General features: G+C 44.1%; 2 protein-coding genes across 2 annotated transcripts; both read left to right on the plus strand.

The window, feature by feature from the left end:
- Positions 1-8,020: 8,020 nt before the first annotated feature.
- On the plus strand, positions 8,021-31,758 carry RIN1 (Ras and Rab interactor 1). The gene is made up of 11 exons (XM_075280549.1): positions 8,021-8,087; positions 8,379-8,455; positions 11,418-11,595; positions 15,929-16,043; positions 20,892-20,964; positions 22,224-22,315; positions 22,406-23,446; positions 25,658-25,963; positions 27,344-27,475; positions 27,981-28,117; positions 31,009-31,758. Exons 2-11 carry the CDS (start codon positions 8,424-8,426, stop codon positions 31,324-31,326), a joined length of 2,424 nt encoding a protein of 807 aa, XP_075136650.1. The 5' UTR covers positions 8,021-8,087; positions 8,379-8,423; the 3' UTR covers positions 31,327-31,758.
- Positions 31,759-42,176: 10,418 nt separating this feature from the next.
- LOC142213258 (uncharacterized) lies at positions 42,177-57,425 on the plus strand. Its single transcript, XM_075281548.1, has 12 exons — positions 42,177-42,242; positions 47,706-47,880; positions 48,012-48,167; positions 48,258-48,394; positions 50,774-50,913; positions 53,180-53,368; positions 53,464-53,553; positions 53,653-53,742; positions 53,876-53,998; positions 55,206-55,337; positions 56,069-56,185; positions 56,271-57,425. The coding sequence occupies exons 1-12, from the start codon at positions 42,233-42,235 to the stop codon at positions 56,394-56,396; spliced, it is 1,485 nt and encodes a 494-aa protein (XP_075137649.1). The 5' UTR covers positions 42,177-42,232; the 3' UTR covers positions 56,397-57,425.
- The last annotated feature ends 14,664 nt before the right edge of the window (positions 57,426-72,089 follow it).

A 72,089-nucleotide genomic window follows, 5' to 3' on the forward strand; every position in this document is an offset into this window, starting at 1 on the left:
GGGGGGACATGAATCTGGGGGCAGAGATGGGGGGGACATGAAACTGGGGGCAGAGATGGAGGGGGGACATGAAACTGGGGGCAGATGAAGGGGTTATATGAAACTGGGGGAGAGATGGCGAGGGGACATATAATGTACGGGTGACTGTAGGAGGATTATACTGTGTGGGAGCACATGAAAAATGAATGAGAATGGGCAGAGTCAACATAAAAGTGGGTGGAGCCAAATTTGTCGCAGCACGCTGCACGCGCCGCATATTTTCTCCCTCTTTCTAATCTTCAAAAGTTGCAAGGTATGCCTAAAGCCATCAGAAAATACATATTTCTGATGGCTTTAGCCACTGAGAAGCTGCACTACTGTCTGCAGCAGCGCTATTCAGCTGGAACGCACGCCGTTATGGACACGTGTTCCAAACTGAAGTGGGTCACCGCAACATGAGGAACTGTATTTTTGGGGGCCACGGCATTAGAAAGGTTGAGAACCACTGTTCTAGTGGATAAATCTCTGACCATGGTCATGTGATTTACAGTCCATGGTCATGTGATGAGCACACAGGTGCACAGCTGATTACCAGGCAGATGTCTGATTACTGTGCTGTGACTGTAACGAGCGGCACCTGTGTGCTCATCACATGACCATGGACCGTAAATCACAATGCAAAAAATGCAAAAAAAACCAAAACATTTAGGGGGCAACATGGTGACTCAGTGGTTAGCACTACAGCCTTGCAGCACTGGAATCCTGGGTTCGAATCTCGCTAGGAACAACATCTGCAAGGAGTTTGTATGTTCTCCCTGTGTTTGTGTGAATTTCCTCCCATTCTACAAAGACATATGGATAGGAAAAAAAATGTACATTGTGATCCCTATATGGGGCTCACAATCTACATTAAAAAAAAAAAAAAAAGTAAAAAATTATTTTCCCTCCTTTCCTTAGATCACATATAAAAGTACTTAAATACTGTGAAACACCTACACATTAGGAATCCCTGTGTCCGAAAACACCCGCTCTACAAATCTATAAAAATATTTTTACTGTACAGCAAATACTGTAGCGGGAAAAAAAAGTCGAAAGTGCCAAACTGCCATTTTTTCACAGTTTTATCTCTGATAAAAATTTGAATAAAAAGTGATCAAAGCAAAAGCAATTCCCCAAAATGGTAGAACTAAAAAGTACACCCGACCCCGCAAAAAAAAAAGACGCCCTATGCATCCCTATACACGGAGGTATAAAAATGTTACGGGTGTCAGAATATGGCGACTTTTAGAAAATAAATTTTTTAACACAGTTTTGGATTTTTGTTAAGGGGTTAAAATGTAAATAAAACCATATAAATTAGGTATCCCTGGAATCGTACCGAAACATAGACTACGGGTGACATGTCATTTTGGCTGCACAGTGAACGCTGTAAAACCGAAGCACGTAAGAAAGTCGCAGAAATGTATTTTTTCTTCAAATCCCCCCCATTCTGAATTTTTTTCCAGCTTCCCAGTACATTGTGCAGAACAATTATTGGCGGCATCATGAAGAACAAATTGTCCCGCAAAAACATTAAGACCTCATATGGCTCTGGGAGTGGAAAAATAAAAACGTTATGAGGTTCGGAAGGAGGGGAAAACGAAAATCGAAATATGTCATTGACTGGAAGGGGTTAAACCTCTCACTAGTCTCTGCCGTTATCAGTTTTTCACTCCATCTCCGTAGTGTTTTTTCCTCTCCTCAGTTGCTCATCTTTTATTCTGAAGAATTGGGTTATGTATAACGTGGTTTTCTCCAAGTCAGAAATTCGAGGCTGATTTGTGGCACGGATGTCCCATTGATGTGGTGTGCGTTATCTCCAATATCAACTTCTCCATCCAAAATCATCCATAATAATTTATTGGCTAATTGTCTTTCATTTACTCGCCCAGGATGTGGGTTGTCATTGAATTGGGCAGAATATACAGTCTCAGTACCCCAGATGCCTCATAAATTCACTGCAGTTAGTCAATGAGTGTTTCTGATACTGTGATCATTTACTGACTCTGAGTTTTCCATTCTTTGGTCTGCTTGGGGACCTAAAAAACGTAAACCCAATCCGCTTAAAAAGCGGTTAGCTGTGGAATGAGGGACGGTCACCCAATGCAATTATGACCATAACCTTAGATACAATTTCTGATTTCCCAATAAATGGATCCCCTTTCTACAGCTAGCATATGTAGAATAATACTGTGCCACTATTAGGGTATGTTAACATGGCAGAATTTGCATTTTGCGTGTGAACATTCCATGCGGCTAGCCAAGACGGGATGCCGGTGCAGTGCTGAGTCAGCCGCGGAATCCGTGACAAGATAGGGCAGCTCGCTTCTTTTTTCTGCGGCCATCCCTGCCTTCTCTAGGGGAGCTCCGGCTGTAGTTAATTGCATTAATTTTTGGGGAGAAATACTTCATTTTCTGCAAAAACTTCAGGGGTGCCAAAACTTACAGCCATGACCTTGGAGAAAGAGAGGCAGCAAAACAACACCAAAAATTCTTTGACCGTCCACCATATTTGACTGTTGGTACTGTGTTGTCTTCTTCGTAGGCCTCATTGTGTTTTCAGTAAACAGTAGAATGATGTGCTTTACCTAAAAGCTCTTTCTTAGTCTCATCTGTCCACAAGATGTTTTCCCAGGATTTTGGCTTACTCATGTACATTCTTGCAAACTGCGGTCTAGCTTTTTTATGTTTCGTGTGTCAGCAGTGCGGTCCGTCTGGGTCTCCTGCCATAGTGTTTCATTTCATTCAGATGACAATGGATATTTCTCATTGACCATGATATATCCTGAGCCTGCAGGACAGCGGGAATTTCTTTGGAACTTTATTAAGGCGGCTGCTTATCCACCATCCGTACTATCCTGCGTTACAACCTTTCATCAATTTTTTTCTCTTCCGTCCACGTCCAGGGAAATTAGCTACAGTGTCCGGGGTTGTAAACTTCTTGATTATGTTGCGCTCTGTGAACAAAGGAACATCAAGATCTTTGGAAATAGACTTGTAAACTTGAGATTGCTGATATTTTTCCACAATCTTGTTTTTCAATTCCTCAGACAGTTCTCTACTAGAGATGAGCGAACACTAAAATGTTCGAGGTTCGAAATTCGATTCGAACAGCCGCTCACTGTTCCGAGTGTTCGAATGGGTTTCGAACCCCATTATAGTCTATGGGGAACATAAACTCGTTAAGGGGGAAACCCAAATTCGTGTCTGGAGGGTCACCAAGTCCACTATGACACCCCAGGAAATGATACCAACACCCTGGAATGACACTGGGACAGCAGGGGAAGCATGTCTGGGGGCATAAAAGTCACTTTATTTCATGGAAATCCCTGTCAGTTTGCGATTTTCGCAAGCTAACTTTTCCCCATAGAAATGCATTGGCCAGTGCTGATTGGCCAGAGTACGGAACTCGACCAATCAGCGCTGGCTCTGCTGGAGGAGGCGGAGTCTAAGATAGCTCCACACCAGTCTCCATTCAGGTCCGACCTTAGACTCCGCCTCCTCCGGCAGAGCCAGCGCTGATTGGCCGAAGGCTGGCCAATGCATTCCTATGCGAATGCAGACTTAGCAGTGCTGAGTCAGTTTTGCTCAACTACACATCTGATGCACACTCGGCACTGCTACATCAGATGTAGCAATCTGATGTAGCAGAGCCGAGGGTGCACTAGAACCCCTGTGCAAACTCAGTTCACGCTAATAGAATGCATTGGCCAGCGCTGATTGGCCAATGCATTCTATTAGCCCGATGAAGTAGAGCTGAATGTGTGTGCTAAGCACACACATTCAGCACTGCTTCATCAAGCCAATACAATGCATTAGCCAGTGCTGATTGGCCAGAGTACGGAATTCGGCCAATCAGCGCTGGCCAATGCATTCTATTAGCCCGATGAAGTAGAGCTGAATGTGTGTGCTAAGCACACACATTCAGCACTGCTTCATCAAGCCAATACAATGCATTAGCCAGTGCTGATTGGCCAGAGTACGGAATTCGGCCAATCAGCGCTGGCTCTGCTGGAGGAGGCGGAGTCTAAGATCGCTCCACACCAGTCTCCATTCAGGTCCGACCTTAGACTCCGCCTCCTCCGGCAGAGCCAGCGCTGATTGGCCGAAGGCTGGCCAATGCATTCCTATGCGAATGCAGACTTAGCAGTGCTGAGTCAGTTTTGCTCAACTACACATCTGATGCACACTCGGCACTGCTACATCAGATGTAGCAATCTGATGTAGCAGAGCCGAGGGTGCACTAGAACCCCTGTGCAAACTCAGTTCACGCTAATAGAATGCATTGGCCAGCGCTGATTGGCCAATGCATTCTATTAGCCCGATGAAGTAGAGCTGAATGTGTGTGCTAAGCACACACATTCAGCACTGCTTCATCACGCCAATACAATGCATTAGCCAGTGCTGATTGGCCAGAGTACGGAATTCGGCCAATCAGCGCTGGCTCTGCTGGAGGAGGCGGAGTCTAAGGTCGGACCTGAATGGAGACTGGTGTGGAGCGATCTTAGACTCCGCCTCCTCCAGCAGAGCCAGCGCTGATTGGCCGAATTCCGTACTCTGGCCAATCAGCACTGGCTAATGCATTGTATTGGCGTGATGAAGCAGTGCTGAATGTGTGTGCTTAGCACACACATTCAGCTCTACTTCATCGGGCTAATAGAATGCATTGGCCAGCGCTGATTGGCCGAATTCCGTACTCTGGCCAATCAGTGCTGGCCAATGCATTCTATTAGCTTGATGAAGCAGAGTGTGCACAAGGGTTCAAGCGCACCCTCGGCTCTGATGTAGCAGAGCCGAGGCTGCACAAGGGTTCAAGCGCACCCTCGGCTCTGATGTAGGAGAGCCGAGGGTGCACTTGAACCCTTGTGCAGCCTCGGCTCTGCTACATCAGAGCCGAGGGTGCGCTTGAACCCTTGTGCACACTCTGCTTCATCAAGCTAATAGAATGCATTGGCCAGCGCTGATTGGCCAATGTATTCTATTAGCCTGATGAAGTAGAGCTGAATGTGTGTGCTAAGCACACACATTCAGCTCTACTTCATCGGGCTAATAGAATGCATTGGCCAGCGCTGATTGGCCAGAGTACGGAACTCGACCAATCAGCGCTGGCTCTGCTGGAGGAGGCGGAGTCTAAGATCGCTCCACACCAGTCTCCATTCAGGTCCGACCTTAGACTCCGCCTCCTCCAGCAGAGCCAGCGCTGATTGGCCGAATTCCGTACTCTGGCCAATCAGCACTGGCTAATGCATTGTATTGGCGTGATGAAGCAGTGCTGAATGTGTGTGCTTAGCACACACATTCAGCTCTACTTCATCGGGCTAATAGAATGCATTGGCCAATCAGCGCTGGCCAATGCATTCTATTAGCGTGAACTGAGTTTGCACAGGGGTTCTAGTGCACCCTCGGCTCTGCTACATCAGATTGCTACATCTGATGTAGCAGTGCCGAGTGTGCATCAGATGTGTAGTTGAGCAAAACTGACTCAGCACTGCTAAGTCTCTGCATTCGCATAGGAATGCATTGGCCAGCCTTCGGCCAATCAGCGCTGGCTCTGCCGGAGGAGGCGGAGTCTAAGGTCGGACCTGAATGGAGACTGGTGTGGAGCGATCTTAGACTCCGCCTCCTCCAGCAGAGCCAGCGCTGATTGGTCGAGTTCCGTACTCTGGCCAATCAGCGCTGGCCAATGCATTCTATTAGCCCGATGAAGTAGAGCTGAATGTGTGTGCTTAGCACACACATTCAGCTCTACTTCATCAGGCTAATAGAATACATTGGCCAATCAGCGCTGGCCAATGCATTCTATTAGCTTGATGAAGCAGAGTGTGCACAAGGGTTCAAGCGCACCCTCGGCTCTGATGTAGCAGAGCTGAGGGTGCACAAGGGTTCAAGTGCACCCTCGGCTCTCCTACATCAGAGCCGAGGGTGCGCTTGAACCCTTGTGCAGCCTCGGCTCTGCTACATCAGAGCCGAGGGTGCGCTTGAACCCTTGTGCACACTCTGCTTCATCAAGCTAATAGAATGCATTGGCCAGCACTGATTGGCCAGAGTACGGAATTCGGCCAATCAGCGCTGGCCAATGCATCCCTATGGGAAAAAGTTTATCTCACAAAAATCACAATTACACACCCGATAGAGCCCCAAAAAGTTATTTTTAATAACATTCCCCCCTAAATAAAGGTTCTCCCTAGCTATCCCTGCCTGTACAGCTATCCCTGTCTCATAGTCACAAAGTTCACATTCTCATATGACCCGGATTTGAAATCCACTATTCGTCTAAAATGGAGGTCACCTGATTTCGGCAGCCAATGACTTTTTCCAATTTTTTTCAATGCCCCCAGTGTCGTAGTTCCTGTCCCACCTCCCCTGCGCTGTTATTGGTGCAAAAAAGGCGCCAGGGAAGGTGGGAGGGGAATCGAATTTTGGCGCACTTTACCACGTGGTGTTCGATTCGATTCGAACATGGCGAACACCCTGATATCCGATCGAACATGTGTTCGATAGAACACTGTTCGCTCATCTCTATTCTCTACTCTTTCTGTCCTCCATGCATAGTGTGGCACACATGGACACAATGTAAAGATTTTCATATTGACCACACCTGTTACTTGCCATAAGTGAGTTTCAATGAGCAACACATGCTTGAAACAAAGTTATTTACCCACAGTTTTGAAAAGGAGCTAATAATTTTGTCTGGCCCATCTTTGGAGTTTTGTGTGAAATTATATTTAATTTGACTTTTTTTCTCTTTTTTTTGTGTTGTTCCAATACACACAAAGGAAATAAACATGTATATCACAAAACGTGTAATTACAATTATTTTCTGGGAGAAATACCATATATACTCGAGTATAAGCCGACCCGAATATAAGCCGAGGCCCCTAATTTTACCACAAAAAAACTGGGAAAACTTTTTGACTCGAGTATAAGCCTAGGGGGGAAACGCAGCAGCTACTAGTATATTTCAAAAATTTAAATGGTCGCAGTTTTTGGGTGCAGTAGTTGCTGGGAAAGGGGAGGGGGTGTTTTGGTTGTCTGTCTGCCTCTTCCCTGAGCTTGAGGACTGGGGGTTTTCCCCTCACTTGGAATTCAGTCTGGCTGAATATAGGGGATCTGCAGTGCTCCTATTAACCCCTTCCTGATGGAACAGGAGCACTGCAGATATCCTATATTCAGTAGACCGGGCACTTTCAGACACAGGGATACCTAATGTGTATGTGTTTCACAGTCATTTTCTACTTTTGTATGTATTCTAGGGAAAGGAGGGATTTACAACTTTTATTTTTTTAAAATCTTCTTTTTCCCCCCACTATTTTATGGGAGACTCTATACATTAATATTGTGGCTGGTCATAGACCCCCCTCCTAAAAAAAAAAAAAAAAATTTTGCTGACTCGAGTATAAGCCGAGGGGGGCTTTTTCCAGCACAAAAACTGGGCTGAAAAATTCAGCTTATACTCAAGTATATACGGTACTTCATTTCCACAGCTGATTCAGCCACAGAAGTGTGAGATATCCCACTGAATGATCTCATTCATCTGAGGGCTGGAAAGTGGAGAGGAATATGAGGTGAAATTCTGCCTAAAATTCCTCTTCACTTTCTGCCGTGTAAATTTACCCTGTTCACTGCCATGTGCCTTGCCTCTGTTGGGTGACCCTGTTTTTGACTGACCCATGAATTGGATGATAATGGACGACTTTCCAGACGACTGCGTTGTATTATCCGTGGTTAATACGATCATTCCATTTTCCCCCATACTGATGTTTTGACCACCTTTAATGTTGCTATATATAATGTGAAGGCATCTGTCATAACCACCAATATTTTCCTCCTGGAATCCCTGAAGCTTGACTTATTTCACAAGTCTCTGCAGGGCAGGCATGTGGAGAGAAGAGGTAGCATGAGATCCAGTGAAAGGCGAGAAGGGGAGGAGAAATGGAAAGACTGAGTGAAGGAGCTGCGTATACACCTTGTAACACCCTGAGGGTTAGTCACTCTGGGAACGCCCATTGGGATGGGAAAAGGAGGGTGAGAGGGATTCCTGACTCTTGTGTCCCAAAGGAAGACCGAAGGTAAGTGAGACTTATTATGTTTAATGTATATAAATTGTAACGTGCTGTAATCTATAGTAACTTTACTCACAGTCATGTATCGTAGAATATAGAGACAGACAGATGACTGTCCAGCAGACTATATACTGTACGTAGTGACACGTGATGACTGATCTACAGACAGCTAAGGAATAAGCCAGCAGTACAAGGAGTTTACTCACCACACTCAAGTATTACCAAAGTTCAGCTGCGAAGTCTTAATCTTTCTGCTTTCATTGTAACGTGACTCTCTAATCCTGTCCCTAAATTCAGATCAAGCATCTTATACAGAGGAGAAGGCAGGCTGGAATTACTGGCATGGACACCATATCTGAACCCAGTAATACAAGGTACAGTCTATACATTGTCTTATTTCGGTGTATTATTGGACCTATACTTCTATTGTACAGTCCTCTGCCATGCAGACTATAACAGTGCGTTGCGTTATTATAATCCGTAATATATTCTCCTTAAAGGAATTACTGGAATAGTACTGAGCGTGTGTATAGGCCTATTATTCTGTAATCTGTTAATGCATGGTGTTTAGTTAATTCATATAATACAACATGATAAGACGTCAAGGGGGTGGTCCTATCAGTGATTGACACCGGCCTCTGCATGAACTGTCATAGAGCAGTGGCTGTCAATTACTGATAGGACCGCCTTCTTGACCATCAACATAGAAAAGCAGAGATTTCAATGGATAAAATCTCCTGCAGGGTTGAAAGTCACAAAGGCTGTAAGTCATGGGGGAAAACCATAGCAATATCTGTCATGCTGCGCATGTAAAATCTGCAATACAAGTCACTCTTTGTGCTGGGGGTTGCAGCTGCACCTTGTGGATGAGATTTGCCATCCGCTATGCCGCCATTGTAAATCACCATAGGTTTAGTCAGTGGCGAGTTTGTGCTAGATATCTATGATTTCATTCCGTGTGTCCCCAACCTACAGGAGGATTTCCATGTACGGCCCGAAGTGATATAAATTTACAGTCACAGCAAAGTGGATGGGATTCTAGCGAATCCCATCCCCACATTGCGGAAAAATATGCACAGTGGTGGTGTTGGACCATAGTGGTTTTGGAAATCGCAGCATGTCAATTATACCTACGGAAACGCTGGTGGATTCCCTATTGGTATAATAGAAGCAGAAGTTCCGCAGAGGTTTTCTTTGACTTTCTGTGAAAAACACTGCGTTGCCACCACAGTTTTTCCCACCAGGCATTTTTTGCGCTAAGGCCTTAGCCTAAAGGTGATTTCTGGGATTACATATTGATGACCTATATAGAATCTAAACTAACTAGAAACAACCGCTGCCACTATCACCAAAATATCGTACATAAGCTCACAAATACAAGGAGGAGGCTGACAGGTCTGACACATGAAATGGAGTTGAGGGTCAATAATCTATACAGCGTCAATAATCTATATTATAATAGCCTATATTTAGAAAATCGTTGCCGTCGCTGGTTTGACTGCGTTTTGGCAGTTCTCATGCTGTCCTGCTGCTGAACTTGTTACTTGCACTGTGCCTGTGATTTCTCTGGCATCTTAGCAGCTCGCTGGGACGCCATATAATGAGCATGTTGTTGGCGTTGATGATCCTCCTGATCCAGCGTTTCAGCTGCTCAAAGAGTCACATGACGCCTAGCATACTCATTCCTCCTGAGCACCACTTAAGGAAAAGTCTCTGACTTCTGGCTACCTTCATAGCTCTCATTGTTTTAGAATTATGCGACAAATGAGATTTTATTTTTTTCCGGCATGTTTAAAATTTGGCAAACTGCCACCCGAATTAAAGAGGTTTTCCCATCTCAGTGTCTCAGTGGAGCAGATCAGATAATATGCAAATGCTTGTACAAAATGGACTCAGTGCTATCCTAGTGTTTACACAGAGAGATAACAGACCTTGCTATATTAAACTGCTCTTGCAGAAACTTAGCTCAGGTTCTGATAAAGCCAGGTTTGTTATCTCTCTGTGTGAACACTCAGCTAACCCTCAGTCCATTGTGTACATACATTTGCATATTATCTGATCTGCTCCAGGCAGTGCTGACACACTGGATGGGAAAACACCTTTAATCTAAATTGGAAGTTTGGTAATTGTAAATAAGCTGGGAAAAAGACAATCTAATTTGTTGCAAAATTCTAAAACAATGAGAGCTATGAAGGTAGCCAGAAGTCAACAGAGTTCTCCTCAAACGGAGCTCAGTGGGATTATCGACGCCAACAAAACACTCATTATATGGCGGCCAAGTGAGCTGCTGAGATGCTGGAACAATCACGGGCACAGTGCAAGGAACAAGTTCAGCAGCAGGCCAGCTTGAGAGCTGCCAAAACGCCCAAGCAGGCGAATCATCAATGGCAGCAATTTGCTGAATATAAGCGGATCATCGACACCAATAACACGCAGACGAAGTCTTGGGCAGGGGCTAGTATAGTATATGAACATAAATTACTAACAGTCGTGAAGCCATATCATTTACTGGGATAAAAAGTAGCCTATGTGTTAATTCAGGTTACAAACCATTTATGTGCCAAATTTCATCCAAATCTGTTCAGCCATTTTTGCGTGATTGAGTAACAAACACACAAACATCCAAACACACAAACTTTCAGTAGGATAGGATTCCTTGCATCACGGTTCCAAAGTTGCCCACCATTTCCTTAGGCAAAAGAAGGTGAATGGACGCTGAGGTGTATACAGCAGAGACAGGGAGGAAGGGGACTGCGGCAAAGATCAAATTGGGTTCCTACATTATGGTTCTAACTTTGCCACCATGGGCCAGTTTCCCACGTTCTCGTTCCTAATAATGCAGCCCCTCTGGAGAGTCCTCAACAGGGTCCTGCCACCCAATAATAATGGAGATGAGATCACATAGGATCACGCCTTCTCTCTTCATACATGAACCATGTTACTAGACATGTCACTGTCCTTTAATGCCCTTCACTATAATTTGTCAGTCTACATAAGCAACTCAAGAACCAGCGGAATAGAATTTCTACTACGGTAACTTGATGGATGAAACATCATGGACTTCTATTTACTGGTATTTTTATTTATGGGAATAGGCTTTGGGAACGGTTTCTGTACTTTGTTTTGATAGGATTCATTCCCATTCTTGGCACACTCATTCAGTTCCCAGCTGGACATTAGGGTCAGCTAAAATTGGCCTAATATGGACAAAAGATAAATATTCCATGTCGATGTTGTCGCTGGATCTGATCCTAGACCCCAGTCCTGCAAGGTAGGCCATGGAGCCGCCATATATTGTAGTATTCATTGACTTACAACCAAACTCTCTCTTTGCAGCTCAAATGGACCGGTCTATGATTATCCACACCAAAAAACTTCCCGTTCCCCTTCTACTAGAGGCTCCCCGACTTCTCTTAGCATCTCCGAGAGACTTCTTCTCACACAGAGCGTCTGGCTACATCTCACGGTAAACTCCGCCACTGCCCTGCACATCCTGCAGAGGGAGCCACCCGGGGTAAGTACCTCTCACTTGGATTTGCTCAGACACATATGTCTATAATGAAGACATTTTCCTTATGGTAGGAGTATTTGACAAGTGGGAATGAGTTAAAGACATATTCCCATTGTAGACATTTCTGGTACTTCCATAGGGTATATCATAAATGATAAAGTGATGAAGATGATGGATGAAGGTTCCATCTCTGGCCTTATATGTGGGGAGATTTATCATCACTTTTCTGCATATTAGAGGTTAGAGGATGCACCAAAATTAGGATGTGTACCTCATCCTAAAATAAGCATATCTTCAACCGATGTTGGGGATGTCAAGACAGACCGCCATACTATATGCCAGTCTTGATCAATTTCCCCCAATATGTGATAACAAAAAAATATAACAAGCCACATTGCAAAACATCAAGAAAATTATTCTTCATGAAGACGTGAGAGTTCAGTGATACGATATAAGGTCTATTTAAAACACAGATGCTGCACCTGGAGTTATACCAACGTAATGGTGATAGTAGTATGGTGTAAGGCAAGCCATGGGAGACCAACAGGTGAAAAAGAGGGAGCAATGGCAGGGAAAGAGTCAGGGTATGGGGTATAGGCTGCACCAGTCTTAGAGTCAGGGTATTGGGGTATATGCTGCAGTGGTCTTAGAGTCAGGGTATGGGAGTACACATTGCAATGGTCTTAGAGTCAGGGTATGGGGGTATAAGCTGCATCGGTCTCAGAGTCAGGGTATGGGGGTATAAGCTGCACCAGTCTTAGAGTCAGGGTATGGGGGCATAAGCTGCACCGGTCTTAGAGTCAGGATATGGGGGTATAAGTTGGACCGGTCTTAGTCAGGGTATGGCGGTATAAGCTGCAGCGGTCTTAGAGTCAGGGTATGGCGGTATAAGCTGCAGCGGTCTTAGAGTCAGGGTATGGCGGTATAAGCTGCAGCGGTCTTAGAGTCAGGGTATGGCGGTATAAGCTGCAGCGGTCTTAGAGTCAGGGTATGGGATATAGGCTGCACCAGTCTTAGAGTCAGGGTGTGGGGGTATAAGCTGCAGCGGTCTTAGAGTCAGGGTATGGGAGTACACATTGCAATGGTCTTAGAGTCAGGGTATGGGGGTATAAGCTGCATCGGTCTCAGAGTCAGGGTATGGGGGTATAAGCTGCACCAGTCTTAGAGTCAGGGTATGGGGGCATAAGCTGCACCGGTCTTAGAGTCAGGATATGGGGGTATAAGTTGGACCGGTCTTAGTCAGGGTATGGGGGTATAAGCTGCAGCGGTCTTAGAGTCAGGGTATGGCGGTATAAGCTGCAGCGGTCTTAGAGTCAGGGTATGGCGGTATAAGCTGCAGCGGTCTTAGAGTCAGGGTATGGGATATAGGCTGCACCAGTCTTAGAGTCAGGGTATGGGGGTATAAGCTGCAGCGGTCTTAGAGTCAGGGTATGGCGGTATAAGCTGCAGCGGTCTTAGAGTCAGGGTATGGGGTATAGGCTGCACCAGTCTTAGAGTCAGGGTATGGGGGTATAAGCTGCAGCGGTCTTAGAGTCAGGGTATGGGGGTATAAGCTGCAGCGGTCTTAGAGTCAGGGTATGGGGTATAGGCTGCACCAGTCTTAGAGTCAGGGTATGGGGGTATAAGCTGCAGTGGTCTTAGAGTCAGGGTATGGGGGTATAAGCTGCGCCGGTTGTAATGAGTCAGGTATATGGTGGGAATGTTCAGTAGTGTAGCGCTCCCTTTCAGGCCTGTTGTAGCCAGAAGGCTTCTCAGGAGGACCAAATAGCGTCAAACCAGTTAAGTGAGTTTCTCGAACATGTTGTCCTATATTTCGTTTTGTGAACTTTTTTCATTCTAGTGTATAGATCATATTGAGGAGAAAGAATCTGCTTTTGGTGTAAGGCATTGCAGTAGTAAGGAGATACAGAGGCGTCCTGGCTCCCAATTTACAGCAGTGCTTCAAAGCGACATTGAGCAGGAAATTTAGGTAAACCAGAGGAATAGGTTGTATCGAAATATATCCCATAACACCCCCACCTATCAGAAAAATATATTACCTAAAACCCCCACCGCCAACCCCTAACACCCCCACCGATCAGCTGTTCTCAGCAGTTGATACTCAAAGAATGGAGCAGTTTGTAGACAGCGCCATGTAGTGGTCAAACCAGTTACTGCAGATCAGCTCCCATTTACTTGAATGGGAACACAGCTGTGGTAACTCAGTTCACTCACTACTAAGAAAACCGAGCTGTCTGCTCCCTGCTCCATTCTCTGTCCATCAGCTCCTGAGAACAGCTGAGAGTCTGACCCCGCATATCTGATATTAGGGACCTCTCCTTAGGATAGATCAGGAATATTTTTAGCCTGGAAAACCCATTAAATTCTTTTTGAGTTTGTTAGAGGAGACAATATTCCTGCTTATCTGGTAATGTGGTAGCATATTTTTTCCTGAAGAGATGGATTTTCAGGTTGCTTTTGAACGTCTTGATATTGGAGTAAAGTCTGATATTTGGGGAAATGAATTCTAGAGCATTTGGAAAAATCTTAAATGTGGCTGTGTGAGAAGCAGAAAAGAGTAAAGAAGAAGGTATCTTGTAAGGATCAGAGATTGTGTGTGGAGCTGCATGGAGGGAGACGTCTTGTTAGACAATGGAAACTTACAAAGGGATTGGTGAGGGCTGAGGCCGAGGAGCATAAATGGGTTACCTGGGCAGCAGAATTAAGGGTGGTTTGGTAGAGAGGATGCCATAGTAAATGACGTTGTAGTTGTCTAGGTGCTGGTATTTTTGTTGATAATAGTAACTTAGAATAATTTTTCCTGGAATCTTTCCCTAGTCATTGCAAAGTAGCTTCTGCAGGTAACGGGCCCTGTTTACTTACTGATCCTAGTTTCTGCTCATGACCACCGGCGCTTCTCCTTCTGCAGAGGCGACTGTGAGCATGAGCCAGGATCATTATGTGAGGCCACGGGCTCGCGAACCCCGCAAACACCTTTTCACCTTCTCAGACCCCCAAGTATAATGATCAGAGGCCTAGGAGAGGTGAGAGAATATAAAAACAATGTTACTTGCTTCTCCTGGCTACAGAAGGTTTTAGGCCTACTTGATGATGTCCCAAATGTCACATGGGCCGGGGCTTGCATCCTTATGTGTCGCGGTCCATCAATGAAGATGGCCGACATCAGCGGGGAGTGTGCCGGAACCAGAGAGAGGTATATAACAGTGTTTTTTTAATGTTTAAATCCTCCCCTGGGTCTCTGATTATTATACTATGGGGTCTGAAAAGACCTCAGAGTATAATAAATGTTCATGGGTGTCCACAATGGGGCATCATACTGTGTGCAGGGGCCACTATGGGGTGTAATACTGTGTGCAGGGGCCACTATGGGGCATAATAAAGTACAGTATTATGTCCCATAACGGCCCCTGCACACAGTGTTATGCCCCATAGTGGCCCCTGCACACAGTATTATGCCCTATAGTGGCCCCTGCACACAGTATGATGCCCCATAGTGGCCCCTGCACACAGTATTACGCCCCATAGTGGCCCTTGCAAATAGTATTATGCCCCATTTTGGACTACACATGAACATGTACAGGGCCCACTATGGGGCATAATACTATGTGATGAGGCCACTATGGGACATAATAGTGCGTGCACAAATATGGGGGGGGGGGGAGGAGAGTCGGTCGGTTGGGGCCTTTGGGGGGGGAAGGCCACGTCAAAAGTTTGCCTTGGGGAGACACCATTTCTAGTTATACCACTGCTTCTGTCTGGTAGGTCAGGAGTAAAAAGGAGGGCCATCAAAAGCATCTTATATAAGGAGGCAAAGTGAGGCCAGATGAACAACTTCTTCTTCTGCTTGATAAGTAAACAAACACGATGTAAGAAAGCTTTGGTCATTGGAGTGAATGCAGATGGATGGTGCTCTGTCTGCATCAGCCATTCTATCGCCGTTGAAGTCTGTTACTCTCATTGTATGATGGATGAGAGCAACGGACTATAATGTTGGTAGTGTGAACCTCACCTTACAGTACAGACTGTGTCCACTGTTTCCACAGCTCCCTTTCTATAGATCAGCAATGCTTGCCTGTCTCGCATGCAGAAGACGGAAACCTGATAACGGAGAGCCAAATGTTGGTGTGAACCCAGCATAAGTCGCACCATAGTGGTCAGAACATGTGGAACAGTTATTCACATCATGGCAGCCATAAGTTTTATGCTTCTGTGTATATTTTAAATAACTCCTATGTCGCCATATTCTTACATTCAGGACTGAGTATTCTTTCTGAATATGTTTCCTTGTTCATAAAATATTTACTGACTGCTCAGATAAAAACTTTCTAATTTACAGACATTCCTGGTGAGAAGATCAAACACTCGGCAGCAGCTGGTCCTATGTGTGCGGCTATCAGACGACTGTGGCCCCAGCTTCATCCATCAGTCCTACATACATGAAGGGTCCTCAGGTAAGCGAACAAGCAGAATCACAACGCAGTAATATCTGATAATATACGTCTCATAGCAGTGGCGTGAATAGGAATGGCGGGGCCCACCCCCCACACCCAAGACCTAGACCGACCGACTGACCCCCCCCCCACCACATTCCTGCGCGCTCTATTATGCATAGTGTTCCATAGTGACCCCTGCACATACTGTTATGCCCCATAGTGGCCCCTATACACAGTATAATGCTCCACTGTGGACACCCATGAACAATTATTATACTCTGGGGTCACTTACCTATCTCTGGCTCCACTGCACTCCGCGGTGGTGTCGGCCACCTTCAATGACGTCCAGACGTAAGATGACCTGGGACGCAGGCTAGTCATGTGACGTCAGGGACGTCACAGAAGTAGGCCCAAAGCCTATCTGGAGCCTGGAGAGGTAAGTAACACAGTTTTTTTTATGTTTCCTCACCTCTCCCGGGCCTCTGCAAAGACTTCCCCCGAGTATAATAACAGTGTTTGTGGGGCCCACGGTGTCACTTACCAATCCCAAGTAAATAGGGTCTGTTACTGGCTGGAGTAACTCCAGCCAGTAACAGACTATTAAGAGAAAAAAAAACTCGCAGCGGTAGCGGCTGTTGCCAGGCCCCCTAATGTCCCGGGCCCTCTGGCAGCTACCCCGGTAGTTACGCCACTGTCTCATAGCAAAGATGTTTTGAGGCATCCATAAAGCGTGGCTGAGCATTTTTTATATTGGGCATTACATAATTTTTATCTCTTTATATGTATTAAATCCAAACATTTCATACATTATAAACTGAAGACAATTCACCACCTTGCCAAAGGGCTGCAATAAGCGCGTCACAGCTATATTCACATAGATCATCAGGCATATCAGCGAAATCCTCAAGACACAGTCAATGGCTGTTCAGTTGGTTCCTCTGTATGTGTTGGTCATGTGACCTTCCTCAACACATCCCATGATCTATGGGCTACTGAAAATAACATTTACCATCTAGGTTTTTCACTGACTTTGAAACCTGACGTTTCATTTATTTTTTGGAGTGCTGCTTTTTTAGATTTTTATGTCACTATGAGGTCTATAGTCAGTATTGCAGGCGTGTACCCTGGTCTTTGTGATTTTACGGCTCAAACTTTTTGAATTTCACTAGCCAGATACATATATACATATACACAAATACAAACTTTAGATATAAACACTTTAGCCAGCGTTAAGGCTACTATTAATGATATAGCTTGACAAACCAGTAGGTGGTGCTCTTGGTCATCCACAGTCTTAGCCAATTCTCTTACATATATACAGCACCACCTAGTGGTTTGTCACTTTATATAACCAATAGTAGCTCATGAACACTGGGAAGCAGCTTCGTGTGAAGAAATCAACTGTGGGGGCAATAATTAGAAAATGGCAGACATACAAAACCACTGATAATCTCCCTCGATCTGGGGCTACACGCAGGATATCACCCCAGTGAATGATCTGCAGAGAGCTGGGATCAACATAACAAAGGTTAACACACTACCATACCTCCCAACTTTTGAAGAACTGAAAGAGGGACAAAATGTGCGGTGCGTGTAGTGCGCTGCGGAAAATTTAGCCCCGCCCACTTTTGTGTTGACTCCACCCACTTGTTAATTTTTCATGTGCCCGCACACAGTATAATCCTCCTACAGTCACCCGTAAATTATATGTCCCCCCTCTATCTCTCCCCCAGCTTCATATACACCCTTCATCTGCCCCCAGTTTCATGTCCCCCTTCCATCTCTGCCCCCAGATTCATGTCCCCTCCATCTCTGCCCCCAGTGTCATGCCATCCTCTCCATCTCTGCCCCCAGTGTCATGCCATCCTCTCCATCTCTGTCCCCAGTGTCATGCCGTCCTCTCCATCTCTGCCCCCAGTGTCCTCTCCATCTCTGCCCCCAGTGTCATGCCGTCCTCTCCTTCATCTGCCCCCAGATTCACGTTCCACCTCCACATTAAACTTACCTTCTCCTCCGCTCTCTCGCCGCTCTCTGCGCGCCTCTCTCGCTGACACATATGCGGCTGAAGCGAGGAGCTGACCTGTGTCAGCTCCTCACTTGTCAGCTCCTCGCTTCAGCCGCATATGAGTCAGCGAGACCGGCGGCAGCAGCGAAGCGAGGAGCTGACACAGGTCAGCTCCTCGCTTCAGCCGCATATGTGTCAGCGAGAGAGGCGCGCAGAGAGCGGCGAGAGAGCGGAGGAGAAGGTAAGTTTAATGTGGAGGTGGAACGTGAATCTGGGGGCAGATGAAGGAGAGGACGGCATATGAGCCGTATATGAGTCAGCGAGACCGGCGGCAGCGGCGAAGCGAGGAGCTGACCTGTGTCAGCTCCTTGCTTCAGCTGCATATGTGTTCAACTCAGATCTGCGTCCTCTGTATGCCCATCATACATTTGGGCATCTATGTGCCATTACATCCAGACACTCTACAGTTAACAGTGTCCTCCATCTTTTCACTGTTCTCTCCAGCCGCCAGTCACTATAATGAAACTCTTAAAAGGCATTTCCCCTTCCTGGGGGTCTCCCATATGAAGAATTACAAGTAAAATAATCCGAAATGTACAATGCCTGACTTGTATGGAGATGGACAACATATTCTCCATTAATAACATGTGAACACTGTAAATAACCAAGACACGGAAAGCTATCATGTTTTTGTGTTTTGAGTAACGGTTTTCTTGGTACTTGGGATAGGCTGCCAATGTCTGTGCGGACTATTCTGTCACAAATTTTGGAGAGATGTTTGTAGCATGTAAGGACCTAAATTCCTCGATTTTGGGAAAGGCCAGTGTCAGTATTGACCAGTGTTTATGCAGATGCAGGTAAATCTTGGGTACAAAGGGGTGATAAGCAGTGACTTAGGTCTATTTCTTGGATTTATCAGTGGCCAAGTTCCATGCGTGTCCTAGTCACATCCTTAGTTAGTAAGTGAATCTACTAGTACATTTTGGTAAGTCTCCTCTGGACCAGTGTTTGGATTGATGTAATTACTGACCATGTCAAATCTATGGTGTAATGTAAAGCCCAGCTTGTGGAAGATGTTTAGATATGAATGGGATTCTAGAACTATTTGTTCAGCGCCCCCCCCAAATATGGGAAAATGTTATTGATGGAACATAGCCAAATCAACAAGTGTTATTGAAAGTGGGGACGTGTATAGACATACTCCATCTCAAAAGCAATCATGTAAGTGTTTGCATAAGAAGGGGCCATGTTGGACCCCTTTGCGGTTCCCTGTTGTTGTATATAAGAATGCGTTCCTGACCAGGACGTAATTCTCCTTTGAGACTATTCTCAGTAAAGTTAGACATACGTTTTGTGGTTGTTCAGTTAGAGTTCAGTGTTCTGATAATAATGGCTGTGATGCCTTTTTCATGTTCAATAGAGATGTAGAGACTCTTCAAAGCCATAGTGGGAAGAATACTATGGATGTGAACAGATGCTGGGCTCTAAAGCTGAGTTTGGATAAGAAGTCCGATGTACTTAGAAGAAAAGAATGGGAATTTTTGCTAAGAGGTGTGATTATTTTGTCTAAATATATAGCCAGAGGTGATAATACAGATTCCATTGAGGCTACAATTGGTTGGCCTGAGGGATTCTGGAGGGGTTTATATATTTTGGGGACTATATAAAATACTGGAATTATTGTAAAGCCCTTAAGGTAGGTTGTCATTTTGCTATCTATTATCACAGCATTCTGGTACTGATCCAAAACTGTTCTGATCTTTCCTGCTATCCGTGAGCAAAACGACAACCTTTTTTAAGAAGGACTTTCCAAGGACTCTGCGGGAAATAATTTCATCACAATTTCTTGAGTGCTGCAAATTATTATTACTGGCTGTAACGGACCTTCCTTCACCCTCCATATCCAATCACCTGCACGCTTGTGTCACTTGCACCTCAAAGTCATATCTAGAATCCACTGTTTACATACCATAGAAACATCAAAAACCCTTATTGTAAGTATTACCTGTCAGGGCTCGTTCACATCTGCGCCCAGGTCTCCGTTCTGCAGGTTTCTGTTTTCTGCATAAAACAGAGCAGGATACGGAAACCTGCAGGACTCTTTCTCATCCATTCATTTGAATGGGTGAGAAAGCTGTCCGTCGGTGAGCGTCGGTGAGCGTTTTATGCTCTCCGCCGCGAAACCGGATTTTTTAATCCGGACACAGAGTCGGACATGCAGTACTCTGTGTCCGGATTTTAAAAACCGGTTTCGCGGTGTAGAGCATAAAACGCTCGCCGCCGCTCACGGCCGGACCCAGTCTGTGGTTTCTGTCTTCTTGCATGCAGAAGACGGAAACCACAGAACGGAGACCAGAATGCAGGTGTGAACGTAGCGTCAGAAGTTCATAGGTCAATGCAGTTAGGTGCCATTATACCCTGCCCTATCAGATAGTACATACTGTGCTTGTACCATACTAGTACTTATCTCAGAAAGGAACTATACCCTATATACTCTGTATATCAGCTTCTTGTGCTGACATTGTATGTTAAGGTTCACTTCAGTGCTGAACTCAGAAAATTTCTGATCCTTGAATAAGCAGCCAAGACTCTGTTCACTCAATGTTCTTTGAATATGAAGTGTGATAAACATATAAAAATGTAACGTACACTTCTATGGGCACATTGTATTATACCTTTGTATGCTTTTTATGTGTACACAAAAATATGTCGGACGGTTGTGTAATGCACAGAACCTATCAAGGCCATGTCCTGTTCTTGCTTGAATTCAGTACTATGGAAAATTTCGTAGGTCTGATCTGTCAAATATTTGGTGTCTTGCTTTTCGTGATACATGATTATGGCTTTTTGTCTCCATACAGGTCTCTATTTGGAAAAATCACAGTTTACCTTCCCAGACCTTATAAAGCTTGTGTCATATTACAGTACTGAAAGGTGATTTCCTTTATTCCCCGTCAGTATTTGTTCACACTCAAATGTTTTGCTTTTATTCTACTTGTGCAAATTGCTGGCCTTAAAGACTGGCTTGTATGGCTTTTCTGTCTGGGGATTTCTGACAGACACTGTGATGGGGACTCCTAATGGAGACTCCTCACAGATGTGAGCATAGCCTGAGTCATCTCTGATCCCTGCAGCTACAGCAAAAGCTTGGCTGTGTATGACAAGTGCATGTCCGCCATAATCTCATGGTTACACTAGGTCAGTGATGGCAGACCTTTTAGAGACCAAACTGCCCAAACTGCAACCCAAAACCCACTGATTTATCTCAAAATGTCAACACGGCAATTTAACCTTAATAATGTGCAGATCCACAATTGCACACAATTACATACCTGCAAAATATGGTCATACGAATGGGGCTTTATAGAGCTTTCTGCTCCACTGTGACCCCCAAACAGTCCAATCTGCTCCACAGTGACCTCCACACAGTATAATCTGCTGCACAGTGACCTCCACACAGTATAATCTGCTGCACAGTGACCTCCACACAGTATAATCTGCTGCACAGTGACCTCCACACAGTATAATCTGCTGCACAGTGACCTCCACACAGTATAATCTGCTGCACAGTGACCTCCACACAGTATAATCTGCTGCACAGTGACCTCCACACAGTATAATCTGCTGCACAGTGACCTCCACACAGTATAATCTGCTGCACAGTGACCTCCACACAGTATAATCTGCTGCACAGTGACCTCCACACAGTATAATCTGCTGCACAGTGACCTCCATACAGTATAATCTGCTGCACAGTGACCTCCACACAGTATAATCTGCTGCACAGTGGCCCCACACAGTATATTCTGCTGCACAGTGGCCCCCACACAGTATATTCTGCTGCACAGTGGCCCACACACAGTACAATTTGCTCCACGGTGGCCCCCACACAGTATAAACTCTTCCATGGATGGGTGTCCAAAGAGAGGGCTTTGAGTACCACCTCTGGCACCCGTGCCATAGGTTCGCCATCACGGCACTAGATAGTTCTAGTATCTATGAGCTCATACATACATGACATGGGGTAAGTAGCACTTTCCTGAGACAAACATGTTGGTTGTTAAGGTGTTCGAGTCATGTATGACATGTATATCCTTCTAACAAACAGCTACTAAAAGAATTCCATTGATAATATCTTTAATATATCTTCATTATTGTCTTCTGTATGTTTGAACACATGCCTGTTATTTCAGAGATGTTCTACCGTATATACTTAGACTTCCTGCAGCGATAGAAAAAGTAACTTCACGAAAAGAACTGGAGGCCATTTCCCATTTAGGACACGGTAAATAATTACACTATTATAGGAACATATTGTGTTACCAGTAGATTCTATTATATTCATATTTTAAAAAATTCTGTTTTTTTTTAATAGAATTCTGGAATTCTTCCCTCAATGCTCGCAATGCTTCCTCGACTTCAACTACTACCTCTGTGACAATCTCTCTGACTCCTCTATCTGTAGACCTACCAGACCCAGTTAGCCCGACTCTTATTCCATCGCTGAAAACTCGTAGCCCCAAAGAAGTTTCTGTAGAAGGAAAAGATGGGGCGCTCTTCTTTTTAAACCCACTCTTCAAATCCAAAGACACTGGAGCACTAAAACGTTCTCACTTTCAGAAAAGCATCAAGGTCAGGGTATCCACAGAAAATTCAGGTTCCCTTTCTCCACCTCCAAATCCTCCTCCACCTGTACCGAATGAAGAACCTGTGAAAGAGGAAGAGGAAGAGGCATCAGTGGAGGCATCAGAGGTCACTGAAGGTGTTGTGGAAGCATCAGAGGTCACTGAAGGTGTGCCAGCCCAGGAGATTTCAGAAGACCAAGAATATAGAAAACCTCGCTCCTCTCTTAGACATCGGTTGAGAAAAAGCCTGAGCAAAAGTGGTCGGGATCTTGGACTTAAGTTGTCACCAATGCGTTCCAAAGATGTGGCTGACTACAATGTTCCGTCCTCCATTAAGAGGACACAAGAGACCAAGGATGGAAAAGAGAATCATATCAATGGTGGGTATTCTCTAGAAGATCAGGATAGTGGATCCATTAGCAGTGCAGAAGATGGGACATCTGAGGATGGAGGAAAGTTTTCTCCTCAACTTACAAGAAGGAAAAAGAAGAAAAGTGGTCGTTCCTCGTTTCGGGCAGTCAGTGGAGCCTTCCTGTCCCTTTTATCTCCAGAACGTAGGATTGTTATTTTCATTGAAGAAATGGGTAAAGACATTGCAACTGAATTTGGGAAAGAGTTGCAAACTTTTTTTCAAAAAATGGATATCAATACAAATAAAACTAAAAAAGAGGAGGAAGGTAACAATTACCAGAAGCTGTTAAAGGAAGTCAGAGCTTTTATGGACAGAATGAAGCAAATGCTACGGGAAAGTGCGGAAACGCAACTGGAGGCGCTTACATGTGATGAACAAGGTGAGCAGTGTCCCAAAGAGCTATAGGGGTTGATCTGTGTATGAGGCGCCTGTCACGTCATGGTCAGGGGGTTCACTCTCCTGGATGTCTCATTAGCCATACATCCAGCACAAGGAAAAATATTTTACCACTCTTCCACTGCGATGAAATCCTCCGTAAGAAAGTGGATCTTGTAACTGCAACATGATATGTACAACACTTTTGGATGGTATTTTGTATATCTTGTAGTGGGGAGCAAAGACAGTACAGAGATACCATTAATGTGCCATCTGTGCCATTTTCTCAAGGACCCGTATATGCATATGTTTGCGTGCATATACCGTATTTTTTGCACTATGAGATGCACTTTTTTTTACCGAAATTTGCAAGCAAAATAGGGGGTGTGTCTTATAGTGGCTGTTGGGGAGGGTCTGTAAAGGTAATGGTGGCCGCTCTGCTGCAGAGTGGTTTCCATAGCTGCTGGGTCTCTGCTGTAATGTACAGCAAAGACCCCAGAGCTGATGCCTGCGATCAGAGTCCACTCTGATCACAGGCATTACTATCTATAAGCTCCCTCCCTACCCCGCAAAGTTTTAAAACGGCCCAAGGGGCCGGTTCTCACAAGCCCCGTACCTCAGAAGTTGCAGGTCGGCTCCTACGCAGCGTGTATGTGAGAGCTGACCTGTTCCTATGACAGCCGGGAGCCTACTAAAGACTGCGAGGCCTGTCATAGCAATGTTACTATGGCGGATAGTCTATGAGGGAAAGAAATAGGTTGCCACTAGAGATGAGCGAACACTGTTCGGATCAGCCGATCCGAATAGCACGCTCCCATAGAAATGAATGGAAGCACCTGGCACGCAGACTTTGCCGGCGGTCGGCCGCTTAACCCCCCGCGTGCCGGCCGCTTCCATTCATTTCTATGGGAGCATGCTGTTCGGAACGGCTGTTCCGAACAGTGTTCGCTCATCTCTAGTTGCCACCAATTTGTTACATGTGACCTTCCAGGGACCATATTTTTTTGAATGGGTGGACGGGATTAAAAAATAAAAAAAAAACATATTATTCAGGGACACGGCAATAATTAAATGATTTATATCACTTAATATTTTGTGCATTGGTGACAAGTCCCCTATAAAAAGGATAGAAAAACACTGTGTAAACACGGCCTAACAGAGGAACAGCACAATGTAGGTTTTTAAGATAATGTGCGCCAGAATTATTATTTTATGGGGTGTAATAATACGGTATTCATTAAAATAGACACATTGGGGGCACCAGGATTTTTTTTTTATTTACCTCAGTAACTTTTTAATTCTGTAACTTCCCCATTTTGGTGCTATAAAAAACTTTAGTCCTCCATGAGATGTTCTGTATTATTGTATGGGTGTCATATGTAATGATTTCTGATCTTTAACCTCCTTCCTATTCCGAGCCATACATTTACAGTAGAGACTTGTGAAATGCCATAAATGTGCGGTGGCGTGACTGTTCAGGTGATAGAGGCCTAGCGATGACATTGCTTAACACTATGGAGATTAACCCTTACGTGACGTAGACATTTTTTTCATTTTTTACTCGCTTGATTACAAAGGCCATAACTTTCTCGTTTTTCCTTTTACCAAGTCATATAAGGGCTTGATTTTTGCGGGACAAGTTGTACTTCAAAATGGTACCAATTATTATTCTGTACAATGTACTGGGAAGAGGGAAAAATTCAGAATGAGGTGGAATTGAGAAAAAAAAAATGCAGTACCGCCATTTTTTTAGGGGTTTTTATTTTTATGGCTTCCACTCTAAAGGTAAAAATGCAATGTTATCTTTATTCTCTGGGTGCGGTTATGGTGATACCAAATTTATATAGTTTTTTTTTTCCATATTTTAATGTCTTGACAAAAATTTTACATTTTGAAGATGAAAAAAAAATTCTTTGAATCACCATATTCTGACACCTGTAACTTTTTTAGATTTCAGCATACGGAGCTGGGTAAGGTGTCTTTTTTTTGCGGGACAATATGTACTTTTTATTGATACCGTGTTGGGGAACGTATTTTATTCCATTTTTTTAGGGAGGCAAAAACGCCAAGTCATGCTGATTTTTTTTCCCCTGTTACGGCGTGTACCATATGAGAGAAATGTTTTTTATATTTTAATAGTTTGTTGATATAAACTTTTAGGTCATTTTTTAATTTTTTTTTCAGTATTTTTAATACTTTTTTTTTTATACTATAGAACGTGTTTTAGAAAAGTCATTGTACCGCCTCACCTTAAAGCCTCTGAGGCCTTACCTAGTGTCTGAAATTCAGAGAGGAATGGAAGAAAATGGAGAGCTGGATAAACTTGGGAAGAATATGCAAGCAGTGAAAAGGGATGGCCCATCTCTGCTTGGTGTGAAGCTGAAGGCACCGGTGGTTCAAGATCTTGAGAAAATCCGTCAGAAATTGCTTACAATGCAGGAAAAATATTCACCTTGTGACAAAGTTCGCATGTTGCTACAGGCATGTCGAGGTGTCTATAGGAGCATGGACACACAGCAGGGTAAGATGTATAGATAGCTGATGTCATGTACTATAACATGGTGGAAATTACCGTAAAGGGAATGTGAAATCAGAAAATGATAATTTTTTTAAATCAAGTTTTTATGGTTTTTTTTGTAATTTATTTATTTTTTAAACCTTCCCATGGCAACATCTATATTAAAATTCTATTTTTATAACATTTCAACACAGGTAGGATTACAATGACAAGTATCATGTACATAGATAACACTAGGACCACCGTTCACAATAGGTGATGGTCACAGCTTTTCCAGTCCCCTCCCTTCACAATGACCTCTGTACAGTTCTCAGAGCTTGTCTGATAACCTATCTTATGGATCTCAATGAACATGAACATCTCCTGACTATTGTATGTAAGGTCCATGTAGCTACTGTAAACTATACATAGTAACTACTGTAAACTGTACATAGTAACTGTAAATAGTACTACGTTGTGACGTTACAAGCACAGGAGTGGTAATACAGCTGCAACATATATATATATATATATATATATATATATATATATATATATATATTGTGGGGAAGGTAGCTCGGTAGCAGCAATGGTGTGGACCCAACCAGTCACAGACAGGGACACAAAAACAGCAAAATTAATAAATCTTTACAAAATAAGCAAAGTAAAACATAACCTTAACTTTAGGCAAAAAGGGTGTCAAACAAAACCCTGCGCGTCTGAGCACTAACTAAACATAAAGTACTAACTGTATGTGTGGCTTACTACCGACCACACAAATAAAGAAAAATAGCGCAATACAGTTTCACCAGATTCTCAATGTGTCAGGACAGACCCAGACACCTCTGCTCGCTCCCAGGATCTGCCCTGAAGGGCAGCCTTTTATGGCCCAGTAACAAGCCCAGGACCTGCCCCTGGGCTGAGGTCTACTCAAGACCCTCACTGGACCACACAGGTCACAAACCTGGGGCTGATCTATCACAACATATAAATATAAAAAGAAAAGGTGCCAACTAAAAGTGCAACTCTTCAAGCAAACAATAAGTCCTCACATGGCTAAGTCGACAGAGAAATAAAAAAAAGTTACAATTTTGGAAGGAGGAGATGGAAAATGTGGAAAAATTCACCAGTATTGACATCCAAACTACCCTGCGCCCCTAAGGAGTTATAGTTAAAGCATAACCGTCATTTTATTTCACATTTGCTATTATATGTACTTTTTTTAATTTTCCTGTTCACAGGATTTCGAATTTACATGCCAAAAATATACACCAGATATATATAGTTGTAGATCTACACGGCTTTTGTCACACTTTTCATGACGAAATATTAACCCATTGTGAGTTTATTCATCATTGACCACCAAGAAATACCAGAATGTAACGGTGATTTTGTCTCCTGAAGATGATGCTTGTGGCGCTGATGAGTTCCTCCCTGCGTTGTGCTACGTCTTGGCTCTCTGTGACCTGCCCCATCTTCTAGTTGACATTTACTACACCACAGAACTTCTGCCTCAGGAAGCTCTCATAGGAGAAGGTAAGAATCCAGTGTCAGATGAATGTTATTATTTCCATAATGAAAAGTTTTACAATTTTCCAGTATATTTTCTGTATCGTTGCGGAATTGATACAAATATTATATTGGAAAATTGTAGAACTTGTCATTGTACAAACAATAATATTTGTCTTTCAAAATGCATTTGAAATTGGACAACCCCTTTAAATGCCTTGTATCACAGGGATCACCATAGTACAATAGGATAGAATCGGTTCAGGGAATATCAAAGTGCAGTAGGTTAGAATCTGTCCGCATATCTGTCACATCTCAGTGATGACTGATGTATTTCTTTAAACCTTTCAAAGTAAGACCGAGAGCAGTAACTTTGGGATCTCTGGATCTTTGGACATACAGCATGATCACTGACCATATAGGGTGCATATGCATATACTGATCAGGACCCCTATTTGCCCTATGAGAAGCCTGATTTCAGTCTACCATGCCTTACGTAGGATGCTGTTAACCTCTTTCTTTCCTTTACTAGGCGGTTACTACCTTACCAGTGTGTCCGCTGCTGTCTCTGTTCTGTCCTCACTACATACTCACCCCCAGGATGCTGGACTATCACTAACTGAATGGCATCGACGGAGGCAAGGTCTGCCATCTCTCAATGACCTGCAGGTACAGTGAATTTGTTAAAGGGGTATTCCAATGACATGTCATGGAATGGATGCAAAAAGTGCAACCCTCTACCTTGCTCATGCCAAAGATCCCTATGGCAGCATAACCATATGCAATGATAGGGATCACAGAGAAAATCCATATTTTTTACATCCAGTTGTTAGGCAATTGCTAGGACAGCAGTTCCCCAATAGCTGCTGGAAACCCTGGGAAGGGGCACAAGAGACAGTAAGCCCTAAGCTGAAACCCCCCACTGTCCCTTCCTGCTTGCCTGGTCCTGTCCTATGTAATAGGTGGCAACTGAGTGACGGGCCCTACCTATATACATGAAACACAAAATGCAGACAAGGCAAACAACACAAAAGGGAGATCAACGAGCCAAGGGTTCGGTAACAGTCGAGCTATGCAGTGTCAAATCAAAATCCAAAGTCAATAGGGAAAGCCAGAGGTCAGAAGTCAGTAATATAACAGTAGAAGAAGAGAAGCTTAGCAGGGACAAAGTCAATAGCCAGCACATCTATGTGGGCTGATGGCCTGTATATAGGAAGCCAAGGACCAGGCTGTCAGTCACACGGCAAGGCTAGAATTAACCATTTCATGAACAGAGGCAAACAAGGTGCAGGAGATGGGTGTGGTGGAAATTCAATTACAGAAATAGAGCCATGTTCACACAGAGCAACCAAAAACTCTAATCAAAGAATGAAACTGCACATGCCTACTGCACTGCAGCATGCGAGCAGAGGGTGGCGCAGTGACCAAAACAGGCAGAGACGTTACACCAGTGATGTTTACATGAATTGTATTCGCTGTAGACTTCCTTGAATGGGTCTTCCAGCTACAAGTTCTTTCCAGGACGCTGAGGCCTATGAATGGACCTCAGCGGTCACATGGTGCGCGCCAACATTGTGACACTTAGGGTATGTTCACAAGGCAGGAAAAGGATTCGACGTCTGAACATACCGCACGGCTAGCTGCAATGGAATGCTGATACAGTGCGACGGCATCCTGTTGTGGCAATCCACTCCTGATTAGGCCCGAATGAATGGGCCTAATTGGGAGGGAGTCTCGCACCGCGGAGTCAGCTGCGGTATCCGCGGCAAGATAGGTCATCTCGCTTCTTTTTTCCGCTACTAGCTAGCGGAAAAAAGAAGCGAGCGGCTCCCATTAAAGTCATTGAGCTTCATTCAACAAATACTCTCCTCACTCCGGCTTCTCACACCATTTATAGGTTACATGTAGGGTTGAGCCGATCTTGACTTTTCAGGATCGATTTTAAAATCCGATTTCCGATCATTATTCATTCGAACCCGATCTCGATCCCAATGCAAGTCATTGGGATTTTTTTATTAATCGGAGATCGGATTTTAAAAGCAATCCTATTCACTATACAGCATGGAATCTAACAATTGTTAGAATCCACGCTGTGTAGTGAATCACTAAAGCAGCCAGAGGATTTTTTTAAAATCCTCTGGCTACTTAGTCCCCCCTGGTGTCCATTTACCTCCAGAGATGGCTGGTCCGGTGCCTTCCTTCTTCTTTGCCTCGCTGCCACTCCACGCTGCTCTTCTCCCTTCGCTGCCCCCTCCCTGCCAGGTTAGGGGAGTGTGGGCAAGTTAGGAGAGTTAGGTAGGCTAGGTAGGCGGGGCTTGTGGCTTAGGAGAGTCACAAGCCCCGCCTACCTAGTGCTTTAAACACTAACCTGGGAGGCGGGGCAGCGAGGCACTGGAGCAGCCATCTCTAGAGGTAAGTAGCTGCTAGAGATGTTTAGTTTAGCCTCCCATTCGAATGAATGGAGGCAGCCGGCGCGCAGGGGGTTAAGGCTGTGTGCCGGCTGCTTCCATTCATTCCTATGGAACTGCAGTGGAGCCTTCACACTGAGTATACAGCGTATACTCAGTGTGAAGGCTAAGCAAAGCATTGTGGGAAAAGATCACTGATCTCGATCCCACATAAAAAGATCGTGTTCGGAATTCTGATCGCGATCGTTAAATTTTCTCAATCGCTGATCGGAATCCGATCTTTTCTGAACACGATCGCTCAACCCTAGTTACAGGCCTAAAGCAATCTATAGCTTCGAAGGAAAAAACGATGGGGCAGAAGGAGCAATAGACTCCTAAGCCCCACCACAGTAATGAACTGTATCAACCCTGATCATCAGGTTATAATTGGAAAAAATTAAAAGTACTTGCCATCGGGCATTCTTGTAGCCTCGGCCCCCAGGCTAAAACTCATTTTGCTCTATAATCTGCCCCTGCCTGTGATGGTAACCTCCCTGTGAACAAAGCCTTATATTAATCCTAGTACCCTTACTGATTGCCAGTCATGGCAAAATATGTCAGGGAGATTTATTTTGTGAATTCTCCAAATTTTAGATAGATTCCCATATAGTCATTCTCTTATAAGCACCACAAAGAATTACTTATCAGAAGTGGGCATGGATTCCCATATCTGGCAGATTTACTGGAATTCACACCAGAAACTGGAAAATTAATAGCTTAAATCTACACTAGATAGAAATTTTCAGATTTTGGCACAGAGAGAGACAGGGATACACCTAATTTATTAAAGGGGTTGTCCAAGATAACTAGGAAGGTGAAAACATTTTAAAAAAAAGTCATACCCACCTGTCCCTCGCGTCCCGGCGTCTCCCAGCACGGTCCGGTCCTGCTGCTCCAGTGTTTTCTTCAGGTGGAACTCAGTCCCCGCCGCACCTGAGTCCTTAGGCTGCTGATTCCTCAGTAGTCACGTGCAGTGGGGACCTCCGCTGAAAGAAAGCTTTAACTATGGCTCTATATCAGCATACTTATATATACCATTCATGAAAGTGTAAATGTGAAAATAAATAATCATTAAAAATCTATTATCTTCTTTGCATCTTTTTATACTTCCAGAACTTTCTACGAGTCGCTCATCAAGATCCAGTTAATGGCTGCACTACAAAGACTATCTTACTGAAGCCATCACAGTCTGTGGCTGACCTCACCCGTCTCTGTGCCCTCAAGTTTAAGCCTTCTAACCCTGAAGACTACTCCATTTTCCTGCACTGTGGTGGGGATCAAGAACTTCTGCCATCTGATGCATTGCCGCAGGAGATAAAAGCAAGGCTTAAGGAGTCTGGCTCCAGTTTTTTCTTCTGCTATCAGCGGCTGAAGGAGAGGGACAGTACGAAAAATAGTAGCCAAGCACAAGATCCACTGAACAATCCTTAATATACTACAAACTTTGCAAAGAATCCCATGTAAATTTCACCGTAGAAGATGGTGCCTTCAAGATGTGGTCACGTGCCATGTGCCTCTAGGTTACAGTACTTTAGGAAAGACCATTTCTATGTATTATTGCTGAAGACTTTCCCAATAAGGAGCAGATTGTCTGCAGTACAATGTGACTTTGGAAGACACCAAGCACTGGTAAAAATGAAATACGTAGAGCATCTCCGAAGGATTCTGTCTCGCATGGTCAGCACTTTGGACTCATGGAATACTATGCAGTTTTGCACATATTTTACTTAAAATATTGAGTGGTCATATATTTGCTGAGGTATAATTGTACATATGGTTGTGGCTGGCTCAGTTTCCCATGTAATTGATCTGGACTGATTCACAATTCCTAAGCTCTAACAGCATCACCGGGAAAGATAAAGGAGAGAACTTACTAACTTCACATAGACATATACTCAAAATAGGGGACAATTGGAAAACGGCTTTGGTTATTTTGGATTTTACACTTGGACTACCCTTAACCAGATATATTAGTAGAACACTGGACACCCTGCACCCCCACTGATCAGCTGATCTCAACAGAGAATGGAGCAGGAAGCAGACAGCTCTGTTCTCTGTGTAGTGGCTAAACAGAATCGCAATAGCTTAGCCTAGCAGTAACCTGCTCTGGCTGCTACACCGAGAATGGAGCTGTCGGTTTCCTTCTGAAAACAGCCGATCCTTGAGGGTGCTGGACCCACAGTGACCCCACACTGATGACCTAGCCTTAGGATAGCTCAGCAATATTTTTAACCTAAAAAAACTGCATTGAGCTGTGCATAGACATTGGACTAAAGTCATCTGAACCTGCTGATTTTGGTGGCAGATTTGAGAATAAAGGAACAGACACATTCTCAAGAAAAATAGGTCGCAATCTTAGATGTCTAACAATGACTTACCTCCCTTGCCACACTGAGAACACAAGTAAGATAAACTGAGCATGAAGATATATAAGAAGAAATAGCCAACAGCTATTGAGGGTACAATGGGCAGCTTTGGAGCCATAGCGAGTAGTCTCTGCCAAGAGCATCTCCAACTCCTATGCCACTTTTTCACTGCAAGGTACTGGCTCAGCCTTGCCCTGTAATACACCTAGGTGCAGAACCTGTTAAAGTCAGTATTTGGCCACAAAACTGGAAAATGTTGACCGTTGATAGGATTTCCTTATGTGTCTCTATAAAATTCACCTGCAGTTTTCACATGTCCTACTTTAGAATATTTCCTATATTTAAAAGCTAGGTAAAACCACAATAAGATCAAGGCTCCTTGCAGACAACCGTGCGGCAACCAGCCTGCCGTGAATTAGGGATAGGGATGTCCCCATGTGCCGCCCATGCATGGGCCGTGCTTCAGCGGCTCCTTTAATTAAATCAGTAGGAGCCACGGAAGAACAGGGCAGGAATAGGACCTGTTCTATCTGATGCAGTCTGGACTGTTGGCCCACACACAAGAGTATGAAAATCATGGACCCATGGAAAAGAATGGGTTAGTGTGCTATCCGTGAAATACACAGCACACTGAACACGGCCACGGTCATCTGCAAGGGGCCTAAGTACGTTACACATCTTTGCTGTTTTTGGTAAAACATTTTTCTATTGACCTGTGAATAGACTATAACATTACAGCAGTTCTCTAACAAGAACAGTTTATTGAACATGTAGCCTAGTAAACCTTTGTACAAATAAATAGATTGTATATATTATAGTTTTTACTAAATCTATAAGATGTATAAGATATATAAGAAATAAATGAATAATACCTACAAATACAAGGCTGGTTAATAACCAAACAATAGGTCTGTGTGTACAAATATGCCAACAAACACACAACACCGAGTAGTATTAGTACAAACACTAACTATACATCTTAGATATAAATACATAGAAATATTAAAATTGATAAAACAACCAACACGAATCAACATAAATGACTTCTGACTCTAGGTTCACGCCTGCATTTGGGTTTCCATTCTTCAGAACTGCTTGGGGACCCCAAAAACGGAAACCCAAAGCAGTTACCCGTGGAAACCCATGTACCCCATTGACTATGATGAGGTCTGCCAGGTTTCCGCTAGATTTCTGCCCCCAAAAAATGTGGAGAGAAAAGTTCTGCAAGTTGGTCTTTTTTCTCCACGTTTTTCAAGCGGATTTGGGGACGGAAACCCCGAACAGAGACCGGGACGCAGGTGTGAACTTAGTCTAAGACACAAATACAATCATATCATCTTGTATGAACATGGATATAGAAGGCATACCCATACATCTATAAATAACAATCCATATAACGGCATAATACCATACATAATACCCAGTAACAGTATAAGGGTATACCCACCAATCAGCAAAGCCCCAACAAATGTTTTGTATTCTTGCTTCTTCCAAGGGGTGTCAATTTGTGGTGATCCATATTGGGTGTTTTCTTTTTTAATATTTATATGTATAATCCTAATAAAGATGTTTATTAATGTTTCTACATCTACTACTTGGTTTTGTGTGCTGATTTTGGTGTCTATGAATTGGGACTTAGATTGAGGCTATAATAGACCTGCATTAATTTGACCTCAGGTTTACACAGGAAACACTAGTACATCAAGCTGAGGTCAGGACAGGTGGCACAGGATATGAGTAAAATAACAGGCAGAGGTCAGGACAGGTGGCACAAGATAAGAGTAAAATAAGAGGCAGAGGTCAGGACAGGTGGCACAAGATAAGAGTAAAATAACAGGCAGAGGTCAGGACAGGTGGCACGGGATATGAGTAAAATAACAGGCAGAGGTCAGGGCAGGTGGCACAAGATAAGAGTAAAATAAGAGGCAGAGGTCAGGACAGGTGGCACGGGATATGAGTAAAATAACAGGCAGAGGTCAGGACAGGTGGCACGGGATATGAGTAAAATAACAGGCAGAGGTCAGGACAGGTGGCACAAGATATGAGTAAAATAGCAGGCAGATGTCAGGACAGGTGGCACAGGATATGAGTAAAATAACAGGCATAGGTCAGGGCAGGTGGCACAGGATAAGATTAAAATAACAGGCAGAGGTCAGGACAGGTGGCATGGGATATGAGTAAAATAACAGGCAGAGGTCAGGACAGGTGGCACAAGATATAAGTAAAATAACAGGCAGAGGTCAGGGCAGGAAGGACAGGATAAGAGTAAAATAACAGGCAGAGGTCAGGACAGGTGGCACGGGATATGAGTAAAATAACAGGCAGACATCAAACATGACTAAACAGAAGAACAAAGGAACATCTTTGCAGGAACTACCAAGGTAAGAACCTATATTGCTTAGGCAGCTTCCATGGGATTGGCCAGGGACAAATTAGCCAGTGCACATACTGGCCCTTTAAGAACTGGCCAGTGCATAACAGAAGTAAGGGGGTATAGTGACACAGTGAGATGCAATGAAGGTTGGATGGGAGTGTGTGAGTCCCTGTGACCATGACTACTCGGAAGAGTGTGATGCTGGTGGTCACAGCGTGTTGGGAAGGGGGGCAAAATATTTCTACTACAATGTTTCTTTAAAAGTTGGGACAACATGGTGTTGGGGAAAGGTGAATATGCTTTTTCCCAAAAATTTTTTTACACCTGCTTGGTGGCCACAGTGGTTGCTCCAGTTTATGGACAACCTCTTTAAAGGGGTTGTCTGGGTTGAATTTGTTTCTAGACACTTCACTGCCTCCCCCCCATATAGTGACCTCTTCACTGGTCCGCTATACTGTATGGGGAACAGTGATGAGGCCATTATATTGTTTGGGGGCAGTAACAGGGGCTGACATCCTGTGGGGGGGAGGGACATTAAACTCTGTGGGGCATATTAAAGGGGTTGCCCAGAGTTAATTTTTTTTATGGCCCATGCTCAGGATAGGCCATAAATACCTAATAGAAAGAGATGCTGACACATGTATATATAGTTGATCGGTCCGAGGGCTGGGTATCGGCTTCTTACAGATCAGGTATTTATGGCTGGGAACGGGCAGAGGTAAGTGGATAGGAGCCTTACTGCACCTAAACTGCCTATTAAAGAAGCAGTGGTGATCTGGGGGGCCCCCTAAAGGTACGGGGCCCACACCGGGGGATTCACAGGTCAGTCTGACCTTGTGCATATGGGTGGATTGGAAATTAGAGACTGTCAAAGGACATGTTCATTTCATAATTGTAGCCCCGAGGGTACAGCCATCCACCTGTATACATAAATCCTAATCAGTTGTTATGGCTGCTGTAATCTATATATTTTTAATGAGCACGGTGGCTCAGTGGTTAGCACTGCAGCCTTGCAGCGCAGGAGTCCTAGGTTCAAATCCTGCCAAGGGCAACATCTACAAGGAGTTTGTATGTTCTCCCCGTGTTTGCGTGGGTTTCCTCCGGGTACCTCGGTTTCCTCCCACACACCAAAGACATACTGATAGGGAATGTAGATTGTGAGCCCTATATGGGACAGTGACTGACAATATCTGTAAAGCACTGTGGAATATGATGGCGCTATATAAGTAAGCATAAATAATAAAATTGTAATTTTTATTGTCTTCTCAGGCTAGGTATTTCATTTAGTACCACAAAGATGTACACAGAAGTTAGAATTTGGTCAAGTGAGCTGCAATACTGTATTAAACCTGTGGACTAGTGTGGCGCAGTTTCGAGAGGAAAGGAGCCATATTGAAAGGAGCTGCTATTACAGTATGGTCTTCAGTATGGGAAGTCAAATGGACACCCAGGATGGGAACTTTTGGGGAAAAGTACAACAGCAGGGGCCAAGTCTTGTGGAGTTGGAGGTAAATTTACCAATGACTGTCTACATACAAGGTTCCAGATTTTCAGTGCCTACTGCTCATCCCATTACAAAGTTAAATGTGCAAGATGCCTTGCATCAGCTTTACTATGGGGCAAATGTATGCAATCTTAATAAATGACCCAACTGGCACCGGGAACGTGAGATTTATGAAGAGGCTGCAGGCTGTTCATAAATCTGTCTGCTGTCCCTGTGCCAGAATGGAAATCTACACCAGCTAGGAACTGGCCTAGATTTCCATTGTAACACACGCCAAAAAACTGGAGTGAGATATAATAAAATTATCACAGTCCATCCTGATCTTTGCCTCTCCCATAGTCACACAATGTAGCAGTTGAGGTGCGGATTGGAGCTCGAGGCGCCTGTTTACCACAAGAAAGGGCCTTGCGCCAAACATGCGTCCGAATATTATCCCTCAATTTCAGAAAACTTATCTGCCCAATTTTGTGAAAAATGCCCAAAATCTGCCAAACTGCTTCATATTTTTAGAACAAAAAAATGGGCTACAGGAAGTCGGAGCCAGGGTGACGTATTATATTGTGTGGGGGCCACAAGGGAATATTATACTGTATTAGAACCTCAAGGGTGACATCGCATTGGTGGGGCCACTGCCAACAAACACTGCTCTCAGCTGTACAGCAATGAGAGACTCTGGCAGTCTCGTCGACGTGACGTCACTACTGCAGCCACTCTATAGACAGAGGGACGGAGGTGATGGTTGGCCCAGCGCAGGAACGTAATGTATATTTTAATCCTGGACTGTGACCTATGTGTCTGGTCACCAGTGGCGTAACTAGGAATGGCGGGGCCCCCGTGGTGAACTTTTGACATGGGCCCCCCAACTGACACCGAAGACCCCGACCGACCGACCCCCTCCTCATGCATTCCTGCCCCATAGTGGCCCCATGTACACAGTATTATGCCCCATAGTGACCCTGCACGCACTATTATGCCCCATATTGGCCCCTGTACGCACTATTATTCCCCATAGTGGCCCCTGCACACAGTATTATGCCCCACTGTGGACACTCATGAACAATTATTATACTCTGGGGTCTTTTCAGACCCCAGAGTATAATAATCGGAGACCGATGGGGGATACCAACACTGTTACTTACCATCTTCAGTAACGTACGGGACGTCACATGACCTGGGACGCAAGCTCCATTCAGGTAACGTCAGGGACATCACACAAGTATGCCTGAAGCCTGTCTGGCGCTCGAAGAGGTAAGTAACAGTGTTTTTTTTTATGTTCCCTTATCTCTCCTGGGCCTCTGATGTATATATTCGGGGGTCTGAAAAGACCCCAGAGTACAATAATAGTGTTTGTGGGGCCCGCAGCGTCACTTACCGATCCCAGCCCCTGCCAGGATCGGTAAGTAAATAGGTCTAATTACCATCTGGAGTAACTCCACCAGGTAGACTTGAGCGATCGGGATCGGAAAAGATCAGATCCCGATCGGCGATCAAGCAAATTTCACGATCACGATCGGCTGGAAACTGATCCAAAATCAGATTTTGAAATCTCAAGATCGGCTCAACCCTAAAATTGACTTTTCCCATAGAGAAGCATTGACTAGGGTTGAGCGATCAGGATTGGAAAAGATTGAATCCCGATTGGCGATCGAGCAAATTTCATGATCGCGATTGGCTGGAAATTGATTGGAAATGGGATTTTAACATCGATCCTGATATCTCAAGAACGGCTCAACCCTACCAGCCGGTAATGGCTATTAAGAAACCCCCCAAAAAACGCAGCAGTAGCAGCTGTCACCGCGCCCCCTAATGTCCCGGGCCCTGTGGCAGCTACTACCGCTACTACCCCGGTGGTTACGCCCCTGCTGGTCACCTGGAAATAGATTTTTGCTACACAAACTGATTCATTCCCGAAACTGATAAGGACCGGTAATTTCTTGGTGTTATAAAGCAGCGTTGCTTGAAATAAACCGCTGTACATAATACTCGAGCCACAACATGCTCTCATACCGTAGTATCCTCGCTCCGAGTACTTCGAGACATTAGGTAATCTTTAAGATTAGAGCACAAGGTTATGGTGACATTATGTATACCTGACAGCTCCTAATATATCAGTGAACCCTTCCCCACATCACATTTTCTTGGAGTTACATGTTCTGGTAAGTTATCATGAACTTTGTTCAGTAACGTGATGAGGTGGAGAAAATGATCAGGGGTACAGGTCCGAAATAGTGACTGGGAACCGCACTTGGACACTTCAGTTGTGTAAACTGGACAAAGTCCATATGACATCAGTCAATGACAAAATGTTCAATGCCAGGCTGTGAGTAAAGGGCTGTAGATTTGTGGTGCCCATGCAGTACCCACCCTGATAAAGGGGTGTATTGTAATAGGACGCAGCCCGTGCTCTCCTGTAGACAAGTCACTGTGATCTGGCATTTTCTGATGTAACCGCGCTGCTTGGTTGCAGTTTTGAGAGTTGACAAAAGACAAACACAATAAGGGAGGGGGAGCAGTCGCTGGGATTTTTCCACTGAGCTCCTCTGTCTCTACTTGCCTACAAGCTTCAGGCGCTTCCATTGTCGGCTGCAGTGTTAGGCTGTGGATCCACGTCTTAGGATAACGCCCGATGTAGCAAACTGCAGCTAAAAAATACAGTGGAAAAAAACGCAGTGTTATCGCTTTATTTCTGCAGCATTTTTGGTTGCGTTTTGCTGTGTTTTTCTCCTTATTAGATCTATAGGGAAGACGCTTGCGTTTCCGCAGCATTTGTTTTCCATAATGTGGGGTGGGATTTGCCAAAATCTAATTTTTTTGCTGTTACTGCAAAATGCAGTATTTTTTTTCTGCTGCGTTACCGCAACGTAGGGAAATGTTCACAAGAACAGAAACAGAGCCGCAGGTGTGACCCTAGTGGAAGGAACGTGTGGCTGCATTCTGAGAATACGCAGCGGTTACCCCTCATAATACAGTGGGACTCATTGCCTTCCCGAGAGTATAGTCATATGTCACACTTCTCCATACTGGCAGGCTCTTATATGACAGACTGTCAGTACGACGTCATTTCTCCTTCAGGCTCTACATTTTTCTGTTCCGTTATGAGACCAAAAAAACCCTGAACGTTGCAAGGGAACACAAAGCCAGGACAGACAGACGGACAGCGGTGAACCACATTGATCACAATGTCGAATTTCTTTTAAGAGGCAAAATAGCGCAGCTTTATGATATGTGACGATGAATCCTAGAGGAATCTTTCATACAGATGTGTGCAAAGCCTTAAAGGGGTTGTCCAGTTCTGTTCTTATTTTTATTATTTAATACTGCTACAGAGGGTATACACATAGTAAGTGAGTACTCACCTCTCCCTGCACCTCATTTTCCATTGCCAGTAGCTCTGTTAGTTTGTATATAGGTCCAGAGCTATTTGTGCGAGGGGACAACAGCAGCCAATCACAGGCCTCAGCGGTGACATCTTTGCAAATGGCACATGATTGTTGTGAAGAGGTCACCACCGAGGCCTGTGATTGGCTGCAGCCATCTCTTAACACAAATGGCACAGGACTTGCATAAAAAAAAAAAACTAAGGTGCGGGAGAGGTGAGTAGTCATTTCTAATATTTATATTCTCTGTAGCAGTAGCTTTAAATAACAAATTAGGAACTGGACAGCCCCTTTAATGTGTGGGGGATACTGCTTTATAGTGCTTCTTCTTGTGAAGGGGACATCCCACTGTGCAATGATTAACCTTAAAGGGGCTCTATCATGGGGAAAAGTCATTTTTAACTAATCACACCTTTGCATAGCCTTTAGAAAGTCTATTCCACACCTACCTATAGTATGTAGATTGCCTCAACGGTTTCTGAATAAGTCCGTTTTTATTCATATGCTAATGAGCTTCCAGACAGCACAGGAAGTTCCCAGCAGCACTCGTCTCTCCTATTATCTCCTATGTGTGTGAAGCAAACAGGAAGCTGAGTCATCATCAGCAGCAGCCTCCCATAGGAAACAATAGCAAAGGGGTGCACAATGTATCGTGCACCAGTCTAATTAGCATATGAATAAAAACGGACTTATTCACAAACCACTGAGGCAATCTACATAGGAGGAATATGCAAATCTGTCTCCCAAGATGTAAACAGGGTGACAGTGCCTCTGTTATGCTGCCCTCTATGGGAAGCACCCTGAACATCATGCCCGACTTTCCCAGAAGTCTTTACTGCATAATGCAGGGTTATAACCAAATCAATTTCTCAGTTACGGATGGCACCGTTTCTGTCTAGTTAGAGAGAATCATCAGCCTAGAGAGAATTGATTTGGTAGAAGTGAGAGGCTGAGAGACCAGATTATAGGGATAACGTCCATCCTTAGGAAGAGACCACCTTTTCAGGTGTGTGGAGACTTATAGCCATAGTTGCTCCACTGAAAGGGAACATGAGAAGAATATACAAATCTGTCTACCAAAATGTAAACAGGGAGACAGTGCCTCTTTTTTTACAAAAAAAGATTTGAATGGCTATCACTCACCAACACAGTCTTCAGGGTGTACGATCCAACTTTGGGACTAGTCAAAGTCAATGAATAAACAACGATCCTTTCCTTCGTAATGTTGTTTAGACAGTGCCTCTGTTATGCTGCCCTCTATGGGAAGCAAACAGAAACGGTGCCGTCCGTAGCTAAGAAATTGATTTGGTTAAAACCTTGTGTTATGCAGTAAAGACTTCTGGGAAAGTCAGGCATGATGTTCAGGGTGCTTCCCATAGAGGGCGGCATAACAGAGGCACTGTCTCCCTGTTTACATCTAGGGTGACAGATTTGCATATTCCTCCCATGGTCCCTTGCAGTGGAGCAACTATGGCTGTATAAGTCTCCACACACCTGAAAAGGTGGTCTCTCCCTAAGGATGGACGTTATCCCCATAATGCAATCTACATACTAAAGGTAGGTGTGGAATAGCCAATACAAAGCTATGCAAGGATGTGATTAGTTAAAAATGACTTTTCCCAATGATAGAGCCCCTTTAAAGGGGTTGTCCAGGTAAAAATGTTATACTTTAAATAGGCCAGGGGAAGTGCAAAAAAACCCCATGGTCACTATTTCCTGGTACTCTAGTACCTCCCAACGCGTTCCGGTCCTATGAAGTCCCCACTGCATATACCGCTGAGCCGCAGGAACAGACCCTGGATGCCACAGGTAGTGATGTCACCGGTAGTGACGTCAAATGTCCTTCACTGAGGCTGCTGACTGGCTTCAGCGGTCAAATGAGGGAGATTTACCATGCTATGTAGGCCAGTTTTTGCATAAAATTTTAGTACTTTTTTAAAAATCCTGCAACACCCTTGGCACTTTTAGACTTTGGTATGTAATAAGAACATTTAGGTGTCAAAGTGTTCGAAAATGCAGTGTGAACATGTACTAAGCCAGGTGTGAGGGAGCCTTTAACGTCTCCAGGTCCTACACATAACATAGAGCGAGTCAGAGGCTAATGGTGATAATAGAAGACACTTGCAGCAGGTCTACAGCCTTGCACTGCGCTGCCACAAGTACACATGGGGCCCCTCACCCTGCAACAAGGCCAAAGCCCCTACCCCCCCCCCCCCCCCCCCCCATAATAAACTGAATGACCCTTCAGCAGCAGCCTCATCTGCATAGCCCCGCCCAGCCAATTGTTTCATTGGTTTTTCACCGCCTGAGCGCCGGGTGACCAATCAGCGCTGGGATGGGCGTGGCCTGCTCGTCAGCCGGCCGCGGTGTGCCGGTGCTGCCCGTGACGTCACGCATGTCGCTGTCATACTAGAGGTGGCGCACGCTTTTCATATAAATAGCTAATATGAGTTTTTTCTCATTTCCACGAATAGTCGTGCGAATGAGGCCGCGGGGCAGGAGCTATAATAGATACAGCAGGAGCTTCAGCCGGACCAGAGTAGCGATCCACACAGTCATAGCCGGAGCTCTCACTGACTCATTCACTTATAGCGTGTGCTGGTGGATATAGATAGTGTAATACATAGAGTAATTATTTTATATAGACGATTATTATTATATAGTATACCTAATTTGTGGTGTTCATCTTGTGACGTCATATACTGCAGCTGCAACCATGGCGAATGGTGAGTGAGGGGGATGGGTGGTGGGGGACATGTGGTGATGTCATCAGTGGTGAACTTGGATTCCTGGTCTATAGGATGTGACCTGGATCTGTGTCCTCTGCCCATGTGCTCAGAGACCTTCTATAATGGGGCAGAATATTCCTCTTTATGTTTCGCTGTCGGAACGAAATGTCCAGAAAACTTTTCTTGGGCGAAAAAAAAAAAAAGTTTTTATGATTTGATCTCTTCTTGTGACCTTTCCTGCAAATGATCATCAATAAGCGGGGATTCTATATATTGCCATATGCTATTGTATGATATACAAGAGGTTATATGAGGGATATAGCCTTTCAGCAGTCCACTCATTGCAATGCATAGCTCTACCTCCTCCCGTACGTGCCAATCCTCTATTGTGCCAGTCCTGACCTTTGCATGGCCCTTTGGGGAGGGGGCTCCCAGTTTCGTGGCTCAGTTCCCCCTCCTGATGCTCCAGATCTGTATCACGTGTCTGACCCCGCTCTTCTCCTACTGCTTACCCTTGGAGTACTGCAGGGTCAGACACGTCGTGAAGAGTTGTTGTGTCAGCAGGCAGAGACGTAACTTAAAACTGCTGGACCCCAATCTCAAAACTTGAAATGGGACCCTTCTATACCTTGTGCTGTCTATAATGGTGTTCTATGTGATGTGGCCGAGGGTCCTCAGGGTCCAGGGCCTGGTTGTGACTTCTTGCCTCTGCACCATCTATAGCTATGTCCATGTCAACAGGGAGTTGGACTAGAAGTTTTCTGAAAATCTCAGAATTGGGGCGACATTGGTCTGATAAGTTTATTAGTAAGAGTCCAGTGCAGAAAGTTTTTATCCTCTGAATTTCCCCATTCTGCGTTACTATACAGTTAACAATTGTCTCTCAATATTTGTCGGAGACTGGACAACCCCTGTAAAGGGAGGGGGGGGTCTCATGAGTGCGTCCCCTGGGTAGACGAATTATGTGTTTCTGGCTTAGTTGTGGCCCGGGCCATATGACCGGAACCAGCCCCCAGCCCCTGAGCTGAATTGCCTCCGCTCTCCACTGCCATGTTCAGTGCTAGTTGCTTGTTTCATGGGGTCTAGTTGAATACATCATTATAATAGTAAAGACAGCCCCCCATAGTACAGGTACAAATGACCACAGCAGAAAATGGAGGAGGTGGAGTGACTCTTTAAATCTGTGTTTCATTTCCGATAGAAGCCAAGGGAAGTAAGTATAAACCAATATCCAATATGGATGAAGGGATGTAATTCACACTTTGGCTAGAATTCCTAGGTGGCCGCAAAGGTATGGCGGCGGGGGGTTGGGACATGTGGGGGTGGGTAATTAGAGGGGGAAGAAATGGGACGTCCAGGGGTGAATGGGTGATTAGAGGGGGTGGTAATGGGGTATAACATTCCATAGGGTTTCATCTTCCCTTCATTTGGTGACATCTGGACACATATTGGGCAGCAATCTCCACAGTAGCCTCCTCTTCTCTCAGTAGGATGTAGAGTTTCCTTTTCTTGTCTGCTGATGTGAAGTCTGGGTTGTGGGCAGAGAGTCTTCACAGCTTCACGGCCTTCACAGCTGAGTATTTGGTGCAGTGTAGCAGTACTGTGTGATAGAAATAGCGAAGGGGTCCCCACACAGTACAATGCGCTCTACAGTGACCGCCAGACAGGACAATGTGCTCCACAGTGAACCCTAGAGAGAAGAATGTGGTCCATGGTGGCCCCCAGAGAGTACAATGTGGTCCACAGTGTCCCCCAGAGAGTACAATGTGGTCCACAGTGGCCCCTGCATAGTATTATACGCTCCACAGTGGCCCCCACACTTAATACTGTGCGAATTGACAATTGTGGAAGTTATGGACCCGCAAAATGCAGTCGCGTAAATGGAGCTTTACAGAGATATAAAGGGATTCTACCATTAAAAACTTTTTTTTTCTCAATGACACATCCGAATAGCCTTAAGAAAGGATATTCGTCTCCTACCTTTAGATGTCTTCTCCACCCCGCCGTTCATTTAAAATCCCGTATGGTATGCAAGTGAGTTCTCTTGCAGCACTGGGGGCGGGTCCCAGCGCTCAAGCAGCACTGGCGGCATCCCCAATGCTGCCAGAGAACTCTCCAGCACCGCCCCCACAGTGGCCGCCAGACAGTACAATGTGCTCCACAGTGGCCGCCAGACAGTACAATGTGCTCCACAGTGGCTCCCGCACAGTAATATATAATCCACAGTAGCCTCCCCACTCAATATTATATTTTGCACAGTGGGTCTCCACACAGTATTATATACTCCACAGTGGGCCCCCACACAGTATTATATATTCCACAGTGGGCCCCTACACAATATTATATACTCCACAGTGGGTCCCCACACAGTATTATATACTCCACAGTGGGCCCCTACACAATATTATATAGTCCACAGTGGGCCCCCACACAGTATTATATACTCCACAGTGGGCCCCCACACAGTATTATATACTCCACAGTGGGCCCCACACAGTATTATATACTCCACAGTGGGCCCCTACACAATATTATATACTCCACAGTGGGTCCCCACACAGTATTATATACTCCACAGTGGGCCCCTACACAATATTATATAGTCCACAGTGGGCCCCCGCACAGTATTATATACTCCACAGTGGGTCTCCACACAGTATTATATACTCTACAGTGGGTCTCCACACAGTATTATATACTCTACAGTGGGTCTCCACACAGTATTATCTGCTACTTACCTAGTATGGAGTCCCACGAAGAGCGTCATCCTTTTTCTCATTCTTACTGCAGGTTCTGATGGCTTACGTCATCACTCTTGCGTCAGGGCAGAGGTCACACTCTGCAGTCAGTGTAGGCCGTGGTCGTGTACAGTGCAGGCAAAGTGGATGGGATTCCCCACTTTGCGGAAAAGATCGCAGCGCGGACACGCTGCGATTTGCAAATCCGTTGCAGCTTTGCAAATCGCAGCATGTCAATTATTTCTACGGAAACGCTGGCGGCTTTCCCGTAGATATAATGTTAAGAGAAAGTGGAAAACTCTGTGAACTTTCTCTTAAAAGCCTCGGAAAGAACCACAATACGTCCACGCAGCGGTTCTTCCCGCAGCGCTTTAGTGCTGCGGATACGGCCCGTGGGGCCTTAGCCTTGAAGAGAACCTGTCATATCCTCTCAGGTAGTAACTTCTATATACTATAGCAAAGATGAATTCATTGCACTTTCAGCTTTGCTGGTATCTTCCTCTGTTGCAGATGAGATATTGGTACTGAAACTAATGGTACTGATATCTCCAATCGGGTCAGATACTGGCGAAGCTGAAGGTGCACTGATTTAGTATACTGTCCGCTTTGCTATGGTATATTAAACATTCCCTATCTGACGGGACATGTAAGGTCCTCTATAATGCAAGGCCCTGAAGCCTGAACTACTCTGGTCCAGTAAAGGGGCCTGTAGTGACTTCTATTTCTGTACATTACATGATGTGATTTCGGGTGGTGCTCTGCCCCCTGTGTCTCTCCTAATGGTTAGAAACTACAACTCTCAGCATTCTTTGTCAGTGCCAACAGGGATTTGTGGTTACAAAGCAGCTGTAGAGCCGCAGGCTGCCAACAATATCACTTATTAGTGTATGTCATGTCCTTCATGTCAAGTTATCCTGCAGCTGGAAATGTCTATTGGTTGCTGGCAGTGCCACCTGGTTGGGGGCTGGAGTCACCATCCTCTGCCTTGGCAGCACAAGTCCTTGCTGTGCAGACTGTTCTTATCTCGCGCTCTCCTGAGTTCCCGGAATGTTTGCAGGAGGCGCAGCTGTGCCCTGTTCTAGCAGATATACAGTATATACAACCATAAAGGGGGGAGTCCAGCAGGAATGAGCTGATATCTCAGACATGTTAGGAGCTCAGAAAGTCTGCCCTAGAGAATCTGACCAACACTGGTTGCAAAAAAAAGTTTCATTACGGCATTTGGAGCCCTCTGGCACTATTGGGAGATTACTTGAAGTAATGACTGGTTGTCTGAAGAAAGGTCCATACGTTTCTGTATGCGTAAGACAAAGTTAAGACTGACATTCTGTATGCTAGTCTTAATCCATTCCACTGCTGGTGCCAACTCAGCCTGGCTTCTTAAAGGGTTACTTAACTTTTTAATATTTATGGATAGGCCACCAACATTAGATCTGCAGCCGACGGCTCGGCTCCCTCACATTACCTTCTCCAGGACAGCATGGCACTTGGTAACGTTTACATGCTGGGTGCCATGCTGCTTACTTACCGTACAAAGTATAGCAGTCGTTTAGGTACCTCAGTGCTGCCACATTGAAGTCTGTGAGACACCGCTACAGTTTGTATGCCAAGACAGCAGCGGAGCTCCCGGCATGTAAATATTATCAGGCGCCGCACTGTGCTGAAACATCTGATCTGCGTGGGTCCCAGCAGTCGGAGCAATGCCAATCTAATATTGATATCCCATACTAAGGAAAGGCCATCAGTATCACAAAGGTGGATCCCCCCTTTAATAATTCAGTGTGTCAGAACTGAAATCTATGCGAGTCAAGAACTGGTGTAGATTTCAGGTGTAACGCATACCAGCTTTCTTGTGCTAGATAGTAAATAAGACTACAGGGGCGAGGACTAATGCGGTACGTCTCTACCCGAAGAACGTTCTGTGCGCCAAGGAAATGCCACATTTGGACTAAAACATGACACTTTGGGGGGGGGGGGGGGGGGGGGGAAGGGTTGCAAACACCTTAATATCTAACTCATGTCAGCCTGCTACAGATTATGTTACCTGTGTCTTGTGCAGTTCGATTTCTAGTACAATTGTTAATTTCTTTAAATTTTTTTAATAAAACTCAGCTTACTGTATTCTAGAGACCTCACCCTGTCTGGCCATGGCCGCCTGTACGTTTTGCATTTTTCAGCTCATACACAGCCTCCCCCTCTGCTGATCATCCAACAGATCTGGCGCTATACAAATAAACCGCCGGTTAAAGCGGTGTCTCAGATATAGATATAAGCAGATTTTAATTAAAAAAATATCTAATTTTTTTCAAGGCCAAAAATTATACTTTACCATAGACAACCCCTTTAACAATATGATACTCATCTAATATGTAAAGCATACAAGCAATTCGTGACTGTTGACACCAAAGCTTCTCTTACGGCTGTAGTTTGTGCAAGGAGCTCCTGTTCTTTAGGCTAAGGCCCCACGTTGCGGAAATGCAGCTTTTTTGGTTGCAGATTTTGTTGCGGTTTTTTGAGCCAAAGCCAGGAGTGGATTGAGTAGAAGGTAGAAGTATAAGAGCTTCCTAGATATTTCCCATTCCTTCTGTAGCCATTCTTGTCTGTGGCTCAAAAAAATTGCGTTTCCGCAACGTGGGGCCTCCGCCTCAGGCAGACTTTTAGAGTAGCCCCCCCGTAAAGTCATTTATAGCCCACCAACGTTTCACATCTTCTTTCTTTGCAGAGGTGAGACAAACAATGACTCAGTTTTGGGAGGAGCACTCGCGAGATGCGACAGTAGAGGAGATGATGTTGGACTCCAGCGCTCAGATCTTATCCAAAGAAGAGAAGCCGGAGATAATCTCGCTGCTGCCATGCTTAGATGGATTAAATGTCCTGGAGCTTGGGGCTGGGATAGGGTAAGACAAGTCATACTAGGCCTACAAGGATTGTTGCACAACTTGCCCATTCAGATGACTTCTAGTGTCTTCTTGGTGTCGGCCATTTGTTTCCTTTGTAAACCTTTCCTCCACCCTCATATTTTCTCCAGTCGCTATACCGGCCACCTGGCGAAGTTGGCGAGCCAAGTCACTGCCGTAGACTTCATGCAGAACTTCATCGACAAGAATCGTGAGGACAATGGTTATCGTGGAAACATTACTTTTCTACAAGCTGATGTCACGCTTTTGGACCTACCTAATGATAGGTAGGTTCTTATATAAAGTATCTACAGCAGCAACCACCAAGAAATGTGATATTATCAGGCACAAGTGTGAACTTGTTTTATTCCCCTCAGTTATGACTTCATCTTCTCCAATTGGCTCTTCATGTATCTGACTGATAAGGAATTGGTGGCCTTGATTGAGAAGATATTGGGATGGCTTAAACCCGGTGGCTACATTTTCTTCAGAGAGTCCTGCTTCTTCCAGTCAGGTAAGTACAGTCAGCTATGGTACTGTGCAAATATTTTAGACAGATGTGAAAAAAATAAGAAAGCTTTAAAAAATATAGGATAATAGTTTATTTCGGTCAGTTGACAAAATTAAAGGGGCTCTATCATTAGATTTTCATAATTTTAGATAAACATATGTCTGAATAGCCTTTAAAAAGGCTATTCAGGTGCTACTAATCGTTTTACAGAAGACACCCCCCCCCCCCCCCCCCGTTTTTATTAGTTACCATTAAAACAGATATGCTAATTAGTCCCACCGTACACCCTGGGCGTTCTGTGCACCCCCCAGCTTCATACCTTATGCACCCCACCTCTCTTGCTTGTGCCTCTCAAGCCCTCCTCCTTCCTGTGATTCACCGTCTTCCCGTTTCGATTAAAATCTCGTCCATGCGCAGTAGCGCTCGCTCCTGTAGAGAACTTTGCGACCATACTGCGCATGCACAGCACGCTCGCGTAGTTCTTAGGGGAACTGAGCATACTGAGCATGCTAAAATTACAAAAATCTAGTGGTAGAGCCCCTTTAAATGAATTAATAAAATCTACGTCAAATCAATATTTGGTGTGTGTGCCCTTTGGAGGAGGAGTCCTGGAAGTGATGATACGGCCCCCGCAGACCCATTATCTCAATATCCAGTCTGTCTGGGATTACATAAATAGACAGAAAGATTTGAGCAAGCCTACATCTACAGAAGATCTGTGCTTAGTTCTCCAAGATGTTTGGAACAGCCTCCTTGCTGGGTTCCTTCAAAAACTGTCTGCGGGTTCATTCACACGGAGTAAACGTGCGCTCATTTTGGCAAAATACACGTGTAAACAATACACATGTAAAAATAAAGACTCCCATTGACTTCAATGACATTTTACACATGTATTTTGACGTGTTTTTTTTACCTGTTTTTTATACACGTGTAAAAAATGTCATTGAAGTCAATGGGAGTCTTATTTTTACACGTGTATTTTGCCAAAATGAGCGAGCGTTTACACCGTGTGAATGGACCCTGCAAGTGTACCTAGAAGATTTTGTTGCTTTGAAGGAAAAGGGTCCATCACACCAAATACTGATGTTATGTAGATTTCTCTTTTGTTCATTCACATTGCATTATGGCAATTGACAAATATTATATTATAATATTAATAAACTATTATTGTCAATTAACATATTATAGATAATTTCTCGAGGTATTATTTAGTTTTTGATGATTACATTTCCGTCAGTGACTTGAAGATATATCGGTTTATGAGACCAGGTACCGTATATACTCGAGTATAAGCCGACCCGAGTATAAGCCAACCCCCCTAATTTTACCACAAAAAACTGGGAAAACTTATTGACTCGAGTATAAGCCTAGGGGGGAAATGCAGCAGATACTGGAAAATTTAAAAAATTAAAATGGTCAGAGTTTTTGGGTGCAGTAGATGCTGGGTGCTGGGAAAGGGGTGTTTTGGTTGTCTGTCTGCCCCTTCCCTGAGCTTGAGGTCTGTTTTTTTCTTCCCCCACTTGGAATTCAGTCTGGCTGAATATAGGGGATCTGCAGTGCTCCTATTAACCCCTTTCCGATGGAACAGGAGCACTGCAGATCCCCTATATTCAGTAGACCGGGAACTTTCAGACTCAGGGATACCTAATGTGTTTGTGTTTCACAGTCATTTTCTACTTTTATATGTATTCTAGGGAAAGGAGGAATTTAGTTAACTTTTATTTTTTTATTAAATCTTTTTTTTTGCACTATTTTATAGGAGATTCTAACATTAATATTGTGGCTGGTCATAGACTCCCCCTCCTAAAAAAAAAAAAAAAAAAAATTTTTTTTTTTTTTTTTTTTTTTGCTGACTCGAGTATAAGCCGAGGGGGGCTTTTTCAGCACAAAAACTGGGCTGAAATATTCGGCTTATACTCGAGTATATACGGTATTTGACTCTCATGAATTTTAGATTGGTTATACTTGTGCTATGATATAATCCTGGCCAGGTCATTAGATTAAAGGGAACCTGTTACACTCAATATGCAATGTGATCTACAGACAGCATCTTATAGAGGGTCACCAATATCTATGTGGCTGGACAAATAGGGTCCTATTACCTATGTGTGTGGGGGCACTATTACCTGTAGGGGGGAGATAATACACACGGGTATCAGTGTCCTAATTACCAATATATTAACCTCAGACTTATGGTTGCCTTCACCGGACTATAACTGTAACTACACATAACTGGCTCAGCTACAGCTATATGGTTGCAGAAGACAACCCTTAGAAGACAATTATAAGGCTGATGTGCCCCTTGGCGAAAATGAATTTTACACCCCCACGCCTTAGAATAAGACTTTGAAAATATTAATGGATACATTTGTTTATTTTCAGGGGACTGTGAAAGAACATTTAACCCCACAGTTTACCGCACACCGGCTCAGTATAACCACCTTTTTACGTCAGTCACCTCTAAGTCTGGAGGCAATGGGTTTGAGATTGTGATGTCAAAATCTGTGCAGACATATATAAAGGTGAGATAACAGTATTTTTTGGGGTCACACAGGCAGTTAATAGTCCATATTTGCTACATGTCTGTATTCAATGTATACCTATCCATGAGCTAAGCTTGCTGTGGATTACTAGTAGAGCTATGGATGACCAATGTCTTTCTGTTGACATTAAAATATCACTTGTACATCCTAAATCTAGCCATAGATATAAAGTAGTTGTAAACTGGTAATCTGATTATATTCCCTAATGTCCCCCATTAAAGGGAGTCTGTCATCAAAAGCCAACCTGAATCAAATGGTATATCAGTGCCTCCGATATTGAGATATCCTCTTTGGAGCAGTGAGGGCATTGTGATTGCTCCTGAGATAAGCAGCAATGCCCTTGTTGCTCCAAAGAATTTTTCTGCATATTGAGAAAAATGATGATATCTCTGTTATGGAGGCACAGATTCCCACTGTTTGATTCGGGTAACTCTATCCTATTTATCTGTGTTTATATGCTATATTCTGATAACACTCTCTTTAAATAAATCTATTTAAAGAAGTCTCTCACCTCTGCCAAGTCAGTTTTCCCTACGCTGTGCTGAAGAGATCCAACCAGATCGAAACAGCGCTGTCCACAGCTGGGGTACTGACTTGGCAAAATCCCGCATTATAGCAGTAAAGGCTTTTTGGAAAGTCAGGCATGATTTTCAAGGGAGCTACCCATAGAGGGCAGCAAACAGAGGCACTGTTTCCCTATTTACATCTTGGGAAACAGATTTGCATATTTTTCCCATAATCCCCCTAGCTAAAATGGCTTATTATAAGACTCCATACGCCTGAGAAGGTGGTCTCTCCTTAGGGAGTAACATTATCCCCAGAACCAGGTTTATGTTTAGTTTCTCCAATGGATTGCAGGTGTCCAACACAAGGCACACAGGCCAAATCTTGCCTTCAGCCTTGTGTTTTTCGCCCGTGGCCCAGGGCTGCTTTAATGGTGCAGGTACACTGGGTCCCCTTAAGTTGCATCACATAGTTTGTATTGTCTTAGGCCGGAAGGTTCCCAGTACTCTATAGCTTGCAAGTCGCGGACCTTCCAGCCTAAGACAGAGCAACACAGTCTTGCAGGTGTAGGGAATTTCATACTTACTCTGATTCCTGCAAAGTGCTGATGTGCTGTCCGGCTGTGCACCTCTTAGGGCTCGTTCACACGGAGTAAACGCGGCACGTTTGCGCCGCGATTTTGACGGTGCATGTTTGCGGCCGCGTAAACGTGCGTTTACGCGAACGCAAACATGCACCGTCAAAATCGCGGCGCAAATGTCCTGTAAACGCGGCGCATTGCGTGCCGCGTTTACTCCGTGTAAATGAGCCCTTATATGTACTTCCAGCCATGCGGCCTCCTGCTCTACGGTACCACAAGCGGTGCCATAGTGAAGGTGACAGGTTAGCTGGGACGACATTAGAAGTGGTGCCCAGCTGGGAGCTGTACCAGCACTTTGCTGGAAGAACAGGCAAGTATGAAATAAAGTATGTGGGGAGAACTATTGCTTGTGGGGGTCACCAATCTCTATATGTGTGGGGGCACTATTACCTATGGGGGGATTGTTACCTGTACTAGTAGGGGGTAGATCATTATGATACTATTACCTATGTGTTTGGAGATACTATTACCTATGGGGGGGGGGGATAAATAGGACACTATTACCTATTGGGGACACTCAGCCAGAAAACACAATAGGTACACGATATTACAAACCTCTTTTGTATTAACAATATCTTAACATCATTAATAGCGTAACAGCCTTATGGTCGCCATCAAGGGGCTATAAATGTAGAGACGCCTAACTGGCATAGCTACTGTACATATATACAGTTGCAGAATTACTAACTGCCCTTTGAAGACTGATGTGGCCCTTGGCGAAAATGAGCCTGACACCCATACAATAGACACTGATAATTGGAGAATGAGAAAATTTACAACGTGGTTTTCATTTATTTAGGACAAAAGCCTTTGCCGCTTTGTGCGCAAAACTTGAATTTTTCCATTTAGAGGTTTTCCTTCAATGTCCTATTCATTTTATAGTTCATAAAAAAAATAAACTGTAAAAAATGGATGATGTCAACTTTTTATTGCCATCACTGGCATCAGTCAGTAAAAGATGTTAGTAAACTTATATAACCAGTGAGAGGCTGGCATCATCCAAATATGATATAAAACTTTTCATTTATCACTTGCATCTTACTCTTTCCATTACTTACTTATGATTTTATATATTTATGGATATTATTTTATGTGTTACAGATAAAGAAGAATCAGAACCAAGTCTGCTGGATGCTGCAGAAGGTCCCACGGGACGCTGATGGACACCAGGGTTATACCACATTCCAGCAGTTCCTTGATAACCAGCAGTATTCACGGAGAGGAATACTTAGATATGAGAAGATATTTGGGGATGGCTTTGTGAGCACAGGAGGGCTGGAAACCACTAAGGTAAGGCCTATACTGAAGAATCTCATGGGCATGTAGCGGCATGGGACTTACAATTCATAGTTTATTCTGTAAAAACTTGAATATTCCTCTCGCAGGAGTTTATTGCCATGCTAAACCTTGTCCCTGGTCAGCGAGTCATTGATGTGGGCTGTGGCATTGGCGGAGGAGACTTCTATATGGCCAAGGTAGGAACATATTGTCATACTTATCCACATACTTATTAGAGGTTGCCTTTTTCTGGGCACAGTCCATTTAATGGCCTCATACGCTTTTTTTCTCCTCAGACGTATGGGGTAGAAGTCCTGGGGATGGACCTATCGTCTAACATGGTGGAAATAGCCATGGAGAGAGCTATTAAGGAGAAGACTCCTCTGGTAAGTGATGTAACTGATCCTGCGGGGTAGGTTGGAGACCTGAACCAGTGCTGGAACCATCTACCGTAGTAGACCTGACTTAGCACCTTGTTACCGCCATTATTTGTTCTACAACCTCTCGTCATTTCCACAGGTGCAGTTTGAAATAGGAGATGCCACAAGAAGGATCTTCCCTGAAGCATCATTTGATGTAGTGTACAGCCGGGACACCATCCTGCACATCAATGATAAGGGAGCACTATTCAGGAGATTTTATGTAAGACCTAATGCAGATTTACAGCAGTCTGGTTTCTGCCTAGGCTGCCATAGGACATGTGGGTGCAGTTACTGCAGATATTTCAATCTCCCTCTGAGTATTCCTATGATATTTACCATGTATAACGTTACAAAAAAATTGACCGATATTTCTTAAAGGGATCCTATCATACAACCCCTTTTTTTTCTGAGTAACACGTCGGCTATTCTTTTCCTACCTTTCGTTGTCTTCTCAGCGCCACTGTTCCGTAGGAATCCCGGTTCTTGTCGGTATGCAAATGAGTTCTCTCGCAGCACTAGGGGCGTCCCCAATGCTACCAGAGAACTCTCCAGCGCCGCCTCCATCTTCTTTAGGGACAGGCTCTTCATCCTCTTCTTTTGGCGGTGGCTTGTAACTTCAGGGCCTCGGGCAGAGCAGACTGCGCATGCCCACAGGCCACGAGAAAATGGCCGCTTGCATAGTATTGTAAGCGGCCATTTTCTCGTGGGCATGCGCAGTCTGCTCTGCCTGAGGCCCAAGGCCTAGAAGTTACAAGCCACCGCCAGAAGAAGAGGATGCTACTGACGAAGATTGAAGCGCGCTGGAGAGAGTTCTCTGGCAGCATTGGGGACGCCCTCAGCTGTTTGAGCGCTGGGGCCCGCTTCCAGTGCTGCGAGAGAATTCATTTGCATATTGACAAGAATCGGGATTTCTACAGAATGGCGGTGCGGAGAAGACAACGAAAGGTAGGAGAAGCTAGGCGTTTCTATAGATATAATTGACAAAAACTGCGATTTCCAAAACTGCAACGACTTTGGAAATTGCGGCATGTCCACACCGCAGTTTTTACCGCAGACTGGGCATGAGATTCCCTAGAATCCCATCCAATTTGCACTTACTGTAAAACACAGCGTTTTTTTTGCTGTGTTTTTGTCCCAAGGGGCCTCAGCCCTACCATTGCTTTACATTGCGTGTGTGTTTTTTTTTTTCTCCCATTCTTTTTTGAAACGTGGAATTTTGGTTTCCTAAACTCTTACCGTATAGTTATATGTCTATGTGTTACTAAGCCTACTTGGTTTTGTATGTTATTCTTCTTGGTTGTGTTTCGCTATTGTTGGTTATTGCATAAAACTTTGCGTTTAGAAAAGAAAAATGCAATTGCTATAATTTTGGGGGATTTTTTTTTTCTTTAATGTGGTACCTGAACTCTTCTTCTGTTATCCTGCAGTCCTGGTTGAAACCCGGAGGGAAACTCTTAATCACAGATTACTGTTGTGGTGAACGGCCATGGTCTCCAGTGTTTGAGGAGTATGTGAAGCAGAGAGGTTATGTCCTGTACACGCCTGAGGAGTATGGCCAGGTAATTGTTAGTGTGAAGGACCTGTGGACTCATTACAGGTCCTTCAGCCTTTCCAGCCACAGGAACTGCACTAAGGGACCATTCACACTACGGATATGCTGACTAATTCTGAACGTTAAAACACGTTCAGAATCAGTGCGTATAAAGGAGATCCCATTCATTTCAATGGGAGCCGGCATACGAGCGCTCCCCATTGAAATGAATGGGCTGCTTTTTTTCTCTACGAGTGCTCCCATTGAAGTGAATGGGAAGCGCTCGCGTGTACGGCTCGCCGTGTGAAGGGGCCCGGCGCTCGGCTCATTCCGAGCCGTACACGCAAGCACTTCCCATTCACCCTTACAATGCAAGACCTGCATGACCAGTGCAGTTTCTGCTTTAGAGCCCCGACATTGCGTTTCACCAGCCAGTGGGCCATTATCTCATCAGTGGTACATTGGTCTGTTGTACAGATCCATAATACAAGGCTCATACTATTCATACACATATGGACAGTTTTGGTGTCCATCACGTGACTGACCAGCCCAGCTTGAGGCCTGTTTTTAAGCATTTATATCATATCAGAAAAACTGAATTTCTAATGTGAACTTAGCCCTACACCTGTTGCAAGTGCTATTATATCTTCCAACAGTTGGATAATCGTGTAGGTCTTTACCATCTCCTAAGTGACCAGACCTTATTAAAATTATCATAGTATATTGTGCCTCTGTGTAACCCTTCACATCTCTCCACAGTTCTTGCAGAAAGTTGGCTTTGTTAAAGTTCAGGCTCTGGATCGGACAGAACAGTTTGTACAAGTTCTGGAAAAGGAGCTCGCACGTACTCAAGAGATAAAACAAGAATTCCTAGAGGTAATGTCCTGAAGCCTGGGGCTGTATAATGTGACGAGACTTCTAGGAATGGACAATCGCTTACATTTCACTCTCTTCCATGCAGAGTTTTTCTGAAGAGGATTACAACTACATTATTGAAGGCTGGAAGGAGAAGCTTTATCGCTGTAGCCTGGGGGATCAGCGCTGGGGTCTGTTCCTGGCAGAGAAACCAATGGACGTCATATCCTAACTACTGGCTTCTTCATGCTGGGCCACCAACCTTAGCCCTGACACTTTTCTAATATTTTTCTATGTTTCTGTTAATAATAATGACTCGGTTATCATATATATATTTTATTGAGTTTCTGGACAACTTTGGAATAATCCGCCTGCAGACTTAAGCTTCGAGGCCTCAGGCATATCATAGATCTGGATCTGTAATACAGAGACATAATCGTGTGCTCCATAGGGACACGCTATAGGGGTACACCGACTGCTTATAGAAGTTGTCCAGCGATAGGGAAAAACAAGCATCTGCTTTATTTTACATCTGTCCAGGACTAGTGCTTGGTAATGTAGTTCATCACTATTCAAGTGAATGAGCTCAATACCACAAACAGCCCATGGACAGAATATGGACCTGTAGGGACGTTGCCAGTTATAGGATCTATGTACATGGCAATGCTGTGTGCATGACCCTAAAACGTTGTTTAATCTGTGTTCACGTAGGTTGATAAAACATCACTATTGCCAAAAAGGGCTAAACCGCAGATAGTAAATGTGTATTTTGGCTGCTATTAGGTAGGTTGTGCTATGAAATCTATATAAAACATCTACTAATGCTGTAGCTGTACATCTGACCACTGTGGAAAAACTTTGTCAAAACTGTTTTATTCAAATCCAACCTAAATACTATATTTAGGTGTAATGGCAAGTGTAAAGTGGAAGGGTATCCCAACCAGAGACCCTTCCGCAAATGTTAGCGCAAATCTGTATGTTATGGGAAACTTCACCACTTTTCTCATACACTAGTTCTGGACAATGTTCCCCCGGAGCTCATGTAAGAAGTGTTTTATTCTATATTTTATTATACATTACAGTATTGCAATCCAAAGGCTTTAACAACTAGTAATGGAGATGCATGTCAGCCATAGCTGTTGTAATGTGAATAAAGTTACTTTGTCATAAGTTGTGAGTGTAATAAAAGCGCTGCATAAACTACACGATATTACCGCAAGGTTTACACTCCTTTTATTAGATGTCTGACTATAATAAACTAAAGACACACAGATGGAGCGCTCCATGAGCGGAACCATAAAAACTTAGAACAGTGGTAAAATATCCTATCGCCTTCAATAGAATTGATATACATTTTTACAGAAAGTGTCATAAATCCCACCTGACATGTCTCAGTAAATACCGTATAATCCCCATGAAATAAATGAATCGTTCATGATGTTGTTCCCTTGTTCATATCAGTGGAACTACCGTATATACTCGAGTATAAGCTGAATTTGTCAGCACATTTTTTTGTGCTGAAAAAGCCCCCCTCGGCTTATACTCGAGTCAGCAAAAAAAAAAAAAAAATTATTTTTTTATTTTTTTTTAGGAGGAGGTGGGGTCTATGACCAGCTGCAATATCAATGTATAGAATCTCCCATAAAATAGTGGGGAAAAAAAGATTTAAAAAAAAAATAAAAAATAAAAGTTCTAAATCCCTCCTTTCCCTAGAATACATATAGAAGTAGAAAATGACTGTGAAACACATTAGGTATCCCTGTGTCTGAAAGTGCCCAGTCTACTGAATATAGGGGATCTGCAGTGCTCCTGTTCCGTCGGGAAGGGGTTAATAGGAGCACTGCAGATACCCTATATTCAGCCAGACTGAATTCCAAGTGGGGGAAAAAACCCCAGTCCTCAAGCTCAGGGAAGGGGCAGACAGACAACCAAAACACCCCCTCTCCTCCCCTTCACCAGCATCTACTGCACTCAAAAACTCCGACCATAAGACTCCGGCTTATACTCGAGTCAATAAGTTTTCCCAGTTTTTTGTGGTAAAATTAGGGGCCTCGGCTTATATTCGGGTCGGCTTATACTTGTCTATATACGGTATGTCTCCTTAGGCTATGTTCACACTACTGTCTGTTACTGTCCTATGATGACCACAACAGACACAGATGGAGACCCCTTCATTTGTGTCCATTCCCATTGACACTAATGTAAACCATATGAAGAAAGCTGTCCTCCATCTTGTCTACTTCTGTGATAGTAGATGTCCTGCATGTAGGACTTCTTCTTCTACCAGAAAACTAAAAAACATGACATAAAGATACCACAATGTTTTCTACACTGGGGTAAATGCAGACAGACACACAACGTAGGGGGCCCCTTGTGCAGCTGTCATGTAATGTCTGTTGCTCTCATTCCCTGAAAGATGAGAGCAACGGACGTTCAATAATGTCCCCAAATGGTAACACCCAGTTGTCAATTTATTGATGTGTTATTAGAAATAGTAACAGAGGAGCGACAATACAGAGTTATAGGGAAAGATGTCTCAGAGATTGTATATTATGGGGAATGAATCTATTTGCTAAAACAGATTTATTAAAGAGCCAGCAGGTCCTTTTAACCCCTTCCCGACATCCGCCATGCTAGTACGGTGGATGGCGGGTTTGCTCGGGAGCTGGGCGTCCACCATAGCCGCCGTGTGTCTGCTGTTTTTATACAGCAGACACCCAGCGCTAATGTCCGCAATCAGTGCCCGCACAGATCTCGGGCATTAACCCTTCTGGTACCTTGGTCAAAGTTAACCAAGGCGCCATTTTGCCGGCACCACCTGGGTGCTGCCATTTTGCAAGTGATTGCCAGCACCCGGAGCAAGTTCAGGGGCCGGAATCATGTTGGCTTGACAGCCGAGAGCCTTGTGAAAGCTCCTAGGTCTATCGGTGCTTTATGCAATGCATTGCATTATTGATCAGACCCCTAGGGAATCTAATAAGTGCATAAAAAAATTAAAAGTGAAAAAAAAAATTAAAAGTTCAAATCACCCCCCTTTCCCTAGAACACATATAAAAGTACTGTGAAACACCTACACATTAGGTATCCTTGTGTCCGAAAACACCCGCTCTACAAATCTATAAAAATATTATTCCCGTACAGTAAATGCTGTAGCGGGAGAAAAAAATCAAACCGCCTTTTTTTTTTTCCTTTTTTGTTTTGCCTTTGATAAAAATTTTAATAAAAAATGATCAAAGCAACAGCAATACCCCAAAATGGTAGAACTAAAAAGTACACCCGGCCCCGCAAAAAAAAAGACGCCCTATACATCCCCATACACAGAAGTGTAAAAAAGATACGGGTGTCAGAATATGGCGACTTAAAAAAGAAATAAAAAATTAGCAGTTTTGTATTTTTGTTAAGGGCTTTAAATAGAAATAAAACCGTATAAATTTGATATCCTGGGAATTGTACTGAAACAAAGAATATAGGTAAAAATGAAGCCTGTAAGAAAGTAAAGTAAGAAATGCACTTTTTATTCAAATTCACCCCATTCTGAATTTTTTTTTCCAACTTCCCAGTGAAGAACAATTTGTCCCCTAAACATTAAAAATGAAAATCGAAAAGTGCCTGTGACGTGAAGGGGTTAAACACTGATAAATATCTGACATTGTATGTAGAGAGAATGCTGTTGGACAATAGTGACACTCTGTGGTTGCTTTGTGTATTACATGTGGGGTTACCGGGCTTTACCTCTTGTGAATCGCTTTAGAGGGGGGTGTAATATGTATTTCCAAAGGAGAATGAACTCAAAATCTACAGAATTCCAAGTTACAGGGGCTTCAGTATCTTCTAGCGCTGATCCATCAGAAATCACTGGACATAAGTCATGCAAGTCTGACTTTTTTTTTTTGTATGGCAATTTTAGTTAAAAATAAAGGACATGATCCTACGGCCCCCATTACAGTCAATGGATTTCTTCTGGCTCTATTCTTATCCATTATGGTTTTTTTGTGGTCAGAAGGACCACGGGAATGGAAACCCAGTGCAGATGTGAACATAGCCAGACCAACCAGCAAAAAAGTGAGAGTACTCGGGATCATAGTATACAGTCCTATGAAAAAGTTTGGGCACCCCTATTAATCTTAATCATTTTTAGTTCTAAATATTTTGGTATTTGCAACAGCCATTTCAGTTTGATATATCTAATAACTGATGGACACAGTAATATTTCAGGATTGAAATGAGGTTTATTGTACTAACAGAAAATGTGCAATATGCATTAAACCAAAATTTGACCGGTGCAAAAGTATGGGCACCTCAACAGAAAAGTGACATTAATATTTAGTAGATCCTCCTTTTGCAAAGATAACAGCCTCTAATCGCTTCCTGTAGCTTTTAATCAGTTCCTGGATCCTGAATAAAGGTATTTTGGACAAACAATTCAAGTTCAGTTAAGTTAGATGGTCGCCGAGCATGGACAGCCCGCTTCAAATCATCCCACAGATGTTCAATGATATTCAGGTCTGGGGACTGGGATGGCCATTCCAGAACATTGTCATTGTTCCTCTGCATGAATGCCTGAGGATTTGGAGCGGTGTTTTGGATCATTGTCTTGCTGAAATATCCATCCCCGGCGTAACTTCAACTTCGTCACTGATTCTTGAACATTATTCTCAAGAATCTGCTGATACTGAGTGGAATCCATGCGACTCTCAACTTTAACAAGATTCCCCATGCCGGCATTGGCCACACAGCCCCAAAGCATGATGGAACCTCCACCAAATTTTACAGTGGGTAGCATGTGTTTTTCTTGGAATGCTGTTTCTTTTTGGACGCCATGCATAACGCCTTTTTTTATAACCAAACAACTCAATTTTTGTTTCCAAAATGAAGCTGCCTTGTCCAAATGTGCTTTTTCATACCTCAGGCAACTCTATTTGTGGCGTACGTGCAGAAACGGCTTCTTTCTCATCACTCTCCCATACAGCTTCTATTTGTGCAAAGTGCGCTGTATAGTTGACCGATGCACAGTGACACCATCTGCAGCAAGATGATGCTGCAGCTCTTTGGAGGTGGTCTGTGGATTGTCCTTGACTGTTCTCACCATTCTTCTTCTCTGCCTTTCTGATATTGTTCTTGGCCTGCCACTTCTGGGCTTAACAAGAACTGTCCCTGTGGTCTTCCATTTCCTTACTATGTTCCTCACAGTGGAAACTGACAGGTTAAATCTCTGAGACAGCTTTTTGTATCCTTCCGCTGAACAACTATGTTGAACAATCTTTGTTTTCAGATCATTTGAGAGTTGTTTTGAGTAGCCCATGATGCCACTCTTCAGAGGAGATTCAAATAGGAGATCAACTTGCAATTGGCCACCTTAAATACCTTTTCTTATGATTGGATACATCTGGCTATGAAGTTCAAAGCTCACTGAGGTTACAAAACCAATTTTGTGCTTCAGTAAGTCAGTAAAAAGTAGTTAGGAGTATTCAAATCAATAAAATGATAAGGGTGCCCATACTTTTGCACCGGTCAAATTTTGGTTTAATGCATATTGCGCATTTTCTGTTAGTACAATAAACCTCATTTCAATCCTGAAATATTACTGTGTCCATCAGTTATTAGATATATCAAACTGAAATGGCTGTTGCAAACACCAAAATATTTAGAACAAAAAATGATTAAGATTAATAGGGGTGCCCAAACTTTTTCATAGGACTGTAGATAAATCGCTGGTCGTACACATGAAATAGTCTAAAACTGTCAAATTCCACATGACTGCCTGACAGTATAACTTTTAGGATGTATTCATACGTTCAGTTTTTGCCTGCAATTTTTTAAGCCAAAACCTGGGGGTGGACTGAAAGGGCTCCTGCAGTCTTCCATTATGATTCACACTTGGATTTGGTTTCAAAAACTGCAGGAAAAAAAACTCGGGTCAGGGGATAATCATACACATTAGGGAGAGTGTGTGCCTACAGAGGCATACGGAGACTTGCAAGTCATTCCTGCTCCGCTAGGGATTCTGGGTAAGAAATATGTAAATCTATTCTCCAGGATGTAATTAGGAGAACAGTGCACTCTGTACGCTGCCCTCTAGAGGGCAGCCCCCTTAACATCTTGCATAACTCAGTTAATAAGCCTACTAACATGCGGGGTTTATTGCCAAATTAATATTTCTATTCCAAAAGGAACAGATTCCCAGCTATGGACAGCGCTGTTTCGGTCTTTTGGACCTCCTCAGCATAGCGCAGGGATACTGATTTGGCCAGAGTCAGGGGATAATCATACACATTAGGGAGAGTGCCTACATAGGCGTACGGAGACTTACAAGTCATAGGGGCAGCATACAGAGGCACTGTTCTCCTAATTACATCCTGGAGAATAGATTTGCATATTTTTTACCTGGAAAAAAACTCAACATGGAAATGCATCCATATGCTGGGATGACACTAGCGTTCAGGTCCACGTGGGGACCCAAAAGGCGGAAAGCCTGTCTGCTAAGAAAGCAGTTACCCGTGAACACTATAGACTATAATGTGGTCTGTCGTGTCTCTGCCTGGTTTTCACCAGTTTAAGGATCCATTCACACTGAGTTTTTTGATGAGGATTTTGAATCTGAATCCGTGTCAGAATCCATGTGGAAAAAACGCCTCCACATAGAGTTCTATGGGTTCCGCTAGCTTTTTTTTCCTGATAGCGAATTTTATCTGCTAGTGGAAAAAAGCTTCCTTCAGGCAGATTCCGCCTGTAAAAACTAACGCAGTCAATGAGAGGCAGAAAATCCACGTGGAATTGTGTGGAAAAACCGCTAGCGTTTTTTTCAAGGTCTACACACTGTGCCTGGGAGCCGGGCGGCTGCCACAGCTGGCAGGTGTCTACTATTTTACACAGTAGCCACCCCGCGGTAATGTCCCCGTCGGTGGCCGCACCAATCGTTGATAATAACCCAGCGCCTCAGTCAAAGCTGACCGAGGCGCCATTTCCTCCAGCGGTGCGTGGGCGGTGGCATGTTCCTTCTCATCGCCGGCACCCGGAGTAAGCTCCGGTGCCGGTGTCACGTTGCTATGACAGCCGGGAGCCTTGCGCAGGCTCCCCGGCCTGTCATTCTTTCGCTTGTATTGCAGCCTATGCTATGTAGCCTGCAATAGAAGCGCCGGTATTATGCATTGCATTACTCATCATACACACCCTGGGGTTCAAGACCCCTAGAGGGTGTAAGAAATGCACAAACAAAATTTACAAAAAAATTACCAAAAATAAAAACATCAAAAAATATATATATATCATCACCACCCCTTTCCCTAGAACACATAGAAAACGAATTACAGTCCTATGAAAAAGTTTGGGCACCCCTATTAATCTTAATCATTTTTAGTTCTAAATATTTTGGTGTTTATAACAGCCATTTGAGTTTGATATATCTAATAACTGATGGACACAGTAATATTTCAGGATTGAAATAAGGTTTATTGTACTAACAGAAAATGCGCAATATGCATTAAACCAAAATTTGACCGGTGCAAAAGTATGGGTACCTCAACAGAAAAGTGACATTAATATTTAGTAGATCCTCCTTTTGCAAAGATAACAGCCTCTAGTCGCTTCCTGTAGCTTTTAATCAGTTCCTGGATCCTGGATAAAGGTATTTTGGACAAACAATTCAAGTTCAGTTAAGTTAGATGGTCGCCGAGCATGGACAGCCCGCTTCAAATCATCCCACAGATGTTCAATGATATTCAGGTCTGGGGACTGGGATGGCCATTCCAGAACATTGTAATTGTTCCTCTGCATGAATGCCTGAGGATTTGGAGCAGTGTTTTGGATCATTGTCTTGCTGAAATATCCATCCCCGGCGTAACTTCAACTTCGTCACTGATTCTTGAACATTATTCTCAAGAATCTGCTGATACTGAGTGGAATCCATGCGACCCTCAACTTTAACAAGATTCCCGATGCCGGCATTGGCCACACAGCCCCAAAGCATGATGGAAACTCCACCAAATTTTACAGTGGGTAGCATGTGTTTTTCTTGGAATGCTGTTTCTTTTTGGACGCCATGCATAACACCTTTTTTTTTTATAACCAAACAACTCAATTTTTGTTTCCAAAATGAAGCTGCCTTGTCCAAATGTGCTTTTTCATACCTCAGGCAACTCTATTTGTGGCGTACGTGCAGAAACGGCTTCTTTCTCATCACTCTCCCATACAGCTTCTCCTTGTGCAAAGTGCGCTGTATTGTTGGCCGATGCACAGTGACACCATCTGCAGCAAGATGATGCTGCAGCTCTTTGGAGGTGGTCTGTGGATTGTCCTTAACTGTTCTCACCATTCTTCTTCTCTGCCTTTCTGATATTTTTCTTGGCCTGCCACTTCTGGGCTTAACAAGAACTGTCCCTGTGGTCTTCCATTTCCTTACTATGTTCCTCACAGTGGAAACTGACAGGTTAAATCTCTGAGACAGCTTTTTGTATCCTTCCGCTGAACAACTATGTTGAACAATCTTTGTTTTCAGATCATTTGAGAGTTGTTTTGAGTAGCCCATGATGCCACTCTTCAGAGGAGATTCAAATAGTAGAACAACTTGCAATTGGCCACCTTAAATACCTTTTCTTATGATTGGATACATCTGGCTATGAAGTTCAAAGCTCACTGAGGTTACAAAACCAATTTTGTGCTTCAGTAAGTCAGTAAAAAGTAGTTAGGAGTATTCAAATCAATAAAATGATAAGGGTGCCCATACTTTTGCACCGGTCAAATTTTGGTTTAATGCATATTGCGCATTTTCTGTTAGTACAATAAACCTCATTTCAATCCTGAAATATTACTGTGTCCATCAGTTATTAGATATATCAAACTGAAATGGCTGTTGCAAACACCAAAATATTTAGAACTAAAAATGATTAAGATTAATAGGGGTGCCCAAACTTTTTCATAGGACTGTAAATACTGTGAAACACATACATCTTAGGTATCCCTGTGTCCCAACGCTGCCATGTTCCTTCTCATCGCCGTCACCCGGACTAAGCTCCGGGGCCGCCGTCACATTGCTAGGACAGCCGGGAGCCTTGCCAAGGCTCCCCGGCCTGTCAGTCTTTTGCTTCTATTGCAGGCTAAGCTACGTAGCCTGCAATAGAAGCGCCGGTATTATGCAATGCATTAGCATTGTTATGCATTGCATTACTGATCACACACCCTGGGGTTCAAGACCCCCCAGAGGGTGTAAGAAATGCACAAACAAAATTTACCAAAAAATTAACAAAAAGAAAAACATCAACAAAATAAAAAAAACAACAACATTCAAATCACCACCCCTTTCCCTAGAACACGCAGAAAACTGATTAAATACTGTGAAACACATACATCTTAGGTATCCCTGTGTCCGAACACCGCCATGTTCCTTCTCATCGCCTCCACCCGCAATAAGCTCTGGGGCCGCTGTCACATTGCTAGGATAGTCGGGAGCCTTGAAAAGCCGGTAGATAGAGAGGCCGCGGGGCCAGACGAGGAGCATATGTGGCGGGGGCAAACAGGGGTGGACGTGGCGCGCACAACGGGTCCAAGCCAATGGCTCATGCCTAAACATTACCGGATCAGCGCCACCGCAAACCCGCAGACGAAGTCGCGGGCACATGCTAGTTCATTTTATGTCTTCTATTCCTTGGTTATTTTATTGTGATGTCCCAGAAGGTCGGCTCGAACCATGGAATTGCTTTCTAGTATGGGACAGTATGGCGTTAATGTTATAGTATAACAATCCGAGTTTACATATCAGAGCAGAGGAGAGCTGATGTTCGCCATCTGGAGGCCACATGAATTCTAGCAGCTATGAAAACATACTACAGACGTTTTATGAGAAGCATGGAAGAATTCAGGAGGCTTTGACCTAAAAGGAAGATAGAGGCTATAAAAGGAAAATCGTTATTGAAAGAATCTACGGAGTGTCCTCCGAAACCATATGTTGAGGGCATTGCCTATAACATGACAACTAGAGATGAGCGAACAGTGAGATATTCAATATTCGTTTCGAATAGCCCCTCAATATTCGACTATTCGAACGAATATCGAACCCCATTGTAGTCTATGGGGAAAAAAGCTTTGTTTCAGGGGAAACCACTCTTCGACAGGAGAGTCACCAAGTCCACTATGACACCTCAGCAAATGAGGACAACATCTCTGGAATGCAACTGGGACAGAAGGAGAAGCATATCTGGGGGCATCTAACACGCCCAAATCACTGTATTACGCCACTAATAATGCGGGAGCTGTCTTTTTACCATAGGAATGCATTGACCAGTGTTGATTGGCCGAATACCATACAGAGTACAGCATTCGGCCAATCAATGCTGGTTCTGCCGGAGGCTCGTCTGTGAGGAGGCGGAGTCTAAGATCGGTCCACAGCAGTCTCCATTGTGGTCCGATCTCAGATGTAGCAGCGTTGAGCGCACAGCATTGCTACATCTCAGGTATAGCAGAGTTGAGTGGGAGCTGAGCAGGAGCTGACTTTTTCCCATAGGAATGCATTGACCAGTGTTGATTGGCTGAATGCCATAAAGTGTACAGCATTTGGCCAATCAACGCTGGTTCTGCTGGAGACTCTTATGTGAGGAGGCGGAGTCTAAGATCGGTCCACAGCAGTCTCCATTGTGGTCCGATCTCAGGTATAGCAGAGTTGACACAGCTCTGCTACACCTGAGATGCAGCAGAGCTGGCCGTGCGCTGAACTCTGCTACACCTTTTTTCCATGCCTATGTTGTCGTAGTTCCTGTCCCACCTCCCCTGCACAGTTATTGGTGCAAAAAAGCGCCAGGGAAGGTGGGAGGGGATACAAATTTTTAGTGCGGAAGACAATTTGTCAGATTGTGGGGCTGATCTGTCAGGATAATCCTGATGACCTTGTTTGTGTTAGTGAGTGCAGGGCAGTTCTATACAAGGAATCACAGTACAGAGTAAGAGATGAATCACACCAGAGTCCCTAAACTTTTTGAAGTTTTTGGGGATAACCTCTCCCGTTGTATACAATTTGGTTAAATTGGAGGATTGGGCCATCCACTGCAGAGCTATTTCTTTTCTAGCTATAAATAGAGATTCACGTAAGATATCTCTGGGGTAGCGTAGGCAGGACTCTTCAAACACTAGACTGAACAGAAAGACTTCTGGGGATAGAGGGTCAGGTAGTCCTAGTATTTCAGACAGGATGTCGGCACCCTCTTTCCAGAAAGCTTGTATAACAGGCAGTGGCGTAACTAGGAATGGCGGGGCCCCGTGGCGAACTTTTGACATGCCCCCCCCCCCAACCAACACCAAAGACCTCGACCGACCCCCTGCTATGAATTTCTGTGTGTTCTATTATCCCCCATAGTGGCTCCTGCACACAGTATTATGTCCCATAGTGGCTCCTGCACACAGTATTATCCATAATAGTGGCCCCTGCACACAGTATTATCCACAATAGTGGCCCCTGCACACAGTATTATGTCCCATAGTGGCTCCTGCACACAGTATTATGTCCCATAGTGGCTCCTGCACACAGTATTATCCATAATAGTGGCCCCTGCACACAGTATTATCCACAATAGTGGCCTCTGCACACAGTATTATGTCCCACTGTGGACACCCATAAACAATTATTATACTCTGGGGTCTTTTCAGACCCCAGAGTATAATAATCGGAGACCCGGGGGAATAAAAACATAAAAAACTACTGTTACTTACCTGTCCCCCGACTCCTACGCTGTCTTCTCCGCTGCTGTCCATGTTCAATGACGTCGGACGTCACATGACCCGGGACGCAGGCCGGGTTCATGTGACGTCAGAGATGTCAGGAAGGACGTCAGGAAGGAGGCCTGGCAGGATCGTGGAGAGGTAAGTAACATGTTTTTTATGTTTTTTACCTCTCCCGGTCTGCCAATCATTATACTCGGGGGTCCGAAAAGACCCCTGAGGATAATGATAGCAGCGGTAGCAGCTGTCACCGGGCCCCTAATGTCCCTGTGGCAGCTGCCTCCGCTGCTATTGCGGTAGTTACGCCCCTGATAACAGGATAATCCCACATCATGCACCAAAAATCTGGCATGGGCTCCTAAAACATACTCAGTGCAGTAGTCATCCCATCTTGTGACGATGGAAGAGCGTCAGATAACATTTATGCAATATGTAGATCTGGATTAATTTACTGTTAGCAGAAGGGGTGACATACTGGGAAGACTCCAGAACTTCCTGGAATATTTCATTTGTGACATTTGGAACCATCATGGTAGGGCAGGTGTGTCTACAAGGAACAATTTAACTCAAATCAGATGCCTGTAAAGACCCAAAATTAATCCCTGGGGTCCCTGGGAGAAAAGTATGCCAATAGGTGGGTTGGTGGAAATGTGGGTATCTGGTTATGAAAATTAGGTATCAAGAGTGTCATACTGTATTTGAAGATATCTGAAAAATTGATGACTGGGGATAGCATTGGATGTCTTTATATGTACCCTGTTTGTATAGGTCTGCTAGGGAGGAACTCTCAAATTGTGACCATGACTGAGCATCTCATAGGTTAGCCAAGGGTTATTCCACAAGGGGGTCTCAGCAGGGATATCCTCATAAGCAGCCACCCACTTTGCTTTTTCCATATCTGTCCGGATTGAGTGTGTATTGACAGTAGTCACCCCCTAAACAGCTGCGGATTCTCCAAATCCAGCCACAGATGGGCCAAGTCCAGGTAATGAGCAAGACGGGCCTCAGAGCCTGGAAGCAGTTCAGATACAACCCATGACCTTATACAATGTAGCTGACTTGCTAAGTACTATAGAAATAGATCAAGTAGAGCCGCCCCACCCAACTGCTTAGGAAACTGTAGGGTGGAGAGATGAACTTGGTCCTGGAGCTTCTCCAGATGAATGGGATCAGTAGTCAAAAAAATAAAAAATAGTGGTACTGGTACAGTTACATATGCTAGTACATACCAATATTTGGGAAGCACCACCACTTTATCACCACCCAAATCAAACAGTCGAGATATTGCTGTTTTTGTCAATATGCAAATTAGATCTTTGGGAGTTGTTGCTTACTTCTTTGGAGCAACAGGAATACCCTAATTACTAGAGATAAGTGAACACTATTCGAAACAGCCTTAGAACAGCTCCCTTAGAAATTAATGGAAGCGGCCGGCACGCGGGGTGTTAAGTGGCCGGCTGCCGGCAAAGGCTACGTCCATTCATTTCTATGGGAGCGTGCTATTCGAAACGGCTGTTTCGAATAGTGTTCGCTCATCTCTACTAATTACACCAACAATCGGTGCAATTGGTGCCTTCATTGCACCAATACCCTCATTTGCTTATTGAGAAAAACAGCAATATATCAGCAACAGAGGAGAAAACACTGCCTGATTCAGGTGTCCCTAACCTATCTGTAGGGCTGTGTTGATATACTAGGTTCTGGTGACAGACTCCCTTTAAAGGATTAAAACAACAATAGTGAAACAAGTTAATAGTCAAAGTACTTGGGGGCTGGATAATGCCAGTGGAAAGTCCTTTTTGTGTTTACACAGCTTTTTGAGGTTAGGGGGACGTATACTACTGCATATTTTGGACAGGTTCCAAAGTGAGCAAGAATCCTATAGAATGTACCAAAGCAGACAACTGTAGCAGCATTCTATTAGACAACATATCTGTCATATCCTACGTGACAATCCTGTAAATATGTTCATGGCTCTGAGCAATAGAAGAAGCTGGCATGAAACTAGAGAACCTTTTATTTATTACACTTTTATCTTTGGGCTGACATGGTGAAGTCTTCTCTTCTGAGCTATTATGTTCAGATAGTTTCATTTGTAAGAAACACAAAGTACATTCAGTCCCAAGAAAATAGTTTATTACTTTATTTTCTGGTTGCCCGGGACTAAACTGTCCGTTCTATACTGTATTTGGTTCACACCGAGGCAAAAGAGCATCCAACGTCCTCCAAACCGGAGCAAAACCAGGCCCCAGAGGTCTTCGCCAGAGCTCCTACTGGTGGAGATGGACTGATAAATTCTGGGACCCAGAACTGCAGCCGCCCAGAGGGTGTCACACGCACAGTGCACCCCAAGTTACAGCAGGACCCAGAAACACGAAAACCACTCACCTAGGTGGGTGAAAAAACAGATGAAGCTGACCAGCGGAGTAGAGTGCAATAATGGGAGTCCCCCAAGAGATGGTGAAAGTACCACAGAGTAGTCGTACAGACCGGGTCAGTAGTCAGGAGGTGACGTGGTTTCCTGGGAGGAGACAGGACATAGTTGAACAAGCCAGGTCATCCACTTGGTCACGTGGTACAGAAGGGCGAAGCAAATGGGAATCAGACAAGCCAGGTCGCACGCTGGAGATCATGAGGTACAGAGTCACAGGTCAAGGACAGGTGGTCTTCAGACAAGCCAGGTCATACACTGGAGGTCACGTGGATTAGAATCGTAGGTCAAAGAGAGGAGGTCTAGAAGGCAAGCATGGTCATACACGGGAGGCAAAGTAGTAGATACACAGTGGAAGGCAGGAAACCGGGACAGGGGCACACAGGAACACAGGGTGAGCTGATACCAGGGAGACCTGAATAACTAGCGGCGGGCTGGAGCTAGAGTCAGGCCTAAATAGCCTCCGGCTCGCTGCCATCCTCCTGACCCCGGAAGTCTGGGTTCCAGTCCCAGAAAGAGACCGGAAACTTCTGAAGACTATTGTGGAGGTTCCTCCCCCTGAAGCTAGTAGAGTGGGCTGGCAGCCTCCGTGCATTGGAGCGGAGGCTCCGGCCCGGCACTTAAAATCAGTTTGCCTTGATACCTTTGGACACAGCTTATCTCTGGTAAAAGCACAGGATTGGGCATGTTGAAATCCAACATGCCCAATCCTTCTTTCCACCAAACATTTGCTATGAGGGGAATTAGATGGTTGTATCTTCTTGCCGAAATTGTCAGGTTCATATATTGTGTATAGCCCACTATAGAATCCCGAACTTACTGCTATTATCTACTGACTGCGAATAGGATCTGAGCTTCCCACTGCCTATCTACCATACTAAATGCCTACTAGAGGGCAACATGCTAATGTGCAGTTACCAAATCCCATAAAGACCTATGCACAACGCCGCTGGGTGTTCTTTCCCACAATTAAGAGGAGACAACAACAAAAACAAGTAAGAGTCATGGAAAATTCTGAATTTTCCAATGAATTTGTTTACAGTGGGAACTTGCTTGGGATATAATTATCATACAGAAAAATTCATTGAAAGTCTATGAAGACTCCTGGGACGTTTCACTATCAGGAATGTACTCTGCTCGCAAATCATCTAGTAAGGCATTTCATATATCAACTGCTGGCAGAAAGTTTACTTAAGCCTTGTCTGTGTTTTTGAGAGTCTCAGTATGTGACCCTATAGTAACCTACGTCTGGAAATAAGCGTTTTTTGTTTTCATGGTCTCAATGACGTGAGTCGTAGATTTGGAAATGACAATGACAAAACAGCTATATAAATAGTCATGTAAGTGACTGAGAATTCTGGTCTTATTTTTGAGTGATATTTTTATGTTTTAGTCACTTGATGTTCTGAGTTATTTTAGAACATGGCCCGAGTCTGTGTTTACTGGGAAATAAATGAATAGAGCATTGACAATGTATTGACCGTAAAACATGGAATTCACCATTAACTTTTTCAGGCCGGCGGGAGAAGAGCTTGTATAGACATCCAGTTTGTGCGCAACTCCATAGTTACAGTCCAATAAATAAACCACGTGTAGAGTCGCAGCTTATAAAACCTTTATCTGAATGAGCTTTCCTTGCAGGGTAATAAAGTGGTAATGTTAACTAATACTGGTGGTCTATGTGGCAATCGCTTGCTGTGAAGTCTTGTAAATGGTTGTGTTATGACGTTCCGGGCAGTGGACAAGGGTTACACTAGGTCCACAAAGACCATACAGATCCATCCAGATAAC

This window comes from Leptodactylus fuscus, chromosome 7 (genome assembly GCF_031893055.1).
Source record: "Leptodactylus fuscus isolate aLepFus1 chromosome 7, aLepFus1.hap2, whole genome shotgun sequence".
NCBI lineage: Eukaryota > Metazoa > Chordata > Amphibia > Anura > Leptodactylidae > Leptodactylus > Leptodactylus fuscus.

Bases quoted from the DNA above. Each gene is read 5' to 3' on its own strand.
- RIN1 (XM_075280549.1), top strand. From the start codon at position 8,424: ATGGACACCATATCTGAACCCAGTAATACAAG. The intron at 20,965-22,223 runs GTGATTTCCTTT...CTGTTATTTCAG, and splicing joins TCATATTACAGTACTGAAAG to AGATGTTCTACCGTATATAC. The intron at 28,118-31,008 runs GTACAGTGAATT...TTATACTTCCAG, and splicing joins CATCTCTCAATGACCTGCAG to AACTTTCTACGAGTCGCTCA.
- LOC142213258 (XM_075281548.1), top strand. The intron at 48,395-50,773 runs GTAAGTACAGTC...GTTTATTTTCAG, and splicing joins GTCCTGCTTCTTCCAGTCAG to GGGACTGTGAAAGAACATTT. The intron at 55,338-56,068 runs GTAATTGTTAGT...ATCTCTCCACAG, and splicing joins CGCCTGAGGAGTATGGCCAG to TTCTTGCAGAAAGTTGGCTT.